The 71,511-nt window shown below is 34.0% G+C and overlaps 7 protein-coding genes across 8 annotated transcripts; 5 read left to right on the top strand and 2 right to left on the bottom strand.

Annotated features, from left to right (window-relative positions):
• Positions 1-15,171: 15,171 nt before the first annotated feature.
• DND1 (Cyclic nucleotide-regulated ion channel family protein) lies at positions 15,172-19,664 on the top strand. 2 transcript variants are annotated; one of them, XM_007032592.3, is made up of 8 exons: positions 15,172-15,377; positions 15,619-16,252; positions 17,335-17,550; positions 17,630-17,946; positions 18,286-18,397; positions 18,491-18,727; positions 18,827-18,928; positions 19,006-19,664. In XM_007032592.3, the coding sequence occupies exons 1-8, from the start codon at positions 15,346-15,348 to the stop codon at positions 19,492-19,494; spliced, it is 2,139 nt and encodes a 712-aa protein (XP_007032654.2). In that variant the 5' UTR covers positions 15,172-15,345; the 3' UTR covers positions 19,495-19,664. The 2 variants fall into 2 exon arrangements, with proteins under 2 accessions (XP_007032654.2, XP_007032653.2); XM_007032591.3 differs by having other exon boundaries at positions 15,173-15,377; positions 18,827-18,913.
• A 3,962-nt stretch (positions 19,665-23,626) lies between these two features.
• On the top strand, positions 23,627-28,208 carry PTEN1 (Calcium/lipid-binding (CaLB) phosphatase). The gene is made up of 7 exons (XM_007032590.3): positions 23,627-23,911; positions 24,488-24,664; positions 25,142-25,255; positions 26,257-26,445; positions 27,016-27,252; positions 27,650-27,751; positions 27,981-28,208. The coding sequence occupies exons 1-7, from the start codon at positions 23,627-23,629 to the stop codon at positions 28,113-28,115; spliced, it is 1,239 nt and encodes a 412-aa protein (XP_007032652.3). The 3' UTR covers positions 28,116-28,208.
• An 11,978-nt stretch (positions 28,209-40,186) lies between these two features.
• LOC18601598 (U-box domain-containing protein) lies at positions 40,187-47,124 on the top strand. Its single transcript, XM_007032588.3, has 16 exons — positions 40,187-41,241; positions 42,461-42,650; positions 42,911-43,062; positions 43,156-43,438; positions 43,523-43,675; positions 44,175-44,378; positions 44,476-44,588; positions 44,687-44,801; positions 44,974-45,063; positions 45,171-45,374; positions 45,474-45,569; positions 45,721-45,843; positions 46,055-46,147; positions 46,274-46,438; positions 46,653-46,742; positions 46,830-47,124. The coding sequence occupies exons 1-16, from the start codon at positions 40,364-40,366 to the stop codon at positions 47,007-47,009; spliced, it is 3,129 nt and encodes a 1,042-aa protein (XP_007032650.2). The 5' UTR covers positions 40,187-40,363; the 3' UTR covers positions 47,010-47,124.
• Positions 47,125-47,479: 355 nt separating this feature from the next.
• On the bottom strand, positions 47,480-50,751 carry LOC18601597 (tRNA/rRNA methyltransferase (SpoU) family protein). The gene is made up of 6 exons (XM_007032587.3): positions 50,529-50,751; positions 49,772-50,222; positions 49,432-49,570; positions 49,143-49,204; positions 48,624-48,762; positions 47,480-47,962 (listed from the first exon to the last, which is right to left on the bottom strand). Exons 1-6 carry the CDS (start codon positions 50,638-50,640, stop codon positions 47,825-47,827), a joined length of 1,041 nt encoding a protein of 346 aa, XP_007032649.2. The 5' UTR covers positions 50,641-50,751; the 3' UTR covers positions 47,480-47,824.
• An 810-nt stretch (positions 50,752-51,561) lies between these two features.
• LOC18601595 (UDP-glycosyltransferase 708C1-like) lies at positions 51,562-53,732 on the top strand. Its single transcript, XM_018118927.2, has one exon. The coding sequence runs from the start codon at positions 52,008-52,010 to the stop codon at positions 53,460-53,462; it is 1,455 nt and encodes a 484-aa protein (XP_017974416.1). The 5' UTR covers positions 51,562-52,007; the 3' UTR covers positions 53,463-53,732.
• A 7,159-nt stretch (positions 53,733-60,891) lies between these two features.
• On the top strand, positions 60,892-62,955 carry LOC18601596 (UDP-glycosyltransferase 708C1-like). The gene is given in 4 exon segments (XM_088805114.1): positions 60,892-61,342; positions 61,345-61,503; positions 61,506-61,616; positions 62,029-62,955. Coding segments are annotated over 4 exon segments (1,434 nt in total). The 5' UTR covers positions 60,892-60,933; the 3' UTR covers positions 62,784-62,955.
• Positions 62,956-64,612: 1,657 nt separating this feature from the next.
• LOC18601594 (cathecol O-methyltransferase 1-like) lies at positions 64,613-67,769 on the bottom strand. The gene is made up of 4 exons (XM_007032584.3): positions 67,207-67,769; positions 66,295-66,605; positions 65,441-65,505; positions 64,613-65,214 (listed from the first exon to the last, which is right to left on the bottom strand). The coding sequence occupies exons 1-4, from the start codon at positions 67,629-67,631 to the stop codon at positions 64,918-64,920; spliced, it is 1,098 nt and encodes a 365-aa protein (XP_007032646.2). The 5' UTR covers positions 67,632-67,769; the 3' UTR covers positions 64,613-64,917.
• Between the last annotated feature and the right edge of the window lie 3,742 nt (positions 67,770-71,511).

Below are 71,511 nucleotides of genomic sequence, written 5' to 3'. Positions count from 1 at the left end.
CCAGCACAAGGTCTTCACCCATCATCATTTTTGACCCTTGAATAATGTGTGGTGGAGAGAGAAAGCTTAATAGTTAAGAAATGACACATGGACCAATAATAAGGTGACATGTGTCAAGTTTATATTCATTAATTATTTAACTTTAAAATAAACATAAAATCAGCCAATTCTCTTTCATATGGCCGGCCAAACAAAGAAAAAGGAAGAACAAAAGGAGGAAAGGAAAAAACAAGAAACCTAGGTGGGAAAATTAAAGGAAAATTTGTGGATTTCAAGGAATCAAGCAATCAAAGGTAAAATTTCTTGATTTTGACTTGTGATCTACCTTTCCCATGCTTTTCTCCTTATTTTCCATGGTTAGATTTCATGTTTTCATGGTGAATTCATGGCTGCCCAAATGGGAATGGAGAGTGAATGAAGTTAGATTAATTTGATTTTAAGTTATGTTAGTGTTTTTAGTTAGTTTAGCATATTTAGAAACAAAACAACAAGAAAAGAATTCATTTTCCTCCATTACCATTATTGGCCGAATTTTCTAGGGGAATATTGGCTACTGATCTTGATGTTTATTTGAGGAATTATGATGAATAATGATGAATTATGAGCCTAGAAAAATAATGGGAATTTTCGAAGCAAAAATATGAATTTTTACCCACTAGGGGTATTTTCGTAATTTGCTATCATGACTGATAATTTGCACCACATTGAGGAACATTAAGTCAATTTGGGTGCAATTGAGGTATAGAAACTGAAAAAAATTAATTTGGAGTTTAAACGGACGCGTATATCTATTTATCGGGTAAAAGACCGAAATAGGCTAACATCGCGTTTAGGTAAAATTTAGACATTTTGCACTTCATATCATGCATTAGTAATATAAATTAGTTTATTTTAGTTTAGTACCAAAGTAGTAAACCTCTTAATTGTGCAATTTGTCAAGGTGACGAATTCTCTAGCAAGGGCAAAGAAATCGCACCCGTGGAGTAATAGTTGGAGTACCCGAATTTAGTTTTCGAAAACTGTGAGTAAACTTGTTACCGTCTTATTTATCTAGAGTAGTTTTATACAATTGTGTGATTTTATGAAAAATGGGTTTAAATGGTAAATTGCTATGTTTTAAGAGAAATTGTGATTTTATAAAATGATTTTATAAATATTCTGAAAAATCGAATACTGGTTTTGAAAATGGAGTAATTGGAGACTGCCTGCTTGTGTTGTAAATTTATGGTTTTAAATTGAATGGCTTATGACAATAAATGAGCATGACTGGCTAAACTGATTTTGGTGTTAGAATTATTTGTACTGTGTATTTAGCCTTGAGAGGCTAGGTTGCAATAAATTACCATATCATGCAGAAAAAGATTTTATAAATCAGGTGGTAGATAAAAGATTAGCTACTACAGTGATGGGGGGTTCCGTGGGCTAGCCTATTAGAGGGGCACGGTAAACTCCTTTATATTCTCACCTCGGTCGTAGAGGCGCGTAGTGTATCTCATGAGGTGGGGTTTTTGAGTGCACTTCACGTGGACCATCGCGTGAGAGTGAGACTCAGCCAACGCCAAGGAATTGTTATGTTTCAAAATAAAAATATGATTTATGCGAAATATGAATTTTTAACAGCCTTGGCGAACTCGGTTGGATACCCTTGGTCCAGGTGTCCCCGAATACAAGATTTGACATGAGCCAAGTTTTGAGTAATTCACGAGCCATATTGATTATTTGGTTGAAATGAATATTTGTGATGTGAAAAATTTGCTGAAGTTAATTATTTTTAATTGTCTCCATTTACTCGCCTTTAGATTATTTAGATGGTGTTTGTTTATTCACTGGGATTTTATAATCTCACCACCCTCAATTCCCCACATTTCAGGTTCGGGATAGTCGGTAGATAGCCGATTGCATCAAGGAATTCAGTTAGCCTTACATTGTCAAAATTATAGGTTCACAGACTCGCATCTTATTGGTTAGTTGGGGGCTCACGTGTCATTGTAAAAGTAATTTTATACTATAGTTATCTGATCTAAAATATGTATGAACATATTTAGCTTTACACCATATTTTTGGCGAGTTTCGAAATTATCGAAGAAAAATGACGAAAATGCCCCTGTGAGCCAGAAAATAATATTTTATTGTTTTGATTTGGAAACGACTTATGATTTCTTGAAATGCAAGATTTAATAACTGTCACTTATTGGGGAGATGCGAAAGCTGATGCTAAGCCTTGCGGGGTTTCGATCGGCATTCTGGATAATGAGTGTCTATCGGGACATCGTGGCAATTGTCACAGGGCCGATGGGAGTTTCGGGTCGTGACACACGGCCCTAGCATTCAACCAAAACAAAACCTACACAGTTCCCATAAAGAGGCTTGGTCTTCCTTCACTAATCCCCACTTAGTTAATGGATATATAGATTCATAGACCCCAACCTCAATCCCATAGAAACACAACCCGAACCTCACCTCAAAGCATGTTAGTATTACTGAACAAAGTAAAGACAAGGAACCACCATTTGCGAGATTTTACGTTCATTTGACAATCTGAATATTGCATTTGAAATTTATCTTTTATCAAGATATTAATTGGACATATCATATCCATTTTGTCCAACATTTTGAGGGCACATCCATATATCAAAAAAAAAAAAAAAAGTACCTAGCTTATCTAAATTCTGAATGAACTAAAGCCTGCTCGAATTTGCTTGACTTAAGTTAGTAACTCTACAAAGAGCAAGAAAGATCAATACGATTTGTCAAATTACGGAGAGGATCTGAAGCGATGATATCAGAAAGCTAACCGCTTGGTGGTGGAATTATAACATGGAAGTAATAATACTGCTGCTGGCTATCATGACTTTTTTTAACTTTATCCTTGAAGAGCAAGATGTGGAGTGGGATGTAACTTCTCAGGCTGGAATCTAGCTAACAATAATTTTCAGCCATATACACTTCTAGCAAACCAGACATGACCCTTAAGGAATCTTATTTCAATCTGAATCCATAAAGCTATTAAGCGAAGGAACATATCTTTAAAGGCAAACAAACCATTTCATAAAAAGGTATTTTTCGACTTTGCTATGTTTGTCTCGTATTCGTCCAAAAGTAAGAAACGTGATGCACGGTAACTTATAAACAAGGTTTTAAGGTATTAAAAGTGAGATATCAATAATTGGTGCCATCATGTGTGTATATGCTCTTCAACTTTTACTTTTATTGAAGCTTCAATCATCTTTAAGACAACTACAGGATGAAAGAGGAACAATAATAGTGCGAAAATCATAATAACATCAGTTTCAGTTTGGTTCCAAATCGGCTGGAAAACGATTCGTTAACAAGGATTTATCCCAATGTATACAATACATGAAATGTACTTTAGGGTTAGATTAGTATGCATATTTATATTATATATGAAATGTATATATATACACACACACCATGTGAAGCACATTGGACTAGTTGGTAAATTAACATTTCACTCTATTACATCGCCTGAAATGACTGCTCACAAGATCTAATATCAAGTCTCAGTGTATATTGTCCAATTTCATTAAGTTGAGCATGTTTGTTGGAAAGCTAATTTCACGCAAAAAAGTGAAAAATCCAAAGTATATATGTCTCAAGAAACTATAAAAAACGTCATGTGTTCTACTTCAGTACATGATTGAGCTACAAAAATTTTCTTCTTAGTGCTCCAAGAAATAGGATTAGATCCCAAGAAAATGCAGTAACCCATTGTAGACGATGTCAGGCTGAGTAAAAGTGAGATACTGAAGAGTATCTACAATGCTACGATACTTTTGAAAGTAAAGTTCCATCATAAAAAGAGAGTTTCTTTCTAGTAGTAACAAGGGTTGAAGTGAATTTACAATTCTCCATGTCAAACAAGAAAGCAAAGAATATATATATATATATATATATATATATATATATATATATATATATATTTCATCTAAATTAACACCAATTATTGAAGCGAGTACTTCGCTTTTATTTCAAAAAAATAATGAAAATCTCCAAGATCTTTCTTGGAGAACTGTGAAGAAAGATTTGAGATTAAAGAAGAAATAACACTCATAGGAAAACTTGTAAGAAAAATATCACCCACATACTATAAGAGGATCAATATGTCAGATGAGGAATGCCATATAAACATACACGCATGACCGCTTTTAAAACCAATATTATAAAGAGTAATGCTACATCTTTGACACCAAGCTTGTGGAGCTTGATGTAGGCCATAAATTGTGCGACGAGACTTACAAACGTTAGGGTGTCAGAATCTATAAAACTCAATGTCTAAGATGTCTAGGACCTACATTAAGACAAGTGGTGTATGACACTATTTATTTATTGAAGTGTCAAAAATTTCTATTTGTTATACTACTTATGTTAGAGTTTTATGTAGTTAATGATACTAATGAACTCACTAATTTTTTTACAATTTTATAAGGAGGTCAAAAACTCCAAGTCAAAATAGATTTATCAAAATGTAGTTTATATATTAATATTTAAATACTACATGGAAAGATAAAAAAAAATTTACTTTTATAATTTAAATATTAATTTTTTTTAATTATTTGAGTTATGGCACTACTTAAAACAATTTTTGATTACCTCTTTGTATACAAACCACCATGCAAAAAGCCTCTTTGATGGACCATCCTTTAGAAAGAGCAACAAATAAAATAATCCAAATAGTAGTAGCCTTGATAAAACGACTAAAAGTGTTGTCAAAATCATTACCTTTTTATTGCTTATATCCCGTTGCTATCAATTGTGCATTGTATCACTTAACCATACCATCAGCTCTCTCTTTTTTCTTTTTTTTTTGGATTTTGTAGACCCAACCTCAACCAACTATATATTCATGGATGGCTATTATGGCACTAGAGACCAAGTATCATTTTGCAAGAGACCTGTGAATTCCTATTTCATAGCAGAGATCCATTTACTATCCTTACAAGTCATTTGAAAGATGCGAGTTTAAGAGATACGAAGGCCTTTAGAGAAGTAATGACATGTAAAGAATAAGAAACTTTAGATCGACCAGTACCGTCACAATTGTGAGTCACCATTGGATGATAAAACCTAAAGTCGAGGATAAAGGTTAAAACTGTTTTTGGGTTGATGATACCAACATAGTTGAAGGAATGGAATCATTCATGACTGGAACTACAAGGTCAGTGAGAAGTATTGGGGTTTAGTAGATGATTTTCCAATAGTATTTTCAACTGTTGTAAGGGGCAAAAATTGTTCTATCACATGCCCTATAACATCAGGAAAAGAAGTGACTTGATCATGTCAATGTTAGAAATATTTGAGAACAAAGAAGAAATTTTGAGAAGAAAGAGGAGTATGACTTTGAGGATGTAAATTAACACATTTCTTAAGGTATTTTCTTAACTTCCAGAATACAACAAAACCCTTAACACTCTTATTAGAATTGTGAAAATAGATAGTGTAAGAACGTTATTTATATAATAAGTCAACGTATACGTCTTTCAATGAAAAGATATGTTTCCTTTCATAATATAACTCTTCAAATAGTTATTTCTTTTCATAATACAACTATAACAAAGTTATATCTAATAACCTTTTATAGTACAACTATAAAAAAGTTATACCTAATAACCTTTCTATTAAAAAAATATATTTTAATAAGGTAATTTGTTATAAATCTTTAATCACAACTTTTCATTAATAAGTCCAACATTAACAAACCATCTAACAGCCAAATGAGGTAATTCTCGAAATCCAATTTAATAGAGACAAGATTAGTGATGTTTGACATAGAGAAAGAAGGAAATATGTTCTTTGACGCCATGATAATTGAATAAAAAATAGAACAAAGACCAAGACAAGGAATTTGATTTGCTTTGAGGAATCAAGATACAATGGCTCAAGAAAAACTAAAGGAATCTTGAAGAGGTTGAGGAGAACAAGAAGTCGCCACCTTTAGCCTTGACATCATAAAAATTAGGAATATGGAGGCTGCCTTACCCTTTTAGGGCTAAGCTAGTATGTATATTTATATCACTTATGGAATTTATACATATGAAGTACATTGGACTAATTCCTAAATTAATATTTTACTCTATTAGAGTTAAATACTTAAGCGCATAATGCAAAAATAAATTAAAATATTAAATAAACCCTTGGACTATTCTAAATTTTTCAAAAAAATCTCTTATCCTTTTATTGTACAAATAAGGCTTTGTTTTATAATTTTTATCTAGATAAGTTCTTATATTGACAAAAAGATGTCACATGATGACACAAGTGCCTGTTTAATTGTTATTAAACTCATGAGTAACTAACATCCTTGGCACTCATAGTAGATAAAGTTGTTTTTGTAACATGGTGAAATTAAACTAAAATAACCCTGCCTTAGGCAAAAATGTTTTTAATTCAATCAATTTCACTGCATAAAAAAATCACATCAACGTCTACATGTGTAGAAGATGCCAGCTGACCAACAATCGTTTAAGATAATATGATAACAAGTGACATTTTTCATGAACATAGAAATCCATTTGATTACAAATCATAAAATAAAGCTTATTTAGTTATAATAAAAATATAAAAGCTTATTTTTAAAAAATTGAAAAAGTTCATGCGTATATTGATGTGGAACGTTAAAAATGTAATGATTTGTAACCAAATAGATTTACCATTTTTATGTTTAGTCATTGAATTCTTAATTTCTGTTTATATAAGGAAAGTATAATTTTTAAATTTTTTGTACATGTAAAATTGAAGTAATTAGTAATGAATACAATGATATAGTGTATTTGGGAGCAAGAACCTTGGTGCTCTAGTGGCTGCAACCACGCCCAACATTCCTCTGCTCTTCCTAAGTTTCCTCATCTCTCTTCCTCCTTCCAAACACTAAAAACAAAAAATAAATAGTTAAAATTTATAACTTCATCTAAAAGGTATTAGATTTACATTGAGAGACGACATATGTGAAGTTTATTTATTGAAACTTTTATTATGGGGCACGTGATGTTAAGATTATTTTAGTACCCACCCTCCAAAGAAACATGGCTTATTAATAGTAAAGAGCAGGAAAGGGACTAACATAAAAGAGATGTACAATTATTATAGAAAAAGATGAAGAGATTCACATGCTTTTTTTGATTGTGTTTGATTCCCTCATATATGTGGCATTAGTTTTGATGCATTACTTTGTCAAAAAAAAACAAAACAATTGCTGGGTAAAAAGCATGTGGGATCAGGGCTGCCGGTCACTACCTGTTAGTCCTCCAATAATTAATGCCCATTCTTTTTGGGGATTGAAACCCACATTCATACTATGAGAATACTATTATCATGAAACTGCATTTTCTTGCTATCGATTATATGTTCTATAAAGAAACATGCTATGTCATATCTTGTTTATTATTCATTTTTCAAAAGCACCTGTCATCTAGTTTACCACCTATTATGAATGTGGTGAAAAACAAATACAATGTCATAATGAAGTAAGTTGCCTTATAATTTTGCTGATGCTATGTTTTGTCAAAACAAGCAAGCTCTTACATCCGAACATTTGAATCACATGATCTTCCATTTAAAAAGCAAGTTTATTTTTTTTTAATTATAAAAAATAAAATAAAACAAAACCCTAATTACAGGAATGGTGTGAAACAAACCGGCAGTGAGTCAGTTACTGGTTCTAGACCTCCAACCCCTTTTGGAGGCCAATAGTATCTCCAAAACAATTGGCTTTTAGCTGCTTAAAAGCTGACCCTTTGCAGTTTATAAAGGCTCAGGGACCAGATAAAGGGAGCAAGTGGCCAATGAGTTGGGACCATTCTAATTAACTCTTGCACCATCTTGCATATTGGGAGATCTCTGTGATGTAGAACCGTTCAATCTCTTGTCGCTTGGAAGTTCATGGTGCCCCCACGCATTTCCTAATCCCAATAGTAATATCTAAAGCTTATCGACCTGCAAACTTCTATACCTTTTATAGTTAGTTGCAATGAGCCAGACACATGCTTTTCCCATTCAATAATTCCAAGTTGGAATGTCACATTAAGACATAAGGGGATGAATTTACTTGTACAGAAGTTGAGTTAGCCTTAACCTCAAATTAATACAGTTTCCCTTTATATTCCAATGATCCTTTTCCCGAGCAAAAATCAGTTTCCAAGTTAAATATATCTTTTTCTTATTTAGTAACTAGTTTACTCATAAGTTACAGAAGTTGACAAAGTTGGGTGAATTACGGAGCATACTCCAAATTCCCATACCTTCCAATTTGTCAACGAATGAAGGATTTAAAAAAGAAAAAAAAATTACAAAGCTAGTATAAATTTTTTAGTACTCAAAACTATGAAACAAGAGAATTGAGTTCTAAATCCTTCGTTCAGGTTGTCTGAGTAAAGCTTCATGTGGCTTCTCGTCTTGATCATGTGAAATCAATTCAAAAAACCAACGATGAAAAACTTATCAAAATGACTGCACGAAATTACTTGGTCCCACCAAGAGACATGGATTTTTGCGAAAAAGAAAATAATATCATGATCTTTAAAAGACAAGGAAACAGTGGACGCCAATGCTGACCCAAATTCCTCAATAATTGAAACAGACAATAAGCTTTATTTGCAAAGTGGGGTCTTGAATAAGAGTCCCGTCACTTTCAATTTTCCGTACATATAAATATATTTTGTACTTCTTTTTATAGTGTTAAATTGAGCTATAAGCAACACAAAAACTCTACAGCAACCACAAAATAATGCTTGGAGAAATGGGATAGTGTTGGAACTGGAATTTGAGAGGGTCGGGTCGACTTATCTGATGTCAAAGGGATTCCGAGATTGGAAAATATTTGAACTTCAATAGTTTCTGATTTAAATTATTTCAGGTTCATGTAATTTAACACAATTCAAGTTCGAGTCATTTTAAGTTCACGGTGATAATTTCGATCGAATTGTTTTAGATTAATCGTTTGATCATACGAGTGGGAATCATTTCAGATTTAGATTAATTTGGATTGAAAATTGTTTTAAAATCAAATCATATCATTTCAAGTCATTTTAAATTTGAATCATTTTATATTCAGATAGGACAAATTTGGGTTGTTCACTTTTACTAATCAAATCACAAATTGGGATAGGGTTTGTTAGTTTTAGATGAGTTAATCAAGTTTTTCTGATTTGAATAAGCTTTTTTAGTTTTAAATGGTTGAGAGAACTGGAATGTTTTTTATTTTTTTTTAATTGGTATGCTGTATTTATGTGTTAGAAAAAAGAAAAAGTAATATTGAAATATGATTGGACCACCAATCATGTATGCTAACCATATCTTCATTAATATTGCTAATTGTTAAAGTCAGATGGGAGACATTGGAAAACCATTTGTCTCAAAATTGAATCTTGCGGCTAACTGTAGCCAACATAATATACCATTCTTTTTCAACCTATAATCAATTCATGAGTTACGCAATGAAAAGTATTTATTCTCTAATCCTTTTCTTTTAGGATTTTAATTTCGATTTAAAATTTTAAATACTAACCACCGAATATATATTTTATTATAATGTTTAATGTCTTTTCAATTGTTGTAATTCTCTCTCTGTTTTTTTTTTAGAAAAAAGATTGGAATAAATTTAACAAAACACTAGGAAACATCAATATCTCTATGTATCTCTATACAAAAAAAAAAAAAAGGTAACACATAACGTAGAGGAAGAGTAATCACAAGTGATGGAAGAAAATAATTAAGGCCCATGTTGGCTTTCTTTGTCTATGCAAGAGCCAAGATGTCCCTTATTGCCAAGTTTATTAAAATGTTCATATTACCAAAATCATTCATTTTGTTTATCTTTTTACTTTTCATTTTCCTTTGTCTAACAGGCAATGAAGACATTTGATTTAGAATTGACCAGGCAACCAATCCCAATCTACACCAATTTTAATTTGTCAATGAAAAAAAAAGAAAAAAGAGGATGTTGTTTTAGTGCTGATCAACGTGAACCGATTGGACTAGTTATCAAGAAAATCCCACTATACAAACAGTTTTCTCCAATAATGCATGGTATCTAAAATATTCTTTTAAAAGCCCTTTTGCTTTTTTTTAAAATTCATATATTTATTAGTGCTTCAAGTTTAAATTTTAGAGCAAATTATAAGGAACTTTCTCTAAGTCTTGACAAAAATTCTCTAACATAAAGCAAAAGGGTTTTTGTCTATTAACAAAAAGGAAAAGAAAAGAATGCAAAAAGACAAGCTAAACTTGGACCTTAGTAATTTGCAACTTACGCAAGCTTAATTAATACCAAAATTCCTATAACAAATAATCATGTATACGGCCCATTAATTATACCATTTCCTAGGGTACTGAGGTGTACAAAAACAGCAAGAATTAATATTACCACAATTTCATCTTGGATGTTAGCATTTAATGAGCCTCATAACCCCTCTGAGAAAATGAAAATTACTTCTTCACATTCTTGATGGACAAGACGTGAAAATAAATGTGTGGTGTATATAATACAAATTAAAAATAGATATATAAGCATAGATTGACATGACTAGAGTAGCAAATCTAAAATAGACACAAAATTGAGATATATTAAAGAAATTTCCCAGTGTTTTCAACTTCTAACCTTCAACATTCTCATGATGACTGTAAAATATCCATCGTAATTCATGTTTAGCTTGACTTAATTAATGGCCGTACTACCCTTTTCTGGAATGGATAAAAATCAACGGTTCGAATGGCCCCTTCTCTTTATTCAAATGTTTTGCACATGTAAAATTAAAAAAAAAAAAAAAGTGTTTACTAATTGGTGTTGAGATGGATTAACAGCAGGAATGATGCTAACAAGCACTTTTCCTCTTCTTGGCCCCAGTAAGTATTTGTTTCCATGCGGAAAGTTAAAGGGTTTGTCTACAACTTTATGGACATTTTAGTTCGATAATATGTATCTATCATGATTTAGATATATATGGGCATTTTTTCTTTTTGTTTTCTTTATTTTAGCTTTTCTTTGTCAAGTACGAAACTTAATACGTTTATTTTTTTTATTATAAGTGATAATTGGATGAATCGAATCATTTCATATCACAAGTCGTAAAACGTCATATACTATTTTAGGTTGAGTCAATTTCAGTTCAAGTTATTCCAATTCAGTCATTTTGAGTTAGATTAAATCAAGTTTGGGTTACCTCACATGAAGGATCATTTTGAATTTTAGATATTTCCGAATCACTTGAAATCTTTATTTTAATAATATATATATATATATTACTTTTTTATTTTAATTTTTCAAATTTTTTGTTACACGAGATATTAAAATCAATGGCATACCTAATTTCTGCATAATCTAAAATCTTAACTTTTAAATTTAAATTGTAATAAATTAATGATTTCCAATTACGTGAACAAATACACAAAACACACACAATATATATATATATATAATTACGATAATTAATGTTGTATACAATTTATTGAAAATTGTATGAAATCCATGATACTAGACCTTACACAATTCGTTATTATGATTGTATAAATGTGATAAAAAAATTGTAGTTGACATGGGCCCAATTAAGCGTCCTGATTTCGTCCATATCGTCATTTGCCGCTAAAGACCTCTTTATCCATAAACAAAAAAAAAGAAGAAAAAACCTATTAATAAATTAATTGTAAGCAGCATATATCAGAATATGACAAAGGATAACTAATTTCTTTGAAAAATACTTTAGCCTTAAATTCTTTTTCAATGAATTCTAGAATTTTAAATTTGGTCTTTTAGTCGTGGAAGAAACTTAATTAATGTGATAGCGAACTCAAAATTTCCTCTTTATTGTATTTTTGTCCAATATGATGGTGGGCGCATGAATATAAATATATAATAATATTATTTATTTTTGCATGTAAATGATATATATATATATTTATTTATTTATTTATTTTTGCATTATGTATACAATGACGATGATGATGATCCAACGATCATTATATATAGGAATATTATTACTGTTATTCTTGGTAAACCGGCCAAATTCATTTTTGCATGCTTCTCCTATGAACAAAGATGGTTTTATTTTGGGAAATTATGTACCAAATAAATGGAGAAATATGGATGATCTTATCTGAGGCAGCGAACATGCAAGCCAGGTTCTGGAAAATAACAAAGCAAGCTTTTCTCCTGTCTTTCTTTTGTTGCTATTTTTCAGATAAGGGTTTATTTTCTTCTCGCTTTTTGGTAGCCTCTGTCCACGAGGAAGATATTCTAGAACTAGAAGAAAACATATCTACCTCAATTAAATATTCTATGTCAGCCGAGTGTGTGGAAGTCTTGATATAGAGAGATGAGAGATCAGATTTAATTTAATGTTGATAAAGCAGCAATTAAATGCATGATTTAGGAGACAAATCTTTTATAAGTATGACTAATCTTTCTCTTATTTTGATGATGATGATGATGATCAGTCATTTAGAGAAATTAAGTAGCACTTACAATTTTTTAAGCCAAGCCAATTTCACATTGTTAATTTCTTATAAAGAACTTCCTTTGTCTTTTCTTTGCCTCCCCCTCTTCCGTTTTACAGTAAGAATAAGATGTATTAGTGGTATAGTCACATGGGATTCGACTCCCTAATTTCCATTACTTTTTGTCAATTTCTCACTTAAAACTAAAGAATTTTCACTTAATTAATATTCCCCATGTAATTAGGCACGTACTCATTCCCCTTTTTTCTTCTCATGTTTAACTAAGAAAAAAAAGAGAGAATAATATGACTTCAAAATAAGTTATTACTCAATTCTTTCTTCTTTTGAGTAAAGCATGCATATGATTTTGATTAAATTGCATTTCTCATGTCTCTTAAGTCTGACTTTAGGATTGGTGGGGGACCGTAAGGGGAAGAAGAAGAGCAGATGCTATTAATTTTGAGACACTTGGCTTGATGCATCTGCTTCAAGTGAAACTTTATGATCACCATAAATGATAGAAGTTTTGTCTCATTCAAACCATTTCTTCTCTCATTCACAGCACACCTACCAATAATTATATATATATATATATATGTTAGAAGAAGGAAAATGAACCACAAACTTGTTAGTTTCTTGAAAAAAAAAAATCAAAATAGCGCATTAATTCGGCATTTTTATCTAGGTATGTGTGCATGTACATTGTCATGAAAAATCTTAAAAAATAATTGTGTAATGCAATTCAGGTTAAACGTGGTGACTTAGATAATAAAATATTGAAAAACATAAAGCATGGATCCTATTATTTTCTTGACTTTTTGTTTTCGGAAGTAAAAGGTAAAAATATGGTTTGGATACAAGTAAACAATTTTTACAAAAAATGAAGGATAAAATCTATGCTTTTATTTTTTATATTATAAATGCATTGATTATCCTTTGGCCAGCTGTCAATTATTTTAATTAAAAAAACATTTTGGTTTTTACCATTTTCTTTTACTTTTTAATAATTTATTAGGAAGCAAAAAGGCATATATCAAAGGGAAAGTTGTGAAAGAATAACCACATTAATTGATCTTAGACAAGCACAATATCTTCTTTATTATTATTAAGGTTATTATTATTATTCTTTCTAGTACATATAAGAAAATCTAAAGAGAGAGTGAGATTGAAATCTTATATATACTTCATTAACACTCTTTGAAAGGATATACTAATTATTACTATTAGATCAAATTCAGAAAGAAAGATATATCCAAGTCCAATACTACTTTTCTACAATGTGAAACGTGCTAAAGATATAAAGAGTTCCGTTATTCAAATCATCCAAATATTTGTCTCCTCTTCATTAAAACTAATTATTACTTATTGGACAACATTGTTGGGAAGCTCAGTAGTATTGCATGTTATGATGCAATTATAAATAAAAGACAAAGGCAATAAAGAAGCTGAAAGAAATTAGAATAGATCAAATTTGCTTTTGTATAAAAACAGAAGCCACCTTCCCTTGTCAATTTACAGCTAGCCTAGTCATCCACCCAACATTTTTGTACTCTTGAGCATTTCTCAACCTCAAACAGGAATCCTCTGCATTGTGGAGCCCATGACTTTTGGGGTTGGGGTCCATTGTTTCAACATGCGGTGCCACTGAGGACAGCAATAAATATTAGATAAGCTGTAGCTGCTATATAATCATATGTTAAAATTCTTACTCACTGGTCTTCTTAGAAGCAGGAAAACAGGGAATTTTTTTGAATGTTTCTCTGGACGTATCTTTGTTATTTTCTGATAATTTTGACTATATTAAACTATGATGATCATGTCCCAGGTATTCATCAACCCCTGTCAGGCTTATTCTTGATATATAGAGTGAATTTTATTGAGACAGGTCAATTATTATTGGCTTGTAAAAGTGAGTTTTTCTTTTTCAACTATTCTCTGTTTCTTTGCATGTTTTAATATTCTGTTAAGTAATTTCCATATTAATTACACTATTATCATGTTTTTATTTATTTGATATTTAATGTTCTTATAAATACGATATGGTTACCCCATAATATCTATTTAACATCAAATTTAGGGAAAGACTCTATTGAAACTATTAGTGGATAAAATTTACGACATGGAGACAGAAAATGTCAAACCTTCAAGGTAAAGAGGTATTTACTTGGTTGCTATAACAAAAAAAAAAAAAAAAAACCAGGGTCATTTTCAGTTTTCCCTTATGATAACCCCGCCTACCTTATGAAAAGAAAGGGCAGTGATCTATGTACTACAACTTTATATGAAACAAGTAAGATGTTAAATTTAGATTTAACAGCACTAATCCCTATCAATATATATTATTCATAAGAGGGAAAATTCTGAGTATGGGGAGTAATTGCTGAAAAGTGCTGCAAATGCATGCAAGTGAGGGGAGTTGTGAGAGAAATCTACTAGTAGTTGTTATTATTGGGGCCGTAATTATAAATGAGCCTTTAATTGACATTGACAAGGGTGTGTGGTCATGGCTCATCCGAGTCACATTTGAGCCGTTGTGGACCCAATGGCTCGACTGGAACCAAACCCTACCACGACTCGCACCTTCATGTTCCGTGGCTAGGTTTGGCATCATCTCTGGACCCGTCCCCCCCCCCCCCCCCCCCCCCCCCCCCCCCCCCCCCCCACCCTCTTCACGTGCTACGTGACAGACCAGTCCTCTTGTGTATTATAATCCCTCCAAATAACTCCATCATATCCTCCCCTTCCTAAACCCCCTCCCCCATTCTCTCTCTCTTTCTCTCCTACTCCTTTACGCCTCTCTCCCTCTCTTCTCATTTCTCACACTGCCAAAATACTTCTCTTCTCTTCCTCTTTTCCTTCTCCAAGCCCTCCTTTCTCTCCCATGGTTCCACTTTTCTCACTATGCCTTCTCCGTCCAACTTGTCCCTCTCAAGGTTTCCCCTCCTCCACTTACTTCCCTTTCCTTGAAAATAGAAACGCATGTAAAATGGTTTTATGTAACTAATGATTTGCGATCACGAAAGGAATTAAAAAATAATTATTTCTTTTTGCCTACTTAAAAAATTTTAAATAACAGTACGATTTTAACGTGGTGCTAGCTAGGATCTCCTGAGATTTAAGCGTTTGTTAAATACGTAAAGATGTCTAAGTTGGTGTTTTCCAATTCTGTAACAGGTGGATTGGACTCTGCCAGCTTCAAAACTCCCCCGGCGAGAACTCTGATCACAGCGGCGACATCAACGAAGACAACCCAATTTCCAACACCGTAGAATGCTACGCTTGCACTCAAGTAGGAGTTCCAGTTTTCCACTCCACCAGCTGCGACCATGCTCACCAACCTGAATGGGAAGCCTCAGCAGGCTCTTCCCTTGTTCCCATTCAGGCCCGAGCGGGCCAGAAGAAGACTCAAGCTGCTGCATCTCGGCACCCTTCTGGCCCGTTAGGACGTGTGCTTGATCCAAGGAGCAAGCGCGTGCAGAAATGGAACCGCGCGTTCCTGCTGGCTCGTGGCATGGCCTTAGCTATTGATCCTCTGTTTTTCTATGCTTTATCGATAGGCAGAGGTGGCTTTCCTTGTTTGTACATGGATGGTGGCCTTGCCGCCATTGTAACCGTCCTTCGCACGTGTGTCGACGCCGTGCATTTGTTTCATCTATGGCTTCAGTTCAGGCTGGCGTACGTGTCAAGGGAGTCACTCGTCGTCGGTTGCGGCAAACTAGTGTGGGACGCACGTGCCATAGCTTCTCATTACGTTCGTTCCCTTAAAGGTTTCTGGTTTGATGCCTTTGTGATTCTCCCAGTTCCTCAGGTCCGTTAGTGCTTACCTATTTTTATTTTTATTTTTATTTTTTTTAATTTTTCAATTTTTACTCTATCATGATATGCCACGTCATCAAATTTCCATGCAAGCCAACATACTCGTCATATTTAAACAAAAAGAAAATGAAATAAATGAGCTTATAATGAATTATGATTGAAGGCTGATGTGTAAATGATGCTTTCATTTTTTTAGTAACTTTCAAGATAGGTGCATTGATTACGATCATGCAGAAGGTGCGTGGTTTGTTGGCAACTTTTGGATTCTTGTTCCTCTCATTGAGTTCACACAGTATTTTATTTTTTTATTTTTTTGTTTTCCTTAACATTGCTAAGGTTTTGAAGATTTCTTAATGATGGCTGCTTTATACAAGGATGCCAATGATTTCTAGACCATTGGAAGGAAAAAGGCATAGGGTAATTGAGTGATCATTTGTTCAAATTTTGATCTGAGAGTGACGCCCAAAACTTGACAATATTAGGTGGGTGCCACAAACCCCACCATAAGATACAGTGTTTTTGGGATTTTTTTTTGTATATAATTTTTCACCTTTAATTTGTTTTATTATGGAATGCTGATAATGATCTTACACTAGTGCCTTTTCCCTATTTGACAAGGAGGTTGTTGACAATTACTTCGGTTGCTTCCATTGCAGCTGGGTGGTTATCATATTGCATCATCACCAAAAAGATTGCACGTTTCTTGTTGGATATTAATTTTGTCCTGGAGCATGTTACCCCGTGAATTTGCATGTATTTTGTTTTACAGTTTAGAAAGGGGTATGCCTTAAATTTATAACCTCATTATTTTTTCGATTAAACAAACTAATTGTAATATGATTACTTAATTTGAATAAATACCATGCAAGATGTTCCATGGAGAATTGTGGTTTACTTACTTGCAGATTCGGAAAGCTGATGTTCTCCATTATGTTTCCAACATGATGCCATTAAATTTTATTCTGATCCAATTGTTTCATGTCTGCATAACTTGAGATTTAAGTAAAACAGAACAAACTGAACTCCTGTTTCAAGTTTTTCATCGTGTACTCCGCTTCTTTTGTTCCTTTTCAGGCAGTATTTTGGTTAGTTGTACCCAAACTAATCAGAGAAGAGCAGATCAAGCTTATAATGACTATACTGCTATTAATCTTCTTGTTCCAATTCCTCCCAAAGGTTTACCATAGCATTTGTTTGATGAGAAGGATGCAGAAGGTCACAGGTTACATCTTTGGCACCATTTGGTGGGGGTTCGGCCTTAATCTCATAGCCTACTTCATAGCCTCTCATGTAAGTCTCGCTATAACTTGTATTCTGGCACCAACTTTAAGAAACCTCTCCTGATTTTGCATTCGATTTTGGTGTGCAGGTCGCTGGAGGATGCTGGTATGTCCTCGCAATACAGCGCGTAGCCTCATGCCTCCGGCAACAATGTGAGAGAAGTGAGAGGTGCAAACTCTCGTTGTCTTGCTCAGAGGAGGTGTGTTACCAATTTCTATTTCCAGCCGAAGCAGTAGGGAATCCTTGTGGTGGTAACTCAACAAAAGTTGTTGGAAAACCATTATGTTTAGATGTTCAGGGGCCATTCAATTACGGTATTTATCAGTGGGCTCTTCCTGTCGTTTCTAGCAATTCTGTTGCTGTTAAGATCCTTTATCCCATATTTTGGGGCTTAATGACTCTCAGGTAAGTGGAAAATATTATTAATATCCTAATAATTAAATTGTCTATTCCTCTTGAATAACAGTTGGTGCACTTCCCTTTATTTGCTACAATTGTTGGTTCATAGGCCAGATTGGAGTATCCTAGTAGGTTATCACACACACTCAAAAAATTGCTCCTCTTATATCAGTTTGCTTAAACATGACATTTGTAAAACAGCAGAATTTCAGGGCAGGGTGTCCTTAGCCTGGCTTTAAATTCTAATCTGAACTCCTGATAACAACTGCCTTGAATCTTGAAGTTTTCTGCTGGCAACTTAATAACCATTTACTGGCATTTCTCACACCACGTTTCAATTAACAGCACCTTTGGAAACGATCTTGAACCAACAAGTCACTGGTTAGAAGTGATGTTCAGTATATGCATTGTGCTTGCTGGATTGTTGCTCTTCACTTTATTGATTGGAAACATCCAGGTGACTTAAAACCCTCTGAACTGTTTTGTATGGATTGGACGTTTATTCAAGTTTCCAAAGCCGACTTAACTGAATGGATCCTTCATGATCAAGGTTTTCTTGCATGCTGTCATGGCGAAGAAGAGAAAAATGCAGCTGAGATGTCGTGACATGGAATGGTGGATGAAGCGTAGGCAGTTACCATCCCGTTTGAGGCAAAGAGTTCGCCACTTTGAACGCCAGAAATGGGCAACTCTGGGAGGAGAGGATGAAATGGAATTAATCAAAGACTTGCCTGAAGGCCTCCGGAGGGACATTAAGCGCTACCTTTGCCTTGACCTCATCAAAAAGGTACTATTATAAATGGTAATAGGACATTAGAAGTTGTACAACACTGGTTTTAAGGCTTTCTCCAATGAACCCAATTCAATTGCGATTCCTTTCTCTCAGGTTCCTCTGTTCCACAACTTGGATGACCTTATTCTTGACAACATCTGCGATCGAGTTAAGCCACTTGTCTTCTCTAAAGACGAAAAGGTGCAAGCTTACGAGGTCTACTTCATCTCTCACCCTGTTATAAGCGTGTAGAAGGTTGTTTAACTTGTTAAATATATGTTCCCATGAAACAGATAATTAGAGAAGGAGATCCTGTGCAAAGAATGGTGTTTATAGTTCGTGGACGCATAAAGCGTAGCCAAAGCCTTAGCAAAGGCATGGTAGCCACAAGTATAATTGAGCCAGGAGGCTTTTTGGGTGATGAGCTGCTCTCCTGGTGTCTTCGTCGCCCATTTATAGACCGTCTTCCAGCCTCATCTGCAACATTTGTTTGTGTAGAGTCAATTGAAGCATTTGGCCTTGATGCAAACAATCTCAGATACATCACTGATCACTTCAGGTACAAATTTGCCAATGAGAGGCTTAAGAGAACAGCGAGATACTATTCATCCAATTGGCGAACATGGGCAGCTGTGAATATACAACTTGCCTGGCGGCGTTACAGAACCAGGACTAGAGGTCCAATGATTTCTGTTACAGAGAATGGAAACAGCAGTGATCGCCGGTTGCTGCAATATGCTGCAATGTTCATGTCAATCAGGCCACATGACCATCTAGAATAAAAGCAGCTGCCGCAATGCTTTGGTCATTCTGTACTCATCTAATAAAGTCTTGCTTCTCTTGGCAGAATATTCACCATGGAAATTCGTGGGACATTGTACTTTTTGTATAATATGAGAATTGGAACTTAACTTTTCAGGAAATAATAATAAAACCCTTTTGCTAAACTAAACCATTTCCATAAGCTCTCTCAAGTCTCAATTCAATGTCTCTTACAACATCCGACTGCAAGACTTTATATTGTGGTGGCCAATATGTAAAACTTTGAGCCTGAGTTCAAACCAGTAATAGGAAGGGTTCTTCTTTTAAATAAACCCTATGCATAAAGTGTTTTTGATAATAAACTTTTTCATAATTTTAACTGTTTTTAGTCAAGAGAATTAAAATTTTGATAAAATTATCCTTAATGAAATCGACTCATTTATTTGGCTCTGCGCCTCAACCTGAAACATATTAACAAGTCAAGTATATTTAGATCTGCACCTCAAATCGACTCATATTCTTTGAGTTTTTCTCTCCAAACTATTCATCTCTGGAGTATTTCTTACCAGAAAGAAAAACGTTGAAGCATTTTGAACATTTTGAAATAGTTTTTGATATACGAAGAAAACCTTTGAGCGTTTTGAGCATTTTTAAATATTTTGGAGTGATTTTTAATATATAAAAAAAAAACCTTTGAACATTTTGAGCATTCTTTATCAAGTAGGTATATTCGTTAATTATGTTGTTAAATGGAATTAAGTGTATCGTTTAAAGTTGTTTTGTTAAATAGAATTTAGTAGTTTTGGTGGTTTTTGGACATTATGTGACTAGTTTTTAAGTATTGCGTGACTAGTTTTTAAGCATTACGTGACTAGTTTTTAAGTATTGCGTAACTGACTTTGGATATTATGTGACTGACTTTGGGCATTGCGTAACTAGTTTTTAAGCATTGCGTAACTAATTTTTAAGTATTACGTGACTAACTTTGGGTATTGCATGACTAGTTTTTAAGTATTGCATGGCTGGTTGATATGGCATTGCGTAACTAATTGATAAGCATTACATGACTTGTTAGTAAGACATTACATGACCAGTTCTTAAGACATTACGTGACTAGTTAGTAAGGTATTGTGTGACTTAGGCATTACTTAAAAATCAATCACGTAATGTCTAAAAATCAGTCACGTATTACCTAAAACCAATCACGTAATGCCTAAAATCAATCTCGCAGTGATTAGGCCACGCAGTGATTAAGCCACGCAATGCTTAAAAACTAGTATCGCAATACTTAAAAACCAGTTTAATCAATTTCAACTCCTCAACTTTGGGGTTCTATGAAGAAACCAATAAACTCAAGAATCTAAAACACATACTTTTTTTTTTGCTAAATCATGAAATTATGCATTTCATAAAAGATAGGTTACAAAACTCCATAACCCTCCAAAGCAAGACAAAATATATTCGTATCGAGGGGGTCTCACTCACTCCTTTTATGTAAAAACAAAATATACTCCCTTTACAAAATATTCTCTGAACAATTTCAACTCAAAATTTCTAACAAACATACTTAACAATCATCCCAATCCTAAACATAACAAAACCGTAAACCACCATAAAACCCATCAAACATGCTTTAGCTGTTCCTTCTCTCTGAGCCCATCATCTTAACCAATCCGATCCAACTCATCAACATAGGCATCTCCATCGCAGCACACCTTTCGAAGCAATTCATCACCAAAAAGCATCCAGTTACCACAGTCATCATGTTGCTTGCAATCATCATAGAAAAGCAAAATCGTTGTTCATCGCCCTTAAAAACCCCAAGATCCACCATCCAAAAAAATAAAATAAAATAAAATAAGAAAGAGCTTAATGTCATTTCTGCTTTTTGGATGACGAGATAGACAGTATTTGACCAGAGAGAGAAATTGAGATTTAATTTTGTAATTTTTATCTAGATGGCGGAATAGAGAAAATTGAAACTATTTTAATTAGTTTGAAATTGTTTAAAGGGTATTGTTGTAAAGCCATGTCAAAATTTGACTAAAAATAATATTTTTTAATTGGACTTATAAAGAAGGTTACCTCTCACAATTTTTTCTAATAAGAATGTGAACTGCAAACCAGGTATTCAGCAAGTAGAGGTGACAAGTTAATCCAACACAATTTGCCTTTCTAGCACAGTCTAAATTGAACTTGATGACCTAACCTGACTCATTGAAAAGGTAAAGTTTCACTTACACATGGTTTGCAAGGTACAATATAGTAAAAGTTGACCTGAGGTTAAAAACATTTGTTAATCTGCTTTAAATTCAAAAGTTCGATGACTCAATTCAATTCAGATCAAAAACAATGTAAAAAATTCAATTAAAATTGATTATTCGAATCTTACTTTTTTAAAAGAGAAATTATGCATCAATCAATAAATCAAATACTTGAGTACATGTAGATGCTTATTTTTAGTTATTAATATACTATCTTTTCAGTATCAATAAATTACCTCTTAAAAAATTATATCACATAAAAAATAATGAAAGTACTTTAATAAAAAAACACTTTAATGCCTTATGAGTAGTTGTCTTGGTATCATTAGATAAATTCATTGCACCATTTGACTTATGTATAAAAATTTTGACAATTCATATGGGGACTTTTAGGAAAATTTGGACATTCCCTCTCCTCTCTAAGTTATCTGTCTACACTTGTATCCTCCCTCATTGTTCTCTCTAAATCTCTCTCTTCCCTCCTTCATCCTTGCTTCCCTACTTCCTATATCTTCTTCCACCACTTGTCACAGCACTTGCTGCTTCGAGGTCTACTCGAGTCTAATCACTTTTAATACATCTCATTCTAGTCATATGCAACACTACCTCTTCTTACTTCGCAAAAAACCATTATGCTATGATATAGTCCTAACAATTTTTTAGTAAGTTAAATATCAACCCAACTGAACACAGGACAACAACCTAGGAAAAATGCAGGACAGAGAGGTTTCATCGACCAAACTGGTCGTACAAATTTCAGTTATCCTAAAAAATAAAATACTAAAGAAAGTCTCGTCATCCCTCCTATAACTGTATTTTGGTTGACATGTACATTGCCTGGAAGAGAGAGAGAGAGAGCTCATTTTGCTCCAAATATGGGGCTGAGAGTTGGAGCCAAATTTAGCACAGAATATCCAAAAAATCCCACTATTATTTCTCTTTCCATCTGGGGTGTAACGAAAACAAAATGGAGATGATCATCATCATTCCCTCCTGGCCTCCCTGACACTTAAACGTTTTGAATGAAAGCATTTTCTATGTTTTCCAAATTCTTTGAAAAGGGTTTTCAATATATTCATTTGGGAATCATAGGAATTGCATCCATTCCAAATTTTTTAGTCAGTGAATCAGGAACTTGATGTTCAACCCCAAGGGTACATTCTGTTTCTCTTGCACCCTTTCCTTTGTACATTGTTGGTTTTTTCTTTATTTCTTTGCTAGTTTGAGGGAAAGGGAGATTCGAGCCTTCCACCTTAACTCTTTTAAGAAAGTTAACGATAGCTGCTTGTTCTTTGTTTGGTTCATATGGAAACTAGGAACAATTGAATTTATAGCTCCATGATCATATTTCAATTCCTTGTTTCTCCACTGGCAGTTAAACAGAAAATCATCAAAATTGTTGATTGTCATTCAAAAGATGAATGATTTCGAGAGGCAAATTCTCTGACCTTAAGTCTTTTGATATCGAATGCAAATCATTCCGCTTAGAAAGGAAAATTTAAGGGAAAGAGGTTTTATTATGTTCATCAAATTAAAAAAAAAGAAAGAAAAATTTTTGTTTTGTAACCTATGCCATTATATTGAAGTCATTGAAATGATGCAAAGCACTTTGACCTTCCCAACATGCTTGTAGGTCTGACATTTTAATTTGTTATTTGCCTATATTCTCATATCTTCAGAAAATACATTTTTAACAAAAAAAAAATTGTTCTTCAATCATATGTGAGCAGAAATATGTTTATTCATTTGATTTTTTTCAAAAATAGCAGATTCAATTTTGTGCATTTTATTGGTCTCCAAGTCCATAAAATTTATGCAGTTCTTTTCAGACTTATTTATTGTTTAGTAGGTACCTTGGCATTCATAAGTTGTCACAGGTATTAGCCACATGGGGTTGAAATTTGCAAGGCCAGGGCCGGGAAAGAATGGAAATGCCACTCTTCTCCTCCAGCATAGAATGCTCGCTTATCTTACAGCAACTTCTTTTATTCGGAACCTGGTGTCCAAGAAAAGAAGGCGAATGGTTGTTGGTGGTTATGATCTGGATATGTCATACATAACAGATCGTCTATTAGCAATGTCATTTCCTGCTGAACGTATGCGAGCAATGTATCGTAATCCTCTCTGGCAGGTGAAGTCTGTGCTAGAAATGAGACACCAGGGGCATTATAAGGTGAAGTATGTATTTTAAATGTGAAAATAATGTTTTCCTATCCTTTAATCTTTTCAAGTAATTTGTGGTCTTATTTATGCTATCTCCTTTCCATCTCATTGCATCTCTGACTCTACGAGTATCAGAAGCATGACTTTGCAGCCATTATCTTCCTGTCCTAGGTTACCCTAGGAGTAGGAAAGTGCAGAGTAGTTGATTGATGAATGGTTGCAAAGTTCTGCTGCAGCTCAGCCTAATAGTAATTGATTTAACATTTCGTTGGATACAATTTTATTCTTTCGGGAAAATACATTCTTTGTTATTTTCTAATTTTTAATGGAGGATATTGCCCTGTCTAAAATGAACAAGTACTTAAAGTTTCATCACGTACATTTAAGCTGAGAATAAGGCTCGATTAAGTCGTTATGGTTTGCATTCTTGCTGACATAGACGACATAGATTTCAAGATCAATATTGGGTTGCTGATTATATATCTTCTTTGGTGATTTCTATGAAAACTAATTCTTAGCTAACCTTTTACAAACTTTCCCTCAAAATTTCAGAAAAAACTAATATTTCTTTGACAATATTTCGCAGATCTACAATTTGTGTATAGAAGAAGACTATGATCCATTACATTTTCATGGCCGTGTGGAGAAGTTTCCTTTTGATGACAATCATGTTCCATCTCTCCAAATGATGAAGTTGTTCTGTGAGAGTGTGCATTCATGGCTATCAAATGACCCAAAAAATATTGCAGTTATACATTGCATGGTATTACTAGCAAGCTTCTTTCTTTTCTCTTTGTTTCTCTTCAACATGCCCTCACCCCTTTTACCCCCCTCACATTCCATTCCATGAACCCATAATTCAAATCCAAGACCTCAAACTTCCTAACAAAAGAAGATACCACCGGGCTATATGGTTATTGGTTTATACCTAACTAGCTTTGACATCTAATCTCTTTGCTTGTTTTGATTTATTAATTGTCTTTATGATTTCAGTAATTTCATTATAGATACAGTGGAAATACAGATGCCATTGCATTTATATGTCTTTGTATTAATATTTCTTGCAATTTTAGTGGTCACCAAGCACCAGAGATTAGACTGATTGCCGTTTTAAATGTATACAAAATTGTTTCTTTGTAGATGTTTGGTAATCTAAAAATGATGGTTGTAGTGGTATTTATTTTTCTTTATTAGATTAGATAACGTTCTCAACTTTGGTGTCTTTCACCTGAACTTGCAGGCTGGCAAAGGTCGAACAGGATTAATGGTGTGTGCCTACCTTGTTTACAGTGGCATGTTAGCAGAGGAAGCTCTTCAGCTATATGCCCAAAAACGGACTACCAACAATGAAGGAGTAAGTAGAGTTAGGTATAACGAGAATTTTCAGATGTAATTTCAATGGTTAATAGATGATGAAGTATGTTGTATGAGTTAGTTGATGCTTTATTTAATGAAAATGATAATTACTAATCAAATATATATATTTACATTTATTGAAGATTTAACTGCCAGAAAGAATTGAAACTGCAGAACATTGTGACTAGTCAAAACATTTTAATGAACTTGATCAGTGAAAAAGATATGCTTTCTAAAAAACTGGAAACAGATAATACTATTTATATAGTTCTCAGTTGAAGAACTCGTTCAATGTTATTTGAAGTATAAAGGGATTCATAAATAAGTACATGGTTTATTATGGAAAAATCTAGTGCAATAATTTCTTACTATTTGAGGTTCTGATGGCGAGTTTATGTAAGGATATGTAGAATCACCATGATATTAGTAGCCAAAGTGGTCCTCTTCTGTAACTTGCCTTTACATAAACCTAAGGAAAACTTCATTTGCACCAATCTCCTATCTGTATATCAATTTATCTATCTACATATTGTTCTGATAAACAAGATACTAATAGAAAAACTGATCACATTTAGAACTGATCAATATTCCTACCAAGTTTATGGTTACACTAACAAGACAAACTATCAGGAAGCTTTGTGATTGATCTAACATGCTTCATTAAGATTGATTAATTGTACTTATAGATAGCTGAATTTCATGGAACAGTATACAGTGATGAAAATTAACAAGAAATAAACCATCTACAATCAAGAACATGAAAGAAATTAATGTAGAAGGACTGCCATGCAAGGTCAAGTTTTAGGCTCATATGCTCTTAGAGTTTTCACACAAAATTGAAACAGGGACTTATCCAAGCTGCAACAAACATGATGTAACTCCAAATACTCTTTCAAAGAATTCACATCCTTGTAAACATCTTCCAGTATATAAATGTGCTTTCAAGAATGTTCTATTATGCATTCATGCTGTTTTAACTTTCTGCACTTCTTCTGATAGGTCTCTATACCAAGCCAACGTCGTTATGTGGGGTATTGGGAAAATATACTTTCATTTCCAAGGGGAGTTAGAAATGGACTTCCAGATGTCAACTTGCCTCCACCATGTGGTAGAGAATTGCGACGAATTCGTCTTTATGACACCATTGCCACAACCTCTGTCTTCTTTGTGGTCTCAGAGCTCCAAGAGGTTACTCCATTCATGCCACTAAGTTTGTGAATTCACAACAACTAAAGATTCATACTATCAACTGAGCTTGGTTTCACATATCCTTAACCAAATTTCTAGGGTTGTCTAGAAAATCTTATATATGATCAAGGGAAAACTAAAATTAATCCCATTTCAACCTAAAATCCCTTCTTTCATCAGTTCGAATTTGCAATGAGATTGCATTGGGTCCTGGTCAATAGTCACTCCAGATCTTAATACTTCTTCTTGCCTGCAAAAAGTTAGTGGCTAAGTGAATGTAGGTTGACATGCTAGTTTTAGAACTTAGCATCTAACCTTATCAATTGGTAATGTCATGCATTAGTAGTTGTTAAATTTTGAAACAGACTCAGGTCATCTAAAGTTTTCCAAAACGCAATTCTTTATCACTTGGAATGTTTTTCATTTTTGTACTTTTGATGTTGCAGGCATGTACCTTGGACTATTACTGCCATTCTTAACTGTTCCCTCAGTAAAATGAAGTTTATCTCAATTCTAAGCTATCTTTTCTTCTTTATTTTCTCACAAGCTATTACCACCCTTACTGCACAGATTCCTAGTCAGATGTACTGTCCACCTGTTGAAGTTGCCAAGAGTTGCTGTAGAGAAATCAATAAAGGATATGAGGTTAACAGCAGTCCTCGGTACTTCTTGTCATTTATTGAAGGTGAAGAAGAAGGGAACACATCAGAATCAGAAGAACCTCGTGTCGTAGTCCAAATGGACACAGAAAGTCCTGTATTATACCAGAAGACCTGTCTTGACTATCATTTCAGTAAACCTGTGCAAGTAAGTCGCTTGTAATGCTTGCACCTCTATTTATATGTCTGCTTTGCTATGATGTGTTATGTCAAATTCAGAGTTGGCGATGCTGAGTATTTTGGCTTGCAGTAGAAAATTTTGGTGAAGAGTCTAGCAAAGTATTCAGGACTATTATCAACATTAGAGTAATTATTCAGCAGATGGGTTTAACCATGTTTTTTAGATTAAATTAAAAGGAAACTATACTTCTAGTTTGTATGGGGAGTTCTTTGGAATTACTTGCATGCATATGCTTAATGAAATGGTGTATTGTCTGGAAACATGTTGAGGATCTAGATTTGCTCAAAAAGTCTTGCATGCCTTCAAATTTATATTCTTGTTACCATTTAGTACCAAGGGCATGAAAATTAACTAAGTTGGACAGGTTAGCGGAGATGTGCGAGTTATATTCTATCAAAAGATGATTGGGGGTCGTCTTTTTTATGCTTGTTTCAATACAGCCTTCATAAAAAACAGCTTGCTACAGGTATGTTTATGGTTTCCTCTAAACGTTTTCTTTGTTTCTTAATATGCTTCCCTACTCTTAGGAGACAAAAAAAGAAAAGAAAAGAAAAAGAATAGAATTGCCTGTCATTCATATATACGTTATGATAATGAGAGATATGGAAAATTTAAAGTATCTAAGTTTTATGAAGGATACCAAGATTAAAATTTTTTTGCATCTTTAATTTTACTTTATATCTCAACTTTGCCAGTTTACTATCCGGGATTTGGACAAAGTTGGGAGCACAGGTAGATCAATATGTGGCCCTGCCTTCTGCATGGAGTTGCTATTTGGTCCTGCTAATCCTAAGCATTCCGTGTCATGTTCATCTGATTACGACAACTAAAGTCAATATCTGTTTAAGAAACGATACGATGCACCTTGTTTGTTTGATTTTTCTGGCAAAATGGTCCATTTGATGAAGTTATGGATCAAGTGATACAGCAGCTTACACGCTGAGCGATTCTGTAATCTTGCCTTTGGGTGGTAAGATACTGGAATGAGAACAAATTTTGTACTCATAGATTTGAGAGCATTTGGTAGGAGATGAGATTTATATCAATGTTTGACACTGATTGCAGATATGTCAAATTGCATCTGTATCATCTATCTCCAAGGTTCGCAGGCAGATATTTCACCTTTTGTCTCTATCTTAACTTCTCCTTGACTATTTATTGCTCCCCTCAACAGGATCTAGCTCTGGACTTGGTGCTCCTCTTTTAAATTGTGGTGTCCATTGCTCTGCATCGCTTAAGAGTTTTTATATTGAATTGAGAGATATAGCTCTAATCAGAACCTTAATTAGGAACTTCCAAGTAGAATGTATCCTAGTAGACGAGAGAAGTGTAGTTGAACTGCTTACATATGAAGCATTTCTAAAAATGGGTGATGGCCCAAACAACCTTAATCTTGCAAACCAATCTACAGGTTTGCGAACCAACCCTCTCAGTTAAGGGTATCATCAGTCTACCAGTCACCATAGGCCAAGAAAACACACACTTAGCCTCATAGTTGATTTCATGGTAATACACCAACCCTCGACGTATAAATGCCATATTTGGTTGCCTACTAATGAAATAGACCAGCATGGTCATTGCCATCTGTTGTCTCACCATAAAGTTCCCAAATCTCACGGGTATTGGATACATCCAAACCAACCAAGCAATTGCCAGGCTATGTCACTTGCTTTCTCTTCAATTGTCTAAAACCGCTAAATAATCGTCCAAACAGGGAAACCAGGAAAACCACAGTAGGAGGTAGAATGTCAGTGAAGTTTTAATGTGGTACATAGCAATTTGACAAATTTTAACCCCAGAAAGCTTGGATGATGGAGATGAAAACCAAACTCAGTAAGTTAAAGCTAGTTGAACAAACCATAAGGGAGATAATAAGAAAACCACCTACATGGGTTCTTAAATGATCAGGCACACAATCGTTTATTCTTGCAACGTAATGCTAAAGTATTCACCTAATCAGTAACAGACATGCCAAGCATACATCCATTTGTCATTACCTACCACTTGAACGTAGACCCTTCGCTAAACTGATAAAACAAAAGAAGAGGCACAAGACCAAATTATCCAAGCTATCAAAGTTGAGGTCAATAATTTCTGCCAAGCTGAATACATCTGGTCCAATATCCCGAGTGGTTCTCCAATGTGATAATGGTGAAGAAAGTTATTGGAGGATTTTTTATTTTCATTCTCATACATAAAATTATGGGGATTATTCTCTTATGTAATCTTTTCTTATTAACATTTTTCTTTGCCTGCATTCCAAGAAAACTTAGGATTAGAATACTTCCTTTTATACTATTTTCTTATACTCCAAATAAATCTCATATGTATATATGTTTTCATCTTGTTAACGAAGAGTATGATTTTTTTACTCTATTCTTTTGAGTTATTTTATTTTTCATCGCATCAAAGCAGGTTATGAAATCTTGATTTTTTTAAATGATAGGAGATGATGCGAACAATGACAAAGGCAAGAATATTGAAGAATTGGTGGCAAGTGCAAGTGTTAATCAAAGTAAGGCCATTGATGCTACTTCTCCATACTACTTGTATTTGTCTAATCATCCAAACCTGATTTTTGTAACGCACCTTGTCAATGAAAGTAAAGATAATTATTTCACGTGGAGGCGTAACTTTATGAACGCGCTCTATTCCAAAAACAAAGCAAATTTTGTGGATAGAACAATAGAAAAGCCAGATGTTCGTTCTCTGGATTTACAGTCATTGATACAATGCAATGCAGTAATTCTTGTTGGTATGTGCCCTAAACTCAATTGGATTAATCAACAAATATATATTGTCTTTTAATGCATACTTAATCGCATATGATAGAGGTTTTTCTTTATGTTAGTGCAATAATAAGGAATTATTAAGTACTAATTATATAAAGCCCGTAGAACATAAAGGCTTTGCAAGAGAATTGTAAAGTTGTTACAATTATGAAATCACTATGCATCAAAGCCATATTCCTAAAATTGTTCTTGATTATTGTATTGTCAAGATAAGGCATTGACAATACTAAAAAACTAGTACATGTTAAGCTTCCTTACTTGGGAAGTAAGCAATCGATCTCATAAATTAAAATATATAGGATGCTTGAGGATGGCATGTGGTTGCTTATTAGAGAACAAGTTCACTGAATATGACTCATTATTAGAACTCCATTTGATATTTCATTCATGTGTTTATGGAATATGTTCTCATATAATAATCGTGCAACTAGTTCTCAGACTTGAGACATCAGATCATCTTGTATGAAGAATTACATACTTTGATTTCACCTTTACAGGTTTGGAACCGACTAGATGCCTAAACAAGACGTTTTTGGATATACCATGAAGCATGTAAAGGTGGATGAGTGGTTAAAAGAGGATTCATCACCCCAAATGATACGAGGAGATGTATCTCATTTGTTCTCAATTCTTGATTAATTTGTATAAAATCTTTCGCTCAAAAATGATGAATTTGAGAAAAGTTAGTTTCCTAAATTCATAAGGTTAGTCATAAATTATGAGAATTAATATGTAATGTCATAAGTAGACATTGAGTCATGCTTTATAACATATCTAGGATATGTCATGAAAAGATTGTATTACATTGAGAAGCTCATCACTGAAGGGTTTTGTCAAATTCTTTAATTAACTTTCTAACATATGGGTGATCATAATGTGTTGCTAGATATCGCTCATGATATATAAATATAAATCAATTGTCAAATTAGTATTTGATTATTATTTTATATTTATGGCCAACATGTTAGAAGTCTAATGGGTCACATATATTAAATGACATAATTGAGATTAAACAAAGATAATCACTTAAGTTAGACTTAATTGAAATAAACAAAAATAAAGTTTAAAAAATTAATTAAGTTCATAAGGACTTAATTGAATAAAAATACAAATGTTGTATGCAGGGATATGTAATATATTATTTTTTTGATTATATAATATATTGTTTATGATTTATTATTAATTAAATATATTATTTTCAAAAGTATAATTTGCTTAATTATATGTCAATATCCATAATTAAGTTACATATTAATATTATATAGTATATCAAATTAATATTATAGTTTCATACGTTACAAAGTTGGTATATATAATAACTACTCTATAATATATATATATATATATATATATATATATATATATATATATTATACTCGTCTAATTTTATAAAATTATTTTTATATATTTAATAATATTAGTATATTAATTATTCCAAACAAAATATATAATATTATTATTTCTTGTTTACATAATATATTTTATTCTAGATTTGAGTTTTTTGAGGTTGCCATATTTAATATCATATATTAATATTAACATATAATTTATATCATTTAAAATATATAATTACATGTAAACTTATATTAATTAATATAAGTTTATATATATATATATATGTTACCAATTTTAAATACTTATAAAAACTCAAATATATAGTATACACAACAAATTAAAATATAATATTTTTATTTTATCCAAGTGAAAATATTTAATTTTTTAATTATTTAAATAAAGTTGAAAATAACCTTTGTGATAGATTTTCAGTGACAGACTTATGACGACCAATTTTATTTTTAATCTAACAAGGTGCCTCTTTTTCCCTCCAAATTAATTGTAACAAATCCATCACTATTTTTGTCACAAAAATATAATATTAAATTAAACTAATCCTTATGATAGATTATTCTGTCACAATAATCTCTAACTATACTTAAATTGGCAATGTTATGTACTTAAGCTGCCCAAATTAAATTTTCATCATAATTCCGTTACTAATTTTGTCACCAAACAAGGAATCCTAATATTGTAACGGCTTCAATCACAAAATTTTATCACTGATTTTGGTACCAAGAAAAAATTTTTACACCCAAATTAATTGTAACGGATTTAGTGAAAAATTTAAAATGTTGTCATAATTCTGTCACGAATCTGTCACAAGTTCTTAGAAACAAATTATCATTAATTCTATCATAAAACCGTCACAATTCTGTTGCTATAAGTCATTATTTGCGACAGAAAATAGTAACGAAAAATTTTTCATCACAAGTATCCGATTTTCTAATAGTGATAACCAAGTTGCTCTTTTAATTAGAGGCTTGTTGAGTTACTTAAAGCTAAACTTTTACATGAGTACGTTTGAGTTATTAGTGAGTCTTACTCAACTAGTACCGTGTGGTTCAGATGTATCACACATGATTACAAAGTATTGGGGATAGTTAGGCATAATGTATATGATACATTTAGACAAGAAGTTGTTACCTAATTGATCTAGGAGTTGTATAAGATACAATTGGTAAGCTAAGTTACCTACCTATTAAGTTCATCATGGCATGTTGATTCACTCAAGGTTATGGTGGGATGAAAGGGGTCATAGCTCAATAAAAAGTTTAAAAGTTAAATTTTTCAAAATATTATAAGAATGCTATTATTTTGATAAAATATTAAAAATAATCATATAAGATTTCAAAACTTTGTCTTTATAATTACATAACTTGTGTTAATGACTAAGCTTTATATATATGTTGGTTTATACAGGATATAAATCGATCATGTCGAACAATTTGTCACTTAGAAGCATACTTGATGCAAACAAGTTGACAGACCTAAATTTCATTTACTGGTTTCGCAATATCAAGATTAAAATGAAAATAAGAGAAAAAGGCTTATGTCTTAGATGTTCTTGTTTTTGAGGAACCTAACGATGATGCTACAAATGAGGAAAATGAGGCCTATAAAGTTTATATGGATGATCTCGATCAAGTCACATGTGTGATGTTCACTAGTATAGCTCCAAAGCTTCAAAAGCAACATGAAGCTATGAATGCCTTGGATATTATCCTAAATTTTAGAGAAATGTTCGATAAAGAAAGTTGCACAAAGAGATTTGACATTTCAAAAGAATTCTTTCGATATAAGATGTTTGAAGAAAGCCAAGTAAGGCCTAATATACTTAAGATGATAGGTTATATCACTCGACATGAGTAGTTGGGTTGGGTCATGGATCATGAATTGAGTATAGACCTTATACTCTCTTCGTTAGCAAAGAGCTATTGATAGTTTGTGTTATACTTCAACATAAACAAGATTGAGGTAACCATATTAGGCTTATTGAATATGCTCAAACAAGCTAAGAAAACCATTGCGAAGGAGAAGCTTTTAGTTCATCTTGTCTCTCCTAAAAAAGGTAAAAATAAAAAAAATTTATGAAAGACAAGGGTGAAAAGGCATCAACTTCAAAAGGTATAAAGCCTATTGTGCTGGGATTCCACCTCATTCTCAAACATGAAATTAAAAACATAACATAGCGAAAAAATAAAATATGCATTTCATTAAAGAAATAGTCAAATCCTACATAATCAATATTTGAGTTTTTCATGTAATTTTTAAATTAATTATAAATATTAATAAGTTTAAGTATTACATACCTTGCTCTAAATATCGTAATCAAGAGCCAATTAAATCCAAAAGGCCTTGTAATGAAGCAAGAAACTCGAAAAAGAGAATAAGTCAATTTGAAATCATGCAGCCGAAATCTTTGCTTATTCATTTTTAGGATTTGTTAAATTTCCAACCACCCAAGTGTTTGGCCTCTAATGGTAATCCCCACAGTAACTAGATAAAACCTTCTCAAAGGTAGGATTTTACTTGTGCTAGCAAGTTTTGTTTCTAAAATAAAAAAACCAAAAGTTTTTGCCAAATCTTATTTCTATCAAACAAAGAAAGCTATTTTTCTTTTCTTATTTTTATGAAACGGTTAAGAAGTGGTTGAAAACTTGAAATTTTAGTTGGCTAACATATTTATATAACCAAACTAAGTTGTAACCCTAGATACAATATTTAGATTTCTATTCAATTAAGTCCTTGTGAACTTAATTAATTTTTTTACTTTATTTTGGTCTATTTCAATTAAGTCCAACTTAATTGATTATCTTTATTTAATTTCCATCATGTCACCTAATGTGTGTGACCCATTAGATTTCTAACATATTGGCAATAAATATAAATCATATCAATTTAAAAATTGATTTATATTTATAGATCATGAGCGGTATCTAGCAATGCATCATGACCACCAAAATGTTAGAGAGTCAATTAAAAAATTTGACAAAGTCCTTCAGTGATAAGCCTTTTAGTGCGATATGATCCTTTCATCAAATATCTTAGATATGTCATAGAGTATGGTTCAGTATCTACTTATAACATTCCATGTTAGTTCTCATAATTCATGACTAACCTTGTGAATTGAAGAAACTAACTTTCCTCAAATTCATCATACTTTAACTAAAAACTTTATATAAGTTAACTCAAAATTGAGAACAAGTGAGATACATCCCCTTATATCACTTGCGGTGATTAATCCTCTTTTGATTACTTTTCCACCTTCGTATGCTTCATGGCATACTTAAAAACACCATATTTAGGCATCTGGCCTCCTTCAGACGTAATTATATTTGATAAGAGAGTGTTAGTTAAAATTTTACCTATGCAAGTATACGTATCAAACAAATAGTATACTAATAAGTAGAGTATCGATCCCTTAGAGAATTATTCCAAAAATTTACTAAGTATTAAAATTAAAATAATTTAGTTTTATTCAAACAATCAAAATTTGGATAACTAAATTAACTAAAAATTAATCAACTAGAACTAAACTAATTAACATTAATTAAAAATCAAAGCAAAAATATAATGGAATGCAAATCAAATTAGAAAAACCTAAGATTACAATATCCCTCACACTTCATCTAAATCTTACCTTTCTTTCTCCTAACTTAATATCTAAATCTTACCTTTCTCTCTTAACTTAATCCAATGAGTTGAATTGCAAATCTAGGGTTTTCAATTATTTATAATGCTCTCCTGAGTCTCTTATAAAAATATCTACTTTAGCTAAAACATTATATTTCTATGTGAATTGAAATTAAAATAGACTCATTAAATTCAGGTTTTAACATTAGTTACATACAACATATAGGTATATTCTTATCTTATACACAAATCAATTTATTCATTCAATTAAATAAATATGATCATATGCTATTCCTATTTTAGTCTACACTAACCTTCTTTTCTTAAGTTTGTTTAGGTTTCTAGATCAATTTAATTGGTGATTAAGAAATTAAAAATATTAAGAATAAATTAGAATAAATAATTCTATTTATTAAAAATAAGCTAGAAAGAGATTAAAAATTTAAACTATAAGTGAGTTCAATTGTAATCCTAAAAAAATAAATTTAACTACTCCTAGTTGCAATAAAAACAAAAACCATATTAAGTTTAGCCATCAAGAGTAATCAAGAATAATAAAAGCTAAGAAAGAAGAAAATAAACAAATTTTGGCAGCTTTGATCTTCAATCTTCAACCTCAACTTCTAACTTCTTAAACCTCTTTTAGGATTTCTCCTCAATGTGTCTATGTGTCTGACTTCTCCCTAAGCTAACTATTTATAACCTAATTTAACATAATTCTACCTAAACTAAACTATTTTAGCCTAAAAACACTTGTTATGGACTTACAATAAGTATAAGGCCCAATAGGGACTTAGTCAGCTCATAGCTTGCTCTTTTCCATCTTGTTTCTTCAATTTTCCAACTTAACGTTGCGGCACACCCCATCTAAGCCACAGCATTGTAGTACCCTGTATTTTGATACAGTGGCTAATAAAGTTTATGGATGCCAATTGAGGTTAATTACCAAGTTAAAAAGGATAATTCAGAAATGAACCTGTGAAATCTTGATCTCTATAAACACATAACTAGAAGTAGAAGCAATAATGCGGATCAGGGGTAATTTCGTAATTTCTCGTGGTGAGCTCCTACGAGTGGGTTTTTTTATGCTATTAAGGTCTAAATAGGCCTAAGGAATGAATAAATGATGTTTATGATGGTAAAATAAATGAAAAAGATAAAAATAATGATAATTTCCATGGTAGGGGTAAAATGGTCATTGTTCATCTCCGGTTGAAATTTTTACGTTTTCGTGAACTCGAGTATTTTTAGACTATTATGGACTTTGTTTCGATGTCAAAAGAGTAAAAAGGTTGCACAAAGGATGGGAGGAAGACAAAGCTACCATTTAAGGGCATTTTGGTAATTTTAGTGAAAATTTGGATTAACTTGAAGCATAAATATCTAAGCTCCAACAGCTTCCAACAGCTTCTCCTTCTTCATCCCAGCCCTTCTCTTCATTTCACGTTTTCTTCATTCTCCATGGGAGAAAAACCTTGAATCCTCCATAAATCTCTCATGGAAAGTCCAAATTTCATGCTTTTGCCCACTCCTTCATAGGGTTTTTCATGCTCTTTCACTTTTACACCTCAACAGCCTTTAAAAATCTTTGTTCATCACTTTCTCTCACTAGTTGGAAGTTTTAGAGAGAGAAAGAGAGACTTGCCATTGTAGCTTGAAAACTCTTGAAAATGAGTTCAACTATAAGTCCACCAAGGTGAGTAATGAATTAGATTTAATTTTCAAGTTGTTGATAATGGTTGATGATTAGAGTGGTCAATTAATCTATTGTTGAGATTGTTAATCATTTTTAGAGTGACTAGAGTAAAGTAAACAAATAGCCACTTAATGGTAATTGAGAGCTAGTTAGGAATAACTAGCTAAACTTGAATTAGGAAATAGCTTTTGAGAGTGTATTAATGCCAATTTGGGTTGGTTGTGATGTTGTGTGTGTATAGGTTCCAACAAGGCCTCACATGTCCAATTGGAGCATTAGTTGAGGTTAGAGTCAAACAAAAGAATCAACAAAGCCGGTGAGTGAACTTGCATTTCAAAATTGTTTTGGGAAAAATAATTGTATTTGTATGAAACATTTGAATGATTTATTCCAACTTTTCTTTAAAAATGTGTGCCCGGGAACAAGCCTTTGATAAAACGTTTTGATATTGTGAAAATGTGAAATGTGTAAAAGGACAAACCTATGTGCTCCTATATTATGTTGATATATACATATATATACGAATATATGTTGTGCATTGATGAATAATGTTGTGTAATGATATTGACCCGGCTATGTGCGAGTAGGAGTGAGCATAAGCCGATGATGACTCAGCTATGTGCGAGTGGGAGTGCGCATAAGCCGATGATGACCCAGCCATGTGCTAGTGGGGAGTGCATATGAGCTGATGATGATGGGAGGGTGTGCATGATGATGATGGGAGGGTGTGCATGATGATGGATATATATATATATACATATATAGATATGTGTGTTATAGAAAGTTTATGAAAATAATTGTGATTGTGTTGTGTGTTGGCATTGTTAATTGCTCCAAAAATTACTTTTTATTTCAACAAGAAAAGGGCTTTTGATGTAATAAGACCCATTTCACTCAAAATGCTCTATTTCTCGCTACAGTGAGATTCATTTTCATTGCAGCGAGAAACTCTCGGATTTTAGGGGTCACACTGGCCTGATTCTCGCTGCAGCGAGAAACTCTCGGGTTTTGGTGCAGTGCTTTCACTCTGATAAAGATTTTGACCATCTTCCCACCTGAAATGGGAAAAGTGGTAAACATAAAAGTTGTAGCCCTGCCTCTTATCTTTCTAATGGTCTAAAAATCAGGTCAATTGAACTTCTGTAGTGGTAGATATGATAGAAAAACTGAAATATATGCAAATTGAGACTGTTTCTTGCTGCAGCTAGAAACTTGCTGCCATGCTTGCTACCTTGCTTGATTTTGACCTATTTTTCACCCATTTAACTTCATGGATTGATCATGGGTTTTTGCAACACTATGAGGTTATTGATCAAAGTTTGAAATAAGGAGTTTTTAATAAGAAATTAAATCAATTGCATTGTTTTTTAAACAAGTGCATCATATTTTCCAAATTCCTTCTACCGATTGCTTGTTCCCTTCTTGTGTTCACTCTCTGAGTTTTTTGCTCACATTTTTAAACTTCATGTTTTCAGATTTGGAGGTAGTTGGGACCTAGATTGAGTTGTCCACGTATGCTCGCCTTCTTATGCTAGGTATTATGGCATCTCAGTAGCTGTACCTTCACTTACGGTCACTCCGTTGACGGTCAAGAGTCTTATGCTTGTGTACATGTATAAGTAATGAAGACCACTAAGATTCATGTTAAAAATCAAATATGTATATTTGATTACTGATGCCATTATAAGGTGGCAAATAAGTGATACTATGTTAGCATAATACAAATGTGAATATTGGATTACTATAAAACGTTACTGAAATATTTATAATTGAGAGTTGCAATATGTGGTTTTAGAATGATGATCGGTTTGCATAAAAATGCTTGCTTAGGCTTAGTGGGCTATGCCCATTGGGCCCATGCACCGGTCATGGCCCGGTATTTAGGCTGTGACAAGCATTCCCTTTGCTTCATGGCTTTCTTCTTGTCGACTGTTGCACTCTGTCAACTTCAACTACAATTTTCTCTATCTTCGAGGTAGAACTAGGTAAAGTGATTCATGAAGGTTGTAGCTCTATTTGTTAGCTTTCCAATGGTCCAAGAATCGCATCATTTGGAGATCTGGAATGAGAGTTATGCTCAAAAGATCGTGACATGTACGAATAAAAACTAAACTCCTTAAGCACCTTTCTTCATCCAATTAAACCTTATTTTTCTAGAGTTCTACAAAAAACATAAAAACTAATAAATAATAACTAAACTAAGATAAATAAACATAAAATTAACATAAAATAATTTAATAAAAATAAACTAATTAGAAAAATAACTAAATCATAACTTAAATTGAAAAACTTAGCTAACTTTTAAAAACAATTTGAGATAAAAATAATTTTATAAAATAGAATTATCCAAGGGTTAGAGATAGAATACACAAACACTAAAAAATTCTCAATCAACTAGGAAAGTGTCTTACCTACTAATACCATAAATATAGGCTCTTTGGACTACTTTAGAGTTTAATGAACTTGGAGTTTAACGCCCAAAAGATCCTCAATTGCATGATGTGATTAGCAGTTCATATTAAATTTTCAATAGAGCGATCAACGAACCTTTACGATGAAAGGATGATGCTTAGTAAATAGATATGTATCTACTTTTCATTTGTAATTGTCATGTTCTTGTACATTTTTGACTTTTTATTTTTAATTGATTTTAATAAAAATAATTCAATTTGTGTTCATGTTTTTATTAATTAAATAAAATATTCTTAACATATTTGTAATATTTAAAATTATTTCTTTTACACATTTGTATTCATGTGGTTTTTAATTTTTTTATCATTATGTTTTAAAAATTAAAAAAAAATTTCTAAATATCAACAAAATTTTACTAACGAATTCACACTTTTTATTGATGGAATTTGCTGATAAGGTTTATGTATAATTTGTTGGCTATTTTATCGATAGTCTACTGAAATAATAGGTGATTATCACTAATTACTCCTTTAGTCAACGGATTGGCTACTTTTTCAATAGAGTGGCCAACAGAATATTCCATTGACAAATTATTCCATCATCAAGAAAATAGAAAAACCAATGAAGATATTTTCGACCATGTACAGATAGATTTTTCTATCGATATTTTCATCAATAAATTGAAATATTGAAAGATTATAATGCTTTGGTAGTGTTAAATAACTTATGTTCTAATAAATTCAATTCCTTAAAAATAGCAAGCCCTCTTTTCTTACTTAAATATTGAACAACCAAGCCTTTTTCTTGAATTGGATTTGGAACAATAACCAAACCTCTTTACATGCTTGTTGATTGAATTGGATTTGGAACAATGCGAGGTTATATATATATTCCTTGAAAACTTTACACGCTGACGTGGCACCATCCTATTGCACCAACAACGTAAGTTCTCTACTCCGAGGTCCACAGGAGAAAAAACAGAAAAAGCTCGAAAAGAACACACAACACCCCCTTCAACGTTAAAAACGACATCGTCCAGCCCTCACTCGAGACTTCTTTCTCAAAGGTCTTCCAACATCCTCAAGCTCTCTCTTTTCTCCACAATGTTCGAAGCCTAAAGTTTTCCAGGAAAAAATAATCCCTGTTTGTTTCTGACGAAAAAAAAAAAAAAAGGAAAAATCCATTTTCATTTTTTTTTCTGCAGAATATGGCAACCCAAAAACCCCAAAGAACTCCAGAAGAAGTTGAGGATATAATCTTAAGAAAAATCTTCCTTGTAACCCTTAAAGAAAACCAAGAAAACTCTTCTTCTGATCCAAAGGTAGTTTACCTTGAGAGGACCGCAGCTGAGATCTTAAGTGAAGGAAAAAGTCTTTTACTTTCACGTGATTTAATGGAAAGGGTTTTAATTGATCGTCTTTCTGGTGACTTTCCCAATTCCGAATCTCCTTTTCTTTATCTCATTGGTTGTTATAGAAGAGCTCATGAAGAAATCAAGAAGATTTCCAACATGAAAGACAAAACGCTGCGTTCTGAGATGGAGGCTGCTGCTAAACAGGCTAAGAAGTTGGCTGCTTCTTATGCTAGGATTCATCTGGGAAATCCTGAGTGGTTTTCTAATGGGAATTTAAGGGATAGTAACTTGAAAACGGGTTCTTCTTTGTCTTCGAATTCGCCTTTGTTGCCATTACTTTTTGCTGAAGTTTCAAGTGGAGTAATGCTTGATGGGTTTGGAGGGAATGAATTGGGAAGTGGGGTAGACTGCCCACCAGGGTTCTTGGAGGAGTTCTTTAAGGATTCAGATTTTGATACTTTAGACCAGATTTTAAAAGGGTTGTATGAGGATTTAAGAGGGAGTGTTTTGAAAGTTTCAGCTTTGGGGAATTTTCAGCAACCTTTGAGGGCTTTGTTGTATTTGGCACATTTCCCTGTTTGTGCTAAGAGTTTGGTTAATCATCCTTGGTGGATACCTAAAGGGGTTTACTTGAATGGACGTGTTATTGAAATGACTAGCATTTTGGGTCCCTTTTTTCATGTTAGTGCTTTGCCCGATCATACCATTTTCAAGAGCCAGCCCGATGTTGGGTGAGTTTTGATGCTGATTTTGCATTTTGGTGTGTGTGCTGTTTGTCTTAATGCTTGTTTTAGTTGTGTGATGTTTATTGAAAAAGATTATTGACTATGTGTGTTTATGAAGGATTACTGATTGTGTGTGTTTATGTTTAATTATCATATTTAATTGGGTTCTAGTGGGTATGGAGTAGCTATGAGAAGTTATTGAAAACATTGACAGCATAAAAGATTGTGATTTTGCTTTGTGATATGAATTTAACGTTTGAAGACTTGGATTCCTGGTGCTAATATTCTTTTAGGAGTTCCAAACTGACCTTGTTAACGGAAAGGGAGGTTAAGTTTCAGCTGAATGACATTAGAAACCATGGTTAAGTTACCTTGTCCATCCTGCTAACCTTCAAGTATGAAGAAAAACAATGTAGTCGGGCAGTTACTTAATGGAGATGTGCAGGGATAGCAAGCTAGCAATGGCAGTGAATTGCAGCATTTGTCTTTTTGGTAATGGGGGTCTCTTAAAATCTTTGTGGATGGCTGACTCAAAATTACATTGCTTGCTGGCTTTTAACTATTTTATAGCAGTCTTGATTGCTCATCTCTGCATTATGTGCTAGTGACCTCTAATGGGAAGATTTAGCAACCTTACTCTTATTGAAGGCTGCTTGTCTGAATTTGGATTTATTGGTTGGCTTTTGTTGATGTTGTCTAGTGTGAAGTGAGGCTAGATTCAACCTATAAGTTATTTTACCTTATCTTTACCCTCTGCATCTGTACTGGAGTAGGGCTTGCAGGTGCTGATTGTTCTCTGGAATAAGGTTGGATAGTTAGCTACTAGGTTGACTTATCTATATGTGCATGTGATATAATTTGGAATTTGTGCTTAGCTTTTTTCTTATACTGGTGAGAAGGTCTTCTCTTTTACTTTGAGAGAGGCTTGATGAAGTGCTTGAGTGCATTGATAGGATGATGTTTAATGTGGATCTTTATTTAATTGGAAGTAATTTGATGTTTGAATTTTTGAGGGAAAGAAGAAATAATGCAGGAAGGTAGCTTATTTGTATATTTTACAAATCCTTTGGATCTTTTAAGTTGTGGTTGAAGATCCATGCCATTTAGTTTATTTCATAGTTTATCTCAATCTTAAAAGTTCTTATGCAGTTATCTTTAGTTATGAAATCTTTTTCTTTTCTATTAGCTTTTGTCGAGTAATAAATTGTATCTCTTCAAAATACAGCCAGCAGTGCTTCTCAGAAGCATCAACTCGACGGCAAGATAACTCATTCATCAAGACTATCATGAATACTTTATATGACGGTCTGGCAGAAGTTCTTCTGTGTCTCCTTAAAAATACTGAGACCCGTGAGAGTGTCCTTGAGTATCTTGCAGAAGTCATCAATAAAAATGCATCCAGGGCCCATATACAGGTTCTATTTTTTCCCAGTCCTTAATAACATTTTTGAGTGGCAGTTACAATGCTTATCAATGACCAAAAGCTCAATTATGGCCATTGATACTGCATTGCTGATCGATGACAATTTGTTCTTTTGTTTACTAAGAATGTTTTAAATAAAATGCTGGAGTCTCTTTTGAATTACACTTATTTGATTTTGCTTTCAATGTATAAGAATATTTATACTTGGTTTCTTTGACACAATGTCAATGTTGTTGATGACATCTATCATAGGTTGATCCTATATCTTGTGCTAGTTCTGGAATGTTTGTCAATCTCAGTGCTGTTATGCTTCGACTTTGTGAACCGTTTTTGGATGCAAATTTAACAAAAAGAGATAAGATTGACCCAAACTATGTTTTTTACAGTAATCGTTTGGATTTGAGGTGAGGACCTTTTATTCAGTGGAGATCATTGTGCTTTTAACTGTTATATTCATTGACTTCTTTTGCTAAGTATTCTCTATGAACCTGTGTTAGGGGGCTAACTGCTCTGCATGCAACCTCAGAAGAAGTTTCTGAATGGATGAACAAAGATAATCCTGTAAAAACTGATGGGACCAGACCACATGGCGATGGTGAAAATCGTCTGCTGCAATCTCAAGAAGCTACCAGTTCTGGAAGTACCCTCAGTGTGAAGCCAACCTCAAGTAGTGGTGAAAAAGCTAAATATCCATTTATTTGTGAATGCTTCTTTATGACTGCTAGGGTACTCAACTTGGGCCTCCTAAAGGCATTTTCTGACTTCAAGCATCTAGTCCAGGTAATGCATTACTGATTCTTAAGCTTTTTCTGTTCTCTTGTTTCTTCTCTGATGAGTGACAATATATGGTTTGCCCCCATCCAGGACATTTCAAGATGTGAAGATACTCTTGCCACCTTAAAAGCTATGCAAGGACAGGCACCTTCTTCACAACTGGAGCTGGATATATCTAGGCTTGAGAAAGAAATAGAACTATATTCGCAGGAAAAATTTTGTTATGAGGCTCAAATTTTGAAGGTACATCCCCTCTCTTCCCCACCAAGTGTGCCCACACTCAACACACCAACAAATGCACATGGGTTTGCTTGTCTACTGAAGTTTAAAGTGAATTAATATCTTTTCTGTTAATTGGAAGCTATGTTATCTTGTACAGTCTTGGGGTGTGAAAATGTTCAAACTTTGAACCATTGCATTAGCCATTTTGAGTAGTTGTGATCACTCTTATCCCCCCTTCTGCCTTATTCGTCTTGACACCTGAAGAAAAGAAAAGAAACAATAAGAAGAAGAAGATTCCAAGAGAAACACAAGCCTATGCCTCTTCCTTTCTCCTTGTTATAAGAGTGCCCTTTCTCTTTGTTGTTTTCCCTCTTCTTCCATATTATAGGATTTTTTCCCCTTCTGGAATAGGAGATTTTGTATTTTTATGTTTGTAAAATCTTTGTTATTGAGATATTGGGAAAAGGAAAAATTATAAATTTGTTAGTATTTTGATGTATTGCTTGCTTCTTTTCACAAGGATGGGGCGCTTATTCAACATGCACTTTCATTCTATCGACTAATGGTGATTTGGTTAGTTGGCTTGGTTGGCGGATTTAAAATGCCTCTACCATCTACTTGTCCAATGGAATTTGCTTCTATGCCAGAGCACTTTGTGGAAGATGCTATGGAACTATTAATATTTTCCTCCCGGATTCCAAGAGCTTTGGATGGGGTTTTACTGGTAGGGTTTATATGAGATAGCTATGTGCTCCATTATACCTCACGTTCATTCTTACGATTATGGTTTTATTTTATGTATTTTGCCTTTTGCTTGGCAGGATGACTTTATGAATTTTATTATTATGTTTATGGCAAGTCCCCAATTTATCAACAACCCCTATCTCAGAGCAAAAATGGTTGAAGTTTTGAACTGTTGGATGCCCCGTGGAAGGTTATTCAATCTCTTTCGAAAGATATATACTGTTGTCACGTGTCTCTACCTTAAGAAATATTCCCTAAGTTTACACTACTTTGCTTCCTTCTTTCCAGTGGTTCATCTGCCACATCTACACTATTTGACGGGCATCAATTGTCCTTGGAATATCTTGTGAGGAATCTTTTGAAGCTTTATGTTGACATTGAGTTCACAGGTTCTCATACACAGGTAGCTTATATGCATTAAAAGTGATAAAGAGAGATAATTTGTTAACAATTTAGTTCTAGATATCATGTTACCTGTTTTATTAATGTCATAATTTGTTGACTTTTGATTGTCTCAAATGTGGTTGTTGGCCACCTTTGATGAACTACACTGCTTGTATCTTCTCTATGTGCAGTTCTATGATAAGTTCAACATTCGCCATAATATTGCTGAACTTCTTGAATACCTTTGGCAAGTTCCTAGTCATCGTAATGCGTGGAAACAGGTAGGGTCTTCTTCATGGGCTGGTACTTGTGGCATTTTTTGATGGTTTTTGTTTTTAATTGAACAATCAAAGCATTTCCTAAATTGAATTGTAATATTCAATATCAGATTGCTAAGGAAGAAGAAAAGGGTGTTTATCTGAATTTCTTGAACTTCCTGATCAACGATAGCATCTACCTCCTTGATGAAAGTCTCAACAAAATTCTTGAACTCAAAGAGCTTGAAGCTGAGATGTCAAATTCTGCAGAATGGGAGCGGAGGTCAGCTCAGGAAAGGCAAGAGAGAACTCGACTATTCCACTCCCAGGAGAACGTCAGTATTTCTTTTCCCTTTTCCCCCTTAGAATGTGTATGCATGATTCATGGTTTTGAATTTAGACTTCAATTAAACATATATGACTGATATTTTCAGATTATACGGATTGATATGAAGTTGGCTAATGAGGATGTTAGTATGCTGGCATTTACATCTGAGCAGATTACAGCTCCTTTTCTACTCCCTGAGATGGTAACATCTTTTCATCTGCACCTATGCTTGTTATCCTTAAAATTTATGCTGACAAGTTGTTACTGTTTTTTTTTTTAAATAATGAAGTTTACCTTGTTGTCTCTTTCTATCTTCACTTAATCAATTTTCATTCCTTGTTTCCTTTGTGCAGGTTGAAAGAGTGGCCAGTATGCTCAATTACTTTTTATTGCAACTAGTGGGCCCTCAAAGAAAATCTCTTAGTCTGAAAGATCCTGTAAAGTACGAATTCCGTCCAAAAGAATTACTCGAGCAGGTTGGCATAAAGTGGAATTTTCATTTTGGCATATACTAATATAAAGAGGAAGGAGGAGGTTACTGATTTCTTAAAAAGTCACTTTGACCTTAACTGATATTTTTTGTCCTGCCAATTGCTTGATTGTTTTGAACCAAAAATTGGTGTTGATGCTGTTGATAGAGAATGGAAAGAGATATGCACTAACTCTTATTCTTTTATTTATTTTAAGATTGTCCGCATATATGTTCATCTGGCAAGGGGTGACGCCAAAAACATATTTCCGGCAGCTATCTCCAGTGATGGTCGTTCATACAATGAACAGGTAATTGTTAGCTGTGGACAAGCTATATATATACATAAAATGTTTTAAGTTATAAGTTTCTTTTATGGATATATTAGAATGTTTAAGTTATAGAAAACACAATCTGAAAATTCAAGTTTGCTCCAGTTGTTTAGTGCTGCAGCAGACGTGCTTCGGAGAATTGGCATGGATGGGAGGATTATAGAAGATTTTATTGAACTTGGTGCGAAGGCCAAGGCTGCAGCTTCTGAGGCCATGGACACTGAAGCTGCCCTTGGAGATATACCCGATGAATTCCTTGATCCGATTCAAGTATGTTTATTTACCTGTTGTCAAAATTTGAAATTATTCTTGTTAGTACCGTTCCAGCTATGCTGTTTCTTTTGGTGTCCTGCATACCTAAATATTTGCTTCGTTTGGGGGTTTGGGTGGATGTGCCCATTTATTGAGTACTTTGTCAAAACAGAAAAGAAAATGAAAAAGGATCACTGACCACAAAAAATACCGGTTCTCTTCTTTCCTGCAGTATACTTTAATGAAGGATCCAGTGATTTTACCATCTTCAAGGATCACAGTAGACAGACCTGTCATCCAGAGACATCTTCTAAGTGATAGTGTATGTTCTCACGCGTCTACCCTTTTAAGGATAATTCTGCCAAATAGTTAATTGGCTGATAGATAATATTTAATAATATGATTGCAGACTGACCCATTCAATCGATCCCATCTTACCGCGGATATGCTGATTCCACACACTGAATTGAAGGCACGAATTCAGGAGTTTATTAGGTCCCATGAATTGAAGAGGCGTGGAGAAGGTTTAAACATGCAGAGCTCCAAGGGAACAATACAACCAACAAGTGGGGAAATGTTAATTGACTAGGGCAGGCCTTGTAAGATTACATTATGATGATGGATTACGTTTTATATTGTTGTGAATGGTGGACAGGTGCAATGTATCTAGTTTAAATGTCAATCATATTTCATATAGAAGTCAACCTTACTGGGAAAACTCTTGAAGTGTCTTAGCCAGTAAAGTTTCTGAAACAATACTGCACAAAAAGGATAAATTATATGAAATCAAATACATGTATGAATAATCCAATTGTTTTATGCATAAGTTCCAATGAAGCTGAGCTAGCTCCGCTCTGTTTGCTGTGGCACCAAGGAACCTAAGTTGGTATGAAAATAATTCAAATTCTGCATTATCATCATCTTGTTAAAAATGTTGGGCATGCAGTGAACCAAAGCTGCTGCTTCTATCTCTGCTCCCAGCAAAGGCGGTGCCAGAAATGAATTATACCATATGATGGTATTGGATCATCATTTAGTAAATAGAAAGAAAAGGCCGACTTAAACAATTACTATTTCAGTTTTCTTCATTGCAGAATGTTTGAAGCTACTTAAAACTATAAGAAAACAATCCACTACAAATGTCCTTGCACCAAAACACTTATGGCAGCTACAATGATAAATCATATCTAGACTGTGACACACTACCAAGTTGCATTCTTTGACTACACTGCATTACATCTAACAACTCTCGCTTAACCTACCAACTTGATCAATTGGTCCTTTTCTTCAGTGGCTTGAAATAAATTGTTTTCCATCTCTCAGCAGCCACATCTCAGATTTTTATGTTGCAATTTATGATTATCTTACAGCGGTAAATCATACATCCAACTGTTGACTACTTCATCACAGCCCTGGCACGGCCATAGTGGCCTTCCGCTTAGCATACTCATTAGCTATGCTAATTGCGCTATTATTATGACGCAACAAAAATTCCGCAAGTAAGATTTGGCTTTCTTCCTCATTCAGATCACCGTGACAACCCTGTGTTAGAATGAAAAATATGTAATTGCTATAAATTGAAGCAGACAAACGACTTCATTGCAAATACTAGATGCATAATTATCAAAAAAACTATGTCCCAAAAGGAATGACCCCATCAATAGAACTTTGTACACTTCAACTTGGAGATCCAACAATCAAACCATGCGAAAGGGGTAGGGGTTGGGGTTTATGTAATGCAGAGGGCTATCTTTACTTATGTAGCTCAAGGCTCAATGGCACTCAATATGAAACCATCTGAAACTTGAAGGATGCTTAATACGTGAAAGTAAACTGAAACAAACAGAGTAAAATGTAATTCAACATCCCTCAGTTTGGCACACACATCAAGAAAACTCCTGCGACTTGAATGGGACTCTTAACAATGTAAAAATAAACTACAAACATCCCACATACATAGACACAGGACGTTCCTAGGTGCATAGCAAAAATAAATTTGGATTGTCACATCAACAACAATCCTATGTCCATAGACCAGGGGGAACATAAGTATGGAGCAATAGGTTCATTCAGAGTTTTACATAGAAAGAGGTTTCTGCACATATTTTCTACTATCTCTATGATCCCACAAGACTCAGAATGATAGAACAATCACAATTAGTACATCCCTAAAATATCTATGAAAATAGGCAGTAAATATTACCAGGCGAGTTGTTCTGTCACAAACAGCATGGTGCATGACTATGCCTGCAGCCACTGAAACATTGAAAGAGTCCACCATGCCTTTCATCGGAATACTACAATGCAAATCTGACAGTTCCAGGGCCTCATCACTTATTCCCCTGCAATCAGGGTCCCGGCAACCTCAACTAACATCAAAAGAGACAGGAATAGAAAGCACCGTGACAAAAAATTTGGCCACATTACAGAAGCAAAAATAATGCATATTATATCACAAACTTAGAACATATTCACGAAACTAGGGCTTCAGATGGACTTGAAATGACAAAATCATAAACAAATAGTCTTTAATAAGTTTTTCCTTGTATTGTTTTATTGTTTTCAGCTAGATATTTGATGTTGTTATGAACTACAGAAAATTTAAGTCAGAATTACCCTACTAAATTCTAATGCTAATCATATACGGTATAGGAGCAGCACACTTGAAAAACCAACAAACTACCATAGAAAAAAATATTAGAATTTTACACATGTAATTTACCTATTTTCATTCCCAACTACAATTGCAGTTGGCCTTGACCAGTCCATGTCATATATGGATACCTGAAAATAGAAGCAAATAGTCAATGGCATATTTTTGCAGACTTAGACCCCTAGAAGGTTGATCACCAGCAGCCATCCAGTTGTTCAAAAATTCTATATTGTAAGTGACTATCAAAACCTGATTTAAGAGGAAAAAGGTACATTCTGATTTAAGGATAAAATACATTTATTTATCCTACACACAAAATTGTAGTAAGTACAACCAAAGATGGAAAAATGATCAATACCGCATCCATTCCGACATGTGTTGTAGCTATCTGATAACCGCGTGATTTTAAAACTTCAAAGCACTCTTTGGGAGACTTCCAGAGTTCGATGTCCAACCATTTCTCTGCACCCATGCTAACATGACGGTTGTCTCTGTATCTGCAATATACATATGATGTTAGCAAAGCAATAGACTAATCCAATGTTCATCCTAAACCAACTTAAAACACAATACGTAAAGCTAATCAAAGTAACAATTAGCTCTAATATGCACTAATAATTAGGCATAACAACTGAAAACCCTCGAATTAACAACCATCACCCAGCACAAAACCCTTTTGGCATGAAACCTCTTACCACCTTTTCGAGCTGTCACATGACACCACATGAACTGACTGCAACCCAAGTGCATCAGCAGACCTGAACGTGGCCGAAACATTGCCAAAATCGCACAACCCCTCAACTACCAAGCAAACTGAATAGCTCCTATTTCTCACCACCCTCTTCAACCTTTCTTTCCTCTCCTCCATCAAATATGGTCCCACCGCCTCCAGCACCTCCCTGCTGGTCAGGTAGTCACTCCCACACCTAAACCTATCCAAGTATGGAAACCACTTACTGGGTACTTCCATCCCAGATTTCCTCTCCATTTTCATCAACCTTGACACATCATCTTGGTGAGTCAGCAGGTGCTCCACGGTGTCCTTTGCCAATTCTTCCGGGGATTCATCTTCTAAAGGGGCAGTGTCCTGTACCGCCGAGAAAGATCTCGTTCGGATTCTACGAGAACAAATTCTACTGCATAAAGGAGCTGCATTTAACCAAAACAAAACCTAAAGTAGGACAAATAAAAAGATGGGTTCTTTCATCTAAACTCAATCATATCTGGATCTTGCATTTCTCAATCAATAAAAGAAAAAGGCATTGCACTTAAACAAAAGAACATGAAATGAAGAAATACAAAATATGGGGTTTTGTTTTCTAAAAAGAAAAAAAAATCTAGCCCCAATCATATCAGGGTTTTCTAATTTTGCAAATAACAAGAAAAAATGGGGTTTTTTTTGTTGTAAAAATGTTAAAAAAAAAGTATACGAGATGAGAGAGAAATGAAACGTACCTGAAGTGAGGGGGCGAAGAGAGAGAGGAAGGAAGAGGGGTTTAAGGTTTAAGTCAAGTTTGGATTGAAGAGTAGATAAAGATGTACCGATGAGGGTTTTAGAAGCACTCATTACTTTTTTTGGGGTCTTTACAGAGAAAAAAAATGTCAGTCGGTACTGGGTTTGGCGCCAAGGAGTTGCAGTGTGTAGGTGATGGAAGCTTTTAATTCAAGGGTTTCTCTCATGAATAAGATATTTGGATAGGTTTGGAAGCTAAGTGGATTACAACACAAACGATGTCGTTTCTGGGTTTCTTTATTTTTTTTTACTTTGATGTGTCCTCATTGGAATGATTAGTGGGAAAATTTTAACTACTAATAACCCTTTAATAGAGTATTAATGTATCAGTAAAGCAAATTATGGACCTTGTTTGACCTATGCTACCTAAAAATGGTTAAATTAGTAGGATTTGCAGCACAAATTCAGAATTATTTTAGACCTTTTTTTTTTCATTTTAAAAAAGGGAATGGGATGTAATTCAAGCAAAGACAGTCTTGACTTGAGCTTATGTTACTGGCTAAATTGGCATTAGTGGAGCAAAGTGACCCAATTTCAAGTTATCAAATTGGCATAGCGAACAGTTTTTTATTCCAACCTTTCTTAACCTGTAATCCATGTGCAGGATGCTGCGCAGTGAACATTTTTACTGACCATAATTTATACCCCTCTCGCTGCTGTTTATTGGGATTATTAACACTGAATTTGTTTTGCTCAGAACATTTTCCCTAGTGCTGTCAAATGTTATTGAACTGCGGTTTCTGAAACTGATACTCTTTTAATTCGTCTTACCATGGAAATATTTCGGTTACCTTGCTGCACCTGGCCAGCAAAATAGAACTGTTTGGTCTCGACCAGGAACCAAACAAGTAGAAAATCCTTAGCAGGTTGGGAGTCAAATCGGTTAACCATTTTTCGGCAGTCTGCTAGAACTATCATGTCACTCCTTTCAGTATTGGCCCCTCTTAATGACTGATTTCATCTGCACAAGTTCACAGGATAGCAGTTTAAAAAAAAAAAGAAAAGAAAGAGAACAAGTTGCTTCTATTTATTTATATTACAACATTGTATATCCAACAGGAAACCTATTCTAATAATATTTGCAGCTGCGATCAGACAAAAATGGGAAATCTCGAGGAGATCTCTTTCATGGTTATTGGGCGGTAATTGGCTCCCAGAAAACTAGAATCAAGGACAATAAACGATAGCTCCCCTCTTTCAACTTCATCAAGTCAATGCATATGATTTTCAATCCCATTAGAACAATACCTAAGTGCATCCACTTTGAATGTTAGTTGATCAGAAATCTTGACCTGACGGTTAAACTGTCACAAGGAGATAGCAGTAAAAGCTACCACAGTTTTCAGTACTAAAATGTCTCTCCATTAGAGGAAATTAAACTTAGAGATATTCCATCAATATCCGTCTGCTCATATGTATAAATGCATATAAGTTCCCAAAGAACCTTTACCTCAGATATTTGTGTCGCCAAAATGTCGATTTTCCAAGGTTCTGAAACATCCCAGCCTCACATTGCTCTCTTTCCAAGTGCTGGAATGGGTCACCTGACCCCTTTTCTCCGTCTTGCTTCCATGCTATTGTCACACAATTGTATGGTAACTCTGCTCACTACTAAATCTACAGTATCAGCAGCCGAGTCCACATATATTTCTTTCTTTCTTTCAACAAATCCAGAAATCAAACATATTGAATTCCAAGTTCCTCCTATGCAACCTTCCAATACCACTGCAGATGATCCTTTCTTTATCCAATTCAAAGCTACTAGCCGTTCTGCCCATCTTATTTATCCTTTAATATCTTCTTTATCGCCACCTCTCTCTGCCATCTTTTCTGACTTAGTAGTAGCCTCTGGTGTCAGCAAAGTTGCTGTTTATCTTGGTATTCCTAATTACGCTGTATCCACCACTTCTGCCAAGTTTCTTTCTCTTTTGGCTTATCTTCCAATCCTGACATCTGATGCTGCTAAACTGAGCAACAGATCTACTGACATTGAGATACCAGGCCTAACCCCATTGCCTATATCAAGCATTCCGCCTCCATTCTTCAATCCTGATCATCTTTTTACAGCAACCCTTGTATCAAATGCCATAGCTCTCCCGGATTGCAAAGGAATTCTAATGAATGCATTTGATTGCTTTGAGCCTGAAACTCTTTCAGCAATCAACAATAAGAGAGCTTTAAGAAATCTCCCACCAATTCTCCCCATAGGACCATTGGAAACTTATGAGCTCAAGAAGGACCTGGGTCAGTATCTACCTTGGCTAAACAGCCAACCAGCAGAATCTGTCGTGTTTGTAAGCTTCGGAAGCAGAACAGCCATGACAAAGGATCAAATAAAGGAATTGAGACATGGACTAGAAAAAAGTGAGTATCGATTCCTTTGGATACTGAAGACGAAAACAGTTGACAAGGATGACACTGAAGATTTGGAAGACTTATTAAGCTGTTCATTTCTAGAAAGAACAAAGAACAAGGGCATGGTATTAAAGGAGTGGGTGAACCAGCAAGATATTCTAGCACATCCTGCGGTAGGAGGCTTTGTAAATCATTGTGGGTGGAACTCAGTGATGGAAGCAGCTCAGAGAGGGATTCCAATGCTGGCATGGCCTCAACATGGGGACCAAAGAGCGAACGCGGAGGTTTTGGAGAAGGCAGGGCTTGGAATATGGGATAGGACATGGGGCTGGGGTGGTCAGAGGTTGGTTAAAACGGATGAGATTCAGAAAAGGATCAGTGAGCTGATGACAGATGTGAAGCTGAAGAGTAGAGCCAAGAAGGTAGGAGAAGAAGCTAGGAAAGCCACTGGAAATGGTGGGAGTTCCATAAAGACAATCATGGAAGTCATTGAATCGTTAAAGCAAAACAACAGGAGCTGAGGTTTTCCTTTTTTGGTCAATTTCTTCTTAATTGCCTTATTGTTTTAGGTTCTCTTAAAAGAGAAACAAAAAATAGAATGGGATATTGTTGAAGCAGGAATTTTCTTGACTTCACCAATGTTCTTAGTTTACTTGGCATTAGTGGAACAGTGTGATCCAAGTCAATGTATCTGCAAATTTCAGTCAACTGTTTTAATTGAACTTTTCTTGACGTGTAAACTATGTGAAAGATGCTGCACTAAACATGTTGTTTAACTTTTTATCCTCTTTTGGCTGCTGCTTTTATGCTATTCAATCACATATACAATGAATCTGCTCCATGTTATTCTTGTACTCAGAGACAATGCTAAGCAGTGCCGTAGGGTTCAGTAGATTCCGAGAGTCATGATAAAAACAAGATGTCATCAGCTTAATCTGCTTTATTTTTTCCCCATGAATCAGGTAAATCTGGAAGCTGTCATTTAACGTGTTAAGCTTGGAGTTCCAAATGTACACTTCATTTAAAATTACAAATGGAAGAAATAAAATTCATTACTTTAGCACTTGAGCATTTGGTTCATTGGTTGGTTCATAATCTCAATGCTTAAAGTAGTAAGGTTCTTGCATCCTTAGAGTAGGCATTTACAAGACCTGTGATTTCTTACCCGTCAGAGTAAAATTTGAAATGAATTTTTATATTTTCTTGCCAGCTTGATCAAGTTTGTCATTCTTGGAAAATCGATTCTTTGTTCTTGAGTTATCGGTTTTTCATAAAGTCTAGAACTTTCTGTTTCCAAAAAGTCGATTCTTTCTTCTTTAGATGTCAATTCTTTCTTAATTTGGCTCAAAGGTGGCACCTTTGCAATTTTTCAAAATTCGATTCTTCTTTCTTAAGGTGTTGGTTCTTCATTGTGCTTTGACGTCAAAATTTAATTTTGAATTTCATATTTGACGCTCCAATCTTATCCATTTGTCCCATTTCTTCCTTACTTTCCAAGTTTCTGATTTTAGTCATTGATGCTTCAAGAATCGATATCTTCTTTATGAAAAATCGATTCTTTGTCTTCAAACTTGTGCCTGGATTCCTTCTATTTTCTTGGAATCGATTCTTTCTCTCCAAGCTATCGATTCTTTCTTATCCCAATAGCTTTTGTCTTTCAAGAATTGATATCTCCTTTTCATAAAATCGATTCTTCCTATAAAGAAGTAAAGAATTTTGCTTCCTGTGTAATGAGAATCGATTCTTCATTTACTAAAGGTCAGTTCTTGAGGTTGATACTTTGAGTTTGAATTTGTTCAAAAGCATTTTTCTTTGCAAGATCAGCTTCAAAACTCTTGTGGATTTTCTTTAAGTTTAAAAACATTTTCTAAGCATTTTCAAAGCATATTTAGATCAATCAATTTTATCATTTCAAAACCAAGGGAAAGCTAACAATCTTCTCTTTTTTGACATGACAAAATTAATAGCTAAATTTGCTTATTGAAGAACTCCCCTTGAATTTGTGCTTAACATTCAAAAGATTTTAGAACTAGGGTAAAGCTACAAAAAGGATTTGAAAGCATTTGTCTTGAGAAGAACTCCCCCTAGATCTGTGCTCATTCAAAAAGATTGCATGATATTTAGAAAGCAATTTTGAAATCATTTTTGAAGAAAATCCAGCCATAAACACAAGTAAAGCTTTGGCAAAATTTACATCTAATATTCTCCCCCTTTTTATTATATCAAAAAAGAATAGAAAATAGAGTATAAAGAATATAAAACTCTCAAACAGGCAATATACAATTAAATCATTAATTTTAATATTTTATTTCATTCTTTTTTTTTAAATATTAAAATATAAAGATTTGTAATTAACATTTTAATTTAACTTTGGAAGTTTAAAAATTAACTTTTAATCATTTATAATTAAAACTTAAGCATTTTTATTTTAAATTCGTTTTAATTTTTTCTTTTTGATTTTATTTTCTTTCTCTTTTATTACAATATTTAACTTTTAAATAAAATATTAATTATTTTAATAATGTATTTAAAATATTAATAAATTTTTATTTAAATTTTAATATGATTATTTATTTTAATTTACATAATATTGATTATTTATATTTCTTTTTAAATATGAATAATTTATAATTAAAACATTAACATTATTACTTTATTTTATTCTTTATTTTAAAATATTAAAATATAAAACATTTATAATTTAATTTTTAAGTTTAAAATGTTAACTTTTTATAAGTTAAATTAAAACTTAAACCTTTTTACTTTAAATTCATTTAAATTCTTTTGTTTTACTTTTAAATTTATTTTATTTAGTAAGAGAAACAGAGAGGCAGTTGGGTAGAGTGAGAAAGAAATTGTAAAAAATAAATAAATTACATTTTATATAGTAAGGTAATTGTTAAAATTAACGAAGGGTATTTTTTATCATTAATTTTTTTACTTTATTCCTTGTCTCTTGGAATAGCCAATACCAAGGGGGGCCCTGGTGTTGGCTATTCCCCTATCACCTTGAATAGCCATTCCAGGGAATGGTCATTCTTTCTAACTAACTAAGGTGTTAAAGCAAGATTACGAATAGAGGGGGAATGGAATAGTTATTCCCCCCAACCAAACATGTTGTAAGAGAAAGTTGAGTGGAGAAAGGAGTGAGACTTGTTTTGTTCGGTTAAGGTGAGAGTTAGGTACACATAAAAGTGTGGGTTCAGTGAGATCAAGGAGAGTGAAAAAATTGGGAGACTTTAAGGAGAGGAGCTTTTAATGCATTAAGGGTGTGTTTGCTTCACAAGAAGGAATAGAGTGGGAATGAAATAACCATTCCATAGGAATAGAATAAGAGATGAATAACTACGATATAGTTTGATTCATAGGATAGGAATTGTTATTATGAACTATTCTAATGTTTAGTTGATAAGAATAATTTTAAGAATAATTAAAGAATAAGTGATAAATAACAAAAATGCCCCTTAATATAATATTTAAATTTTAAATGAAAATATTAATAAATTGTTATTTAAATTTTAATATGATTTAATTTAGAGAATATTAATAATTTATATTTCATTTAAAATATTAGAAATTTATAATTAAAACATTAATATTATTATTTTAATTTATTCTTTATTTTTAAAATATCAAAATATTACAAATTTCTAATTAAAATTATAATTCAATTTTTAAATTTTAAATTTTATTTTTTATAATTCAGAATTAAAACTTAAACCTTTTTTTAAAATTCTTTTTAATTTTTCTTCTCTTAGATTGACCACCGAAGATGTAACTGTCTTGCGTAAGAGAGCATTGACATGTGTTACTGTCATCACGTGGATGTGAATCCTACATCGTCGAGATAATGCTCTTAGTGAGTAGAGCCACAAAGTCCCACATTGAAGAGAAACTCTCAGCGGGGTGTAAGGGAGAATGTCATGGTCTTAGAGAAAGGAACTAGGAATCCTACATCGGCTATGTATTAAAGTGATACTAGGAATATAAGGGTTCACACCACTTTCAACCTGCGAGGTGCTTTTTATGAAACAAAACCGTGAGGCTAGAGGGCCAAAGTGGAAAATACTTCATAGGGATTGGTGTGGACCGTGACAATATGCGATTCTTGAGGTCGGATCAAGTTGGGGAGTGCCAAATCAATGCTCCTCGTGGCCAAATCTGGCCATGGAGTGCTAGATCCGATTGTGAGAATCTAATGAGGGAGTGCCAAATCTGATGCTTCTTGTAGCCAAAATTGGCGTTTTCGTGGACGGATCTAATCAAGGAACACCAAATTCGACGTTTTAAGACTAGATACAATAGGAGGCATTGAATTCGAACCTTCCATGTCCCGGTTTGGCTAAAAAATGCCAGATCGGCACTTCTTGGGGCCAAATCTGGTCTAAAAAATATCGATACCACTCGCTACCACTGCCCTCTACTGTCTTCCATGATGAAGGAAATTTAGTGAGAGATAGAGAAAGGTAGAAGGGTAGATAGATTAAAAAATTGGGAGAAATAAAGAAATTTTAGTTTATGTTGTATGTAATTTTTAAAATTGATGGAGGACAATTTTGTCCATTAGCATTATAGGCTATTCCTTGGCTTCGGGAATAGCCATTACCAAGGGAGAGAGGACCGGTAATGGCTATTCCTTTTTCTCCCTAAAAGGGCATTCTTTAGAATGACCATTCCTTCCAACCAAATAAATGATAACTCTATTATATAGAGTTATCATAGGGTACTTTTTGAAGCATAAATTTTACTTATTCTTTTAGTTTTCTGCGTAGTCCTTAGCAAATTTCATGCTTTTTAGTAGAAGTAACTTTTAGGGTGTCTAGTGTCATTTAGACAATTTTAGCTTCATTTTTTTGTCAAAAATCCCCTTAGTGCAACTTCTGATCATTTAACCTTTTTGATGTTAAAGGAATGTTGGCTGAAAGTGAAGCTGAAAATGAGGACCAAAACAACTCTACACTAGGCAGCTTGAAGGAGGAGAACATGGAAGCAGAAAGCTCAAAGTTGCAGCACCAAGAATGTCCAGGCAGAGAGTTTCTCGTTGTAGCGAGAAACAGGGCACTAAGGTAGGAGGATTTTTGTTGCAGCGAGAATCCAAACTCACTATAGCAAAAATGAAGGTCTTTGCAATGCCAAGTCAGCTTCTAGCTCGCTGCAGCGAGAATCCAATGTGGCTGCAGCGAGAACACATTAGAAAAAGGAATATACTTGGCTCGAGATTCTAGGTCAAGGCTAAAAGAAGAATGGAGTATAAATAGGAATTTTTGCATAGAAAAAGAAGACATTCAGGGAGACATTTTGGGCAAGAAGAGGCAGAAGCAAAACTAGAAAGAGAAGAAGAATCAAGAGCTAGACCTTCTAAAGCTGCAACAGAACATCTTCCTCTCTCTCTCTATCTCATTTTGTAAAACAATGCTTTTGTTTACTATATTGTGTACTCTTTTTTTTGAAATGTTGAGCTAAAGTTATTAATCTAGGATTATGGTTGACTTTATTATGTAGTTTGGATATTGATTTGGTTGGTTGCTTAGTCTCATTGGAAACATTGATGTTTACTCAAATTTAAATTTATTGTCCATTTATTGGATTGATCACTAATTAAATGTGTTCAAGTATTTAGATGACACTTGAAAGAGTTAGTCTAAATTAGACCTAGATTTGAGTAATGTGTGTTCAAAACACTTAAAAAAGGAATTTTAGTGCTTTGATGTGCAATTAGGGTAGAAATACATTTAATTGCCACACATAGTCAATTTGGAAAGCCTTGGCTTAAAGAGCTTAGTTTAGTTGTCTCTTATAGTCATATAGTGATTCAATTAGATTAAGCAAGTGTGTAATATCTCGACGGAGAATTACACATACCTTAAGATTTTAGACTAACATCAAGTTTCATTGAGATTAAGTGTTTAACCAAACTCAATTCCAAGTGAAGTATTAAAGGATACCATAATCCTAGAATATTAGGCCATTTATTCCATTTCAATTTATCATTTGCACCACTTAGATTAGATTTAGTTAATTAGATTACATTTTTAACCATATTTCAAAATTTGTTACTTGGATAAGAGTAGTTTGTTTTAATTTTAGTAGTTAGCAGCAATTATTAGATCAACTCCTTGAGGATCGACAACTCACTCATCACATTACTACTTGTTGCGATTGTGTATGCTTCCATGAAATCTTTGCTTGCAATTTGCATTCAATTTAAGCATATTCCATATTGCACGAGCAAAAGATAAATTTTTATTGTCAACAATAAAATCCTAAGAAAGGATTAAGAATACTTCAAAAAAAAGTTAAGAGAAGTTCACTTAACTACCTCCATATCTGAGCTACCAAGCCAAACTCTTTAGAATATCTCAATCGTGAAAATAACTCAGTGAATCTTGCCACTAGTTCTAAGCTACTTTCAATTCTCCATGTGACATGGTTGTTCCACGTTGTTCTCATACTATAAGACAATATTTAAAAGAAATAATGGTTAGCCAAAATTGGACATCTACATTTTGCCCTCTGCATAAGAATTTTTGTAAGAAATTTTTATGCATAAATAAAAAGCCACAATTTGAGTCATGAACATAAAATAAGTAATGTAAGGCAACACTTTACATGTTTTTCTTATCCAAAAGAAAAAGTAGCTAATGAAGCAGTGTTAAAACACTTTTTTAACGTTTATTCCATTCAAAGCAAAATCTTCTTTGATTAGAACCTTGCAAATTTATGCAATTATTTTTATTATTATTTTTTATTATTACAAAATATGCTTGCAGTTAGGAAAGTCCACTTGAAGCGTTGCACCTCGGAACATCCTCATGCATTTCGCACTTGGTAACGTCCCTGAGCATTACGCATGTAGGAAAGTCTTTGGGTATTACACACTTGGAATGTCCCCAAGCGTTACGTACTTGGAATGTCCCTGTCTGTTGCACACTTGGAACGTCCTTAGGCGTTACACACTTGAGAACCTCCTTGTGCGTTACACATTTAGGAACATCCTTATGCGTTACAGACTTAGGAACGTCCTTGGGCATTACGCACTTGGAAACATTCCTAGGTGTTACGCACTACGAATGTCCATGGGTGTCACAAACTACATTTCTTCGTTTAAATATGCAATAGTCCGTGCGACACTTAAATGAATGTTTCCACACAAGTCAGCCTATAACTCATTTATATCTTTACCAGTGAGACAGTCAAACAATCCGTTGACTGCTAACCCCCTATAAAGAGTTTATGAAGTTTTAAAAGTATTTCACTAATAGCCATTACAATGCGTGAGATATGGGCATTCCTTTTCCAAAGAGTTTTCTCCCTAAAGACTTAACAAACATCTCTAAAGATGTCACCAAGTACCACTACAATGTTTAAAAAGGGGACATCTCCCTTGAAGGTACAAAAGACTTAATCTTCTAGGTAGTTTTACCTTGTTATAACCTTATATAAGGTTGGCTCATGACATCATCCCTCACTTAATCTGTCAATGTCCTTGTTGATTGGTTGACTTGGAACTCTTCAATCTTTTGCTTAAAGGCACGGAGATCGACTTCCTTCTCCTAAGTGATTTCATCTGTCCCTAACCATTCTATTTCTCCAAATATTTGCGTTGGTTGTCAGTTAATTATGGTTGTTCTCTTTGCAAGAATCTCCTCTACCCAATGTTGTGATAGTGGTTTAGTGGTAAGGTAGCTCTTGTGGCCTAACTTTGGTTGCCCTCTTTGAACTTCATCGAGTCAATGTATATGATTTTCAATCCCATTAGAAGAATACCTAACTGCATCCACTTTGAATGTTAGTTGATCAGAAATATTGACCTGACTGTTCAAACTGTCACAAGGAGATAGTAGTAAAAGCCACCACAGTTTTCAGTACTAAAATGTCTTTCTATTAGAGGAAATTAAACTTAAAGACATTCCATCAATATCCGTCTGCTCATATGTGCAAATGCATATAAGTTGCCAAAGAACCTTCACCTCAGATATTTGTGACGCCAAAATGTCGATTTTCCAAGGTTCTGAAACATCCCAGCCTCACATTGCTCTCTTTCCAAGTGCTGGAATGGGTCACCTGACCCCTTTTCTCCGTCTTGCTTCCATGCTATTGTCACACAATTGTATGGTAACTCTGATCACTACTAAATCTACAGTATCAGTAGCCGAGTCCACATATATTTCTTTCTTTCTTTCAACACATCCAGAAATCAAACATATTGAATTCCAAGTTCCTCCTATGCAGCCTTCCAATACCACTACAGATGATCCTTTCTTTATCCAATTCAAAGCTACTAACCGTTCTGCCCATCTTATTCATCCTTTAATATCTTCTTTATCGCCACCTCTCTCTGCCATCTTTTCTGACTTAGTAGTAGCCTCTGGTGTCAGCAAAGTTGCTGTTGATCTTGGTATTCTAATTACACTGTATCCACCACTTCTGTCAAGTTTCTTTCTCTTATGGCTTATCTTCCAATCCTGACATCTGATGCTGCCAAAATGAGCAACAGATCTACTGAAATTGAGATACCAGGCCTAACCCCACTGCATATATCAAGCATTCCTCCTCCATTCTTTAACCTGATCATCTTTTTACAGCAACCCTTGTCTCAAATACCATAACTCTCCCGGATTGCAAAGGAATTCTAATGAATACATTTGATTGCTTTGAGCCTGAAACTGTTGAAAGTTAGTCTCTGGTTCAATACTCTGCTGGGAGTGAAAATATCAAATTTGATTTGAAGATGAAGACCTTATCTGCTACTTAGTTATTTAACTTTTTGGTTGTTTCAACTTTTTCTGCTATTTAGTTTTTTCAGTCAAGCAACGTATTAGCCTTTGCACAATTACAGCAAAGGACAGCTGACAATTTTAGTGGCTGCACCTTGTGTTAAGAGCTTTTCCTTATTTTAATATTTTACCTATTACTTTTATATTGTAAGCTGATATGGGACTTCAAGGGTGAATACAAAAACCAGCCTTCTTCATTTTCTTTGCAAGTCTCCTTTACTGGTTTGAAATGAGCCTCTTTTCTTGACCAAGATCTGACCTACAAGACTTTCTTTATACTTTTCATGAATATTTTCAGAAACTCTTTCAGCAATCAACAATAAGAGAGCTTTAAGAAATCTCCCACTAATTCTCCCCATAGGACCATCGGGAACTTATGAGCTCGAGAAGGACCAGGGTCAGTATCTACCTTGGCTAAACAACCAACCAGCAGAATCTGTCGTGTTTGTAAGCTTCGGAAGCAGAACAGCCATGTCAAAGGATCAAATAAAGGAATTGAGACATGGACTACAAAAAAGTGAGTATCGATTCCTTTGGATATTGAAGACGAAAACAGTTGACAAGGATGACACTGAAGATTTGGAAGACTTATTAAGCTGTTCATTTCTAGAAAGAACAAAGAACAAGGGTATGGTATTAAAGGAGTGGGTGAACCAGCAAGATATTCTAGCACATCCTGCGGTTGGAGGCTTTGTAAATCATTGTGGGTGGAACTCAGTGATGGAAGCAGCTCAGAGAGGGATTCCAATGCTGGCATGGCCTCAACATGGGGACCAAAGAGCGAACGCGGAGGTTTTGGAGAAGGCAGGGCTTGGAATATGGAATAGGACATGGGGCTGGGGTGGTCAGAGGTTGGTTAAAACAGATGGAAATCAGAAAAGGATCAGTGAGCTGATGACAGATGTGAAGCTGAAGAGTAGAGCCAAGAAGGTAGGAGAAGAAGCTAGGCAAGCCACTGGAAATGGCGGGAGTTCCATAAAGACAACCATGGAAGTCATTGAATCGTTAAAGCAAAACAACAGGAGCCGAGGTTTTCCATTTTTGGTCAATTTCTTATTGATTTAGGTTCTCTTAAAAGAGAAACAAAAAATAGAATGGGATATTGTTGAAGCAGGAATTTTCTTGACTTCACCTAATGTTCTTAGTTTAATTGGCATTAGTGGAACAGTGTGATCTAAGTCAATGTATCTGCAAATTTTAGTTAACTGTTTTAATTGAACTTTTCTTAACGTGTAAACCATGTGAATGATGCTGCACTAAACATGTTTAACTTTTTATCCTCTTTTGGCTGCTTATATGCTATTCAATCACATATACAATGAATCTGCTCCATGTTACCCTTTTACTGCAGAGACAATGCTAAGCAGTGCCTAAGGGTTCAGTAGATTCCGAAAGTCATGATAAAAACAAGATGTCATCAGCTTAATCTGTTTTATTTTTTTTCCCCATGAATCAGGTAAATCTGGAAACTGTCATTTTACTTGTTAAGCTTGGAGTTCCAAATGTACACGTCAATTAAAATTAAAAAATGGAAGAAATAAAATCCATTGCCTTGACAATAGAGCATTTGGATCATTGATTGGTGCATGATCTTTCTACTTAAAGAATAAGGTTCAAATCCCCTTTCCATTAAACAGGGTTTGAATCCCCCTTCCACTAAGGTCAAAAAATCTATTACCTTATATTGATAAAAATATTATCACAACTTGAAGTAGGAACCAATCTTGTTAGCAAAACGATAGAGGTTTTGAAAGATTAAGTTTCTTGAATACGTATGTAAATGATCTGGCTAGCAAGAGTTGGAATTATTTAATGTTTACACCTCTGTCTTCAAGCATCTGAATTTTTTAACTCCTAACAGAAATACATAAATTCCACACAGAAATCTAGTACATAGATCCTCATATTTCAAAAAAATTCAAGTGATTGACTTTTGCTATTGCTTAGCTACAATGATTGTATCTGAGAGGTAAGTCTCATGATGTTAGAGGAACCTACTGCTCTAATACTTCATTATTTGATAGTCTGCAACAAATGTATAAGCAATAGGTGGGTGCATTAAAATTTCTATAAAAGGAGAACAGCAGTCTTTCAAACAGAGGAGGAATGGTTGGAATTTCATGTTCTGTTAATACCAACAATCTATTAGACAAATGGTAATTTGCTATTCAAAGTGCATTTTGTTGTGCCTATTTAACGATGTTATCATGAGTTGGATGTGGATCAATGCCAATGATTTTACTCTTTCTCTGTCATAGCTCATACATGGTTCTGAGCCAATGGCTCACACTCCCACTTTAGGTGGGAAACTACTGCAGGGTCAGGGCTATGTATCCCTGCCTCCTGCAGGACCACAGAACGTACTATTAGTTTTGTGAGAGAGAATGGATAGTGGAGGAGGAGGAATGAAAGATTATTTTCATTGCTTAAGCCACTACTACTTACGAGGCAAGGTATTTATACATGCTATTACAATGAAGAAGGAAAGGAAGGATAACTGCTTTGACAGTTAAGACTTAGTTACAGAGTCAACAATTAAGAAAGTCAAATACAGTAAGAAAACCAAAATTACCACACTAACTATCAATTAATCTTGTACAATTAACCTGATTAGTTAACACACGTGAGGAACATGTGCAGCATTACAATCAAGTGTAGGACTATGAATGTTCAAAATGCTCCTCTTGCTTAACAAAGCATGGAATTGTCTTGGTTTTAAAGCTTTTGTAAGTAAATCTACCATCTACAATTCAGTATGAACATGTTTTGGAGAGTGATCCCGGCTAAAATATGGAAATCCATCTCAATGTCTTTAGTCTTGTCATGAAATATGGGATTTTTACAAATGGACAACGTTGATTGATTGTCACAGTAAAGCTCCACTGCATTTGGATGTTTAATACGAAGATCACCAAGCACAAATAACTATCACATAATTTCACAGCAAGCAGCTACCATGTCTCTATAGTTTGCCAATTCATCCTTCTCATAATTTATTTCAGTGTTATTTTTCATGTAATTTCATTTGATTCACAAGTATTTAATTATTAGATGAACCATCTTCGACACAAGAAAGTATGTTTATTGCAATACAACCATTCTCTTTTATTCTTTTCCCTCCTCTTGCTAGCTTGAAGAAGATTGGAAACTAAGCAACTGGAACAGGAGAGCTCAGTTTACCAATGATATAAGGGTCCAACTACTTGAAGAACTCCATTACCCAGAGGTCATAAACAAAACATTCGTATCTGATGCCCCTGAATCCAGCATTAGTTGCCAAGGCTTCGAATTCTAGTTTGTTTCGTTCCTTCCCTCTTGGAAGATGAGTCATCATAATGATATCCGTCTGCGAAGTGCTTCTCCCAAAAGCATTAGTCTCGGGCAAAATTGGGAGGACAGTATCAACCACTATAACTTTTCCATCATCTGGGATGGCATTGTAACAATTCTTCAACAGCTTCAAACATTGTTCATCGCTCCAATTATGAAGTACCGACTACAAAAATTTTGACAAGTCAATTATGTCATAAATTTGTTATCTAGTGTTTAAGCTCGTACTATTTGAAACTTTTGATGAAGCAAATAGCAAAAATTGAACAACCAATGCAATAACTAAAAAGTGAAAATGGACTAATAATTGATGATTTCTTGTGAGAGATGATTGAATCCATAACTCACAGTTGCATATCAGGGGAAAAGATTGTCTACAAATGATATCTTACCTTCATGAAAATGGCATCGCCTTTAGGAATACTTTCAAACATATCTCCCCCTACATGCTCAACGCCTGTAAAATTTGTTGATATCCTGTTAGCGTACGAAGTATACCGAAGAAACTAGACAAAACATGCCATTTGGCATCAATTTCGAATGTGTTTATGGAATTAAACGAAATTCCACAATGTAAAAACCGAATTTAATCTATAAAGTGATTTTTGAAAACCTTTTCTATTTCTCTATTTTTTTTGCAAAATGAGATTTTATTGGCCACACTACCGATATGTCATTGCTAGTCTCAAGCTGAAGCTGCCAGAGAATCCCATTGGCATGAAAACCGGCTTGACAAAGAGAAACTGTACATAAAAAAGAAGGGGACAACTGCTTGCATAAATTGGCAGTAGTCCCTCAACACTCCGAGCCTACCTAAAGGCAAATTCCTGCTTGCACACAAAAATAGCAGCAGGAAGCAAGAAAGCAATAAAAAACAAGCTAACCTCCTAAAGAGATCGAGATCAAAATACCAAAAACAGAGACCAAAAGCTTAAATCCGGAAAGCAATTAAAATAGAAAATCTTGTCTATTTCAAATGATTCAGTTATACTTTCTTTTAAACACAAAATCACAAGATTAGCAGCCCTTTTATGTTATGGCGTCATATTTGCAAAGCACAGGACTAATGCAGCTACATTAAGTTGGCCAAACGGGGAAGGGAATGCAACAGATGCAATTAGCTCAGCATTTTACTTCCACATACAATATTCTGGATTGAGGTAATGATTTGAAAAAAGAAAGGGCTATATATGACTTTGGAATATTATTCAGAATACATAGAATAATGCATTAGCCAAGTTGTTACCAGGACAGGTCGGGGCATGTTGTATAACATGAGGCAAGTCAAAATTAATTCCCTTAATGTAGGGGCACTTGGAAGTGATGAGGCTGAGAGTGACTCCTAGACCACCGGCAACATCAACCACTCGGTTGAGCTGCTTAAAACCCTTGTAGGTCTCCAGGATCTTCTTCACGATTATCGTCGCGTGATTGATCATTGCAGTATTAAAAACTTGATTGAGCCTAGGGTCCTTGCCAAAGTATTCAAATGCGTGTGTTCCATGGACCCTGTCAAATGGAACTCCTCCTTCAAGAACTGCATCCTTCAGGTGCGACCTAACAGTACATTAATAAGCAGGAATTTGTTAATTATAGCAGCCAAAAAGCTAAACAAAGTCAATAGTCAGGCGAATTGGGAACTTCTTTTTGAGTTGAAATTGAGCAACCAAGCCTTTAGAAGTTACAACTAATTCAATTAATGTACCAAACAAAAGGGAAGTGTCGAATATTGATACTGGGAAGGAGTCTATCTAGTAATCATGGTCGGGTCAAATATATAAACAATCTTTTGGTCATGCCATAATCAAGTACCTTTATCCCCGTTTGTAATGTTACCATCTAAGGATTAAAAATCATTATATTTACAAATTAGAATCAACAATGCATTGAATTATAAAATATTTTTGAAGTAATATCTTACATATACGCTCCACCCCATTGGCTAGAAGTTTTAATGCTCCGTTTGAGGATCAAGGTACATGAAAATATGCACATATTAGCTAATGAAAAATCAGAACATTAAAAATTTATCTGCCTATAATTGAACCAATATTTCGAATCTCAACTGACCACCAACAATAAAGTTCCAACTACACATCAACAATAACTCCATCTAGTCAAGAAAAGAGAGAGGTAGAGAGAGATGCATGAAACACACCAACTATCAAGGGAGACCTTGTCCTGAATCAAGGCCATCAAGGGGCCAAATGAAACACCATCTTCATTTCGAACAAAGAATTTGGACACAGGCGTCAAACTATAGAGCCTTTGGGGATTGTTACCCTCTTCATCTACCACAGAGCAACCAACAATACCATGGCTGGCTAAAACTCTAAGTATGCGGTCCAGCATCGACGGCGCCTCTGGATTCTTGCAAGGTAATTGGGCTGCTATCTCTTTTGGGGAGAACTTGGCATTTGGACCAGCTTTGGCTATGATGTCAAAGAGTTCCAGTTGAATTGCTGCATGCATAGACATGGGTAGCACAGAAGAGCTGACAATCTGCATGGCATATGAGAAGCTTTCTTGGTCTTGCTCTGCATTATTGTTGCCATGAAACTGGTTTTCAACAGAAGATGCCATTGAACAACAAAGCCTTTTTTTCTCTCAATGAAATTAACTTGTATGTGTGGAATTAAAAAGGTTGACACGTAAAAATGAAAGGCAACTCTCACTCAGGCTTGTTAGAATAAAAAATGATCAAGAGGGGAAGGGAGCCATGAAAATACTATGAAAGCGATTTTGGTTGCCTCCAAAAGTCAACGATGACACTACGGGCAACAACAATACATTGGGTGTGTACACACAAATTTCTACTGTAAATTTGGAAATAAATACCCAATTTAATAATTAGAGCCTAAACCCAATCACACACCTACAAATTTCATGTTGAAAATTAGATTGTAAATTTGAAAACAAATATCAAATTTAATAATCAAATTCTAAGCCTTAAGCCCTAGACCCTAAATCCTAAATCCAATTATAAACCTACAAATTTCCTTTCAAGTTTCATGTTGAAAATTAGACTGTAAATTTGCAAACAAATATCAAATTTAATAATCAAACATGGAATTCCAATCTCTGAAAATTCTTTAAAATAAAAAATAATCCTCTAATTAATTTCTTTTAATTGATTTCTTTAATGGCTGAGTCTTGACAATTTGATCTTGAATGCACAAAGTATAAAAGTTTCCCTATTTGAACTCAAGACAATAAGGAAGCTTGAAAAGTTGAGTTGTGAAACAAAGCATAAGCTAAATGAAAAATAACATAGAAAGTAAAGAGTACTCAGCCAAGTTTTTATTAAGGTTAGGCCCTTCAATGCCCATGTCCTCTTCATTGATAGTACAAGGAGTTCGAATCCACTATAAACTGTCTTTCAAGGATCAAGTATAACCTACATAAAAGTATTGCCTTTTCATGATCAAGTACAACTTTTACAAGCCACTACCTTTTAAGAATAAGCACAACTTATACAAGCCACTGTCTTTCAAGGATTAAGCACAATTTTTACAAGCCATTGCCTTTCAAGAACCAAGCACAACTTCTCTACCTTTTGCTTGAAAGTATAACTAATACTACCTTTACTAGAGGAGTTATGCCTTTACATTACTTTTTACGTGGAGGTATAACCAACAATAATGGATTTTCAAAGGAATATGAGCTTAAAACCTCTATGAAGGTTGATGACCTATTTAGGCACAAAAAGATTAGAGCTTTTCCAAGGATGATGAATGATGAAAGAATATTCAAGCTCAAAAAGTTTCAAATGAGAGATAAAAATGTGATCTTGATTTTCTTTTCTGTTCAAATGAAGGATTTTTCTGCTTTTGGATCTCTGCTTGTTTTTCCTCTTCTTTTTAAGCTCTCAATTTCATACCTTTGGCATCCTTAGAGTAGACATTTACAGGCCCTGTGATTTCTTACCCGTCAGAGTAAAATTTGAAATGAATTTTCATACGTTCTTGCCAGCTTGATCAAGTTTGTCATTCTTGGAAAATCGATTCTTTGTTCTTGAGTTATCGGTTCTTCATAAAGTCTAGAACTTTCTGTTTCTAAAGAGTCGATTCTTTCTTCTTAAGATGTCAATTCTTTCTTAATTTGGCTCAAAGGTGGCACCTTTGCAATTTTTCAAGAATCGATTTTTCTTTCTCAAGGTGTTGGTTCTTCATTGTGGTTTGACGTTAAAATTTAATTTTGAATTTCATATTTGACAATTCAATCTTATCCATTTGTCCCATTTCTTCCTTACTTTCCAAGTTTCTGATTTTAGTCATTGATGCTTCAAGAACCGATATCTTCTTTCTTAAGAATCGATTCTTTGTGTTCAGACTTGTGCTTGGATTCTTTCTATTTTCTTGGAATCGATTCTTTCTCTCTAAGTTGTCGATTCTTTCTTATCCCAATAGCTTTTGTCTTTCAAGAATTGATATCTCCTTTTCATAAACTCGATTCTTCTTATAAAGAAGTAAAGAATTTTGCTTCTTGTGTAATGAGAATCGATTCTTCATTTACTAAACGTCGATTTTTTAGGTTGATATTTTGAATTTGAATTTGTTCAAAAGCATTTTTCTTTGCAACATCAACTTCAAAACTCTTGAGGATTTTCTTTAAGTTTAAAAACATTTTCTAAGCATTTCCAAAGCATATTTAGATCAATCAATTTTATCATTTCAAAACCAAGGTATAGCTAACAATCTTCTTCTTTTTGACATGACAAAATTAATAGCTAAATTTGCTCATTGAAGAACTCCCCTTGAACTTGTGCTTAACATTCGAAAGATTTTAGAACTAGGGTAAAGCTATAAAAAGGATTTGAAAGCATTTGTCTTGAGCTGAACTCCCTCTAGATCTGTGCTCATTCAAAAAGATTGCATGATATTTAGAAAGCAATTTTGAAATCATTTTTCAAGAAAATGCAGCCATAAACACAAGTAAAGCTTTGGCAAATTTATGTCTAATATTCTCCCCATTTTTGTTATATCAAAAAAGAATAGAAAACAGAGTATAAGGAATATAAAACTCTCAAATAGGCAAACAGAAAACAGAGCATTGTAGCATAAGTATAAATGTCTCACGTAAACATGGCACATAAACATTCATGATCAGAAATTTCAATCAATCAAGATTAGTGAATATCAACCTATTTTCATTGATTAGTAATACGCATGGTTATAGATACTAACACAAAGAATGTAAATTTTAATCTAAGCAAGCCATGTAGAGATATCTAATCACATAAACATACAGTAACCAACATATGGCTATATTAACAAGTGAAAAAATTTAAACTACATCAAACAATTTCATTAGCCAAGGCTTTATTCAATTATATTAAGCAATTTAATACTCTTATGCATCATAAATATTCAAAATAATTAAGCCTTTAAAATCAAAACATTATTCAAAACAAGCTATGATGAATGTATGCAAGCGAGATTAGAAGTCATCCAATAAAAATATATATCCAAGTGTTTTAAAGACAACACAGGAATGTGTCCCAACTACACAAAATTGGGATGAAGGATCAAGGTTAAGGTCTGTTTTCATAAGATTGGTTGAGGGATCAGCTAGTAAAGTCAATGGTCTTCTGAAGTCATGTCTTACTTAAACTGATTCATTTTTTTCTTGCAATTTTCTAGTCCATTAAGCAACTTACTGATGCCACTTTCAAAGTAAGTATTCATGTCTGTAATTAATGAGTTCATAGTGGTTGAAGATGAAAAGGCCTAAATATCATCATGCTTTATGCTATTGGCTATTGCTATCTCTTTTTTTCCTAAACCTATGCAAGCATCACATTTTTTAGGTGCCATTTCCCATCAACCATTTGATACTGAAATTCTTCAATCACATCTTCAATAGTCTTCTAAGTCTTGTATCTGATCAATGGATCAATTCTACTATCAGCTCTATATGCATCAATCAGTTGACTTATCACCATCCCATGAACTAGTACTTTGCTCTTCCCAACAATCGTTTCCATCATATCTTGAAAAATAAAGTGAGCCAAGTTGATATGTGTATTGTGTTTGATGTGATGCATGAAAAATAGGTCTTCGCCCTTCACATATGAATAGATTCTCCCATTTGGCCTCCAACACCAACATAAGATTAAATGCAGAATTCTATCATGAAAACTTAGATGATTTACATTAAACTATTCTAATTCATTGGTTGGAGGAAAGATGAAGAACTCAGTCTATAAATCATGCTCAATAAGTCCACTTCATAGATTTTTCAGGTTTCTTCCAACATTAGGAATTCTTAGGACATGACTAATTAGTGGTGGACAGATACACATTTCATTTCCCATGACTAATGTAATGAACATATTCTCAAATATGAATGAATTTCCTTAATCGTTCTAGAATGTTGTGGTGGAATTAGAGTAGAAAACCTTGACTAAGTTCTCATGAAAAGGTCTATCCATTTCTATGAGGGTCATCCAACCTTATTGACT

The sequence above is a fragment of the Theobroma cacao genome, chromosome 4 (genome assembly GCF_053813885.1).
Source record: "Theobroma cacao isolate CCN51 chromosome 4, ASM5381388v1, whole genome shotgun sequence".
NCBI classification, from domain to species: domain Eukaryota; kingdom Viridiplantae; phylum Streptophyta; class Magnoliopsida; order Malvales; family Malvaceae; genus Theobroma; species Theobroma cacao.
Note: the sequence above shows the minus strand (reverse complement) of the source record. Positions and strands in the feature narration are given on the sequence as shown.

Coding starts and splice junctions, on each gene's coding strand:
- DND1 (XM_007032592.3), top strand. CDS start 15,346: ATGCCTTCTCCGTCCAACTTGTCCCTCTCAAG. Junction 16,253..17,334: donor TGATTCTCCCAGTTCCTCAG/GTCCGTTAGTGC, acceptor GTTCCTTTTCAG/GCAGTATTTTGGTTAGTTGT. Junction 18,728..18,826: donor GCCTTGACCTCATCAAAAAG/GTACTATTATAA, acceptor CCTTTCTCTCAG/GTTCCTCTGTTCCACAACTT.
- PTEN1 (XM_007032590.3), top strand. CDS start 23,627: ATGGGGTTGAAATTTGCAAGGCCAGGGCCGGGAAAGAATGGAAATGCC. Junction 24,665..25,141: donor TTGCAGTTATACATTGCATG/GTATTACTAGCA, acceptor CTGAACTTGCAG/GCTGGCAAAGGTCGAACAGG. Junction 27,752..27,980: donor TAAAAAACAGCTTGCTACAG/GTATGTTTATGG, acceptor CAACTTTGCCAG/TTTACTATCCGGGATTTGGA.
- LOC18601598 (XM_007032588.3), top strand. CDS start 40,364: ATGGCAACCCAAAAACCCCAAAGAACTCCAGAAGAAGTTGAGGATATA. Junction 45,844..46,054: donor CAAAAGAATTACTCGAGCAG/GTTGGCATAAAG, acceptor ATTTATTTTAAG/ATTGTCCGCATATATGTTCA. Junction 46,148..46,273: donor GTCGTTCATACAATGAACAG/GTAATTGTTAGC, acceptor AGTTTGCTCCAG/TTGTTTAGTGCTGCAGCAGA.
- LOC18601597 (XM_007032587.3), bottom strand. CDS start 50,640: ATGAGTGCTTCTAAAACCCTCATCGGTACATCTTTATCTACTCTTCAA. Junction 50,223..50,528: donor TCTTCGCCCCCTCACTTCAG/GTACGTTTCATT, acceptor GGTTAAATGCAG/CTCCTTTATGCAGTAGAATT. Junction 47,963..48,623: donor GTGACAGAACAACTCGCCTG/GTAATATTTACT, acceptor ATTCTAACACAG/GGTTGTCACGGTGATCTGAA.
- LOC18601595 (XM_018118927.2), top strand. CDS start 52,008: ATGCATATAAGTTCCCAAAGAACCTTTACCTCAGATATTTGTGTCGCC.
- LOC18601594 (XM_007032584.3), bottom strand. CDS start 67,631: ATGGCATCTTCTGTTGAAAACCAGTTTCATGGCAACAATAATGCAGAG. Junction 66,606..67,206: donor AAGGTCTCCCTTGATAGTTG/GTGTGTTTCATG, acceptor ATGTACTGTTAG/GTCGCACCTGAAGGATGCAG. Junction 65,215..65,440: donor GCGATGCCATTTTCATGAAG/GTAAGATATCAT, acceptor AAATTTTTGTAG/TCGGTACTTCATAATTGGAG.